The sequence below is a fragment of the Nuphar pumila genome, chromosome 6 (genome assembly GCF_984573655.1).
Source record: "Nuphar pumila chromosome 6, dmNupPumi1.hap1.1, whole genome shotgun sequence".
Taxonomy (NCBI): Eukaryota; Viridiplantae; Streptophyta; class Magnoliopsida; order Nymphaeales; family Nymphaeaceae; genus Nuphar; species Nuphar pumila.
In genome coordinates, this window is record NC_143254.1 from 97,124,866 (window position 1) to 97,196,954 (window position 72,089).

Genomic DNA, 72,089 nt, shown 5'->3' on the forward strand with positions numbered 1-72,089 from the left:
ATATCATCGTCTTGTGGGGAGGTTAATTTACCTAACCATCTCACAACCTGACATTATGTTTTCAGTTCATGTTTTAAGTTGATTTATGCACTCACCAAGAAAACCTCACATGGAAGCAACCTTAAGAATAGTTAGATATCTTAAAAGAAGCCCCGGACAAGGCCTGTTTTTCAAAGCTTCTTTCTTAAGCCATTTTTCGGTCTACTGTGATTCAGACTAGGTAGCATGTCCTGATACTAGATGGTTAGTAACCGGGTATTGTGTTCTTCTTGGAGAAAATTTAATTTCATGGAAAACAAAAAAAATAGAATATCGTATCTCGCTTTTCAGCTGAAGCCGAGTATAGGGCGATGGCAAATGCAATATGCGAATTAATTTGGCTGCGGTATCTTCTTGATGATCTTAAGATCTCATTATCTTCACCTGCGACTCTTTTCTGTGATAATCAGGCAACGTTACACATAGCTTCTAATCCGGTATACCATGAACGAACAAAGCATATAGATATAGATTGTCATCTTATTCAAGAACAGATAATGAAGGGAGTAGTTCGAACAAAATATGTGAATACACATTTTCAGTTGGCTGATTTGTTTACTAAAGCCATGGGAAAAGATCGGTTTTAGTTACTTGTCTCCAAACTGGTCCTTTTAGACCTGTATGCTCCAATTTGAGGGGGAGTGTAAAGAAAGAAAGTCTGTTACGATATCTCAAGAGTGATTCTTTTGATTTTAACAGATCTATCTATTATTGTCATTGTTAATATTGGAGTTTCCTTTCTATGTAATTTTCCTTTTCTATGTATTCTTTCTTCTTCCAATACCACGATGTGTGGGATTTGCTTGCTTTGTAAAATGTATATATTCTGTTCAATATTCAATATTAATGTGAGACTTGTGCGTCCATTCTTGTGCTCCATTTCACATAGGCACACCCCCACCAGTTATTATTCAAAGTACCATTGGATTTTGAACTTATAAGGAGACGTGAATTGACAGCTCCTTCTACCCATGTGAAGCCCCCCCCCCCCCCCACACACACACACACCACCGTTGGCAGGGACGACACACACACACAACACCGTTGGCAGGGACGACATTATCAGAATGCACGTTTTAGCATGATTTCTTCCCTCCAACACTTGCTTCATGTAACCAACAGGGGCTCCGCTTGTCTGGTACGAGCAGCTAGTGCACGTCACCATGTATTGAGACTTTGCAGGTTTATAACCCAATGGTATAGTTGTATAACTCGTGCGACCCCAGCTTGCCTTCCCAAAAAAATACACTTGCTTCGTGTAGACCCGATAACCTGTGTTTGGTGTGTGGAAGCATGTGCTCTTCCATCCAAGGTCCACCGAGTAGGAGACTTTTTGGTGTGGGGATAGTCCTTTCTTTGTGCATCTCCCTTCTTTTATATCACCCATGTATAGTTTAACCTTAATTATGTTTCTCTATCTTCAATAAGATAGTAATCCCCAGCTTTCTTATAAATAAAGGCAAAGAATGTGCACCATTGGCATTGACTCTGAAGGTACGTTTGAAAGTAGGAAAGATGTAAAAAAAGTAGTACAAAATGAAAATTTTCCTACATTTTTTTTTATAGAAAACATTCCTTCACCAACAGAGGTAAAAAAATGTTTTCTACTAAAAGAAAATGATATCATTCCCCATCACCCATCTCACCACCATCCACGATGATTTTTCATCCCGGAAAACAATTTTGGAGAATCTCCACCACCCCACGATGATTTTCCACCACTATCATCACTACCATTCATCTCATGACCACCTACCATCACCCACTTTTCTAAAAACCATGTCTTAGAAGCTTCACCACCACTCCTCTCTCTCTCATTTTTTTTTTTAAAATTCTATTTTATTTTTCTCATGCTACTCAAAGTAAAAAAATCATTTTAAAAAAATTATCATATCAAAACTTCTCATAGGTATTTTTTTTTCTATGAGAGTCTTACAAACGTGCCATCAATATTCTTTAGTTGAAATACCTTAGCCAACTCATCTAGCCAAGTATGAATAACCCTTGGTCGATAAAAAGATGACAAAGGGTAAAACCTGTTTTTAAGAAAACCAAGTTTTGCCTTGGAACCTGGTTTGCCAAAACCGGGTTTTTAACTTGTTTAGGTGGGGCCAAAAACCTAAAATTTAGGTTTTTGCTTATCAAAAACTTAAAAAAAAATATAAACATCCACTCAGCTAGAAATCCAAGTTAGGGTGGGCATGAATGTATATATATATATAATAATGGTCCGTGCTAAATGAAATATGTTAAATGATTTTTTTCAGGTTCTTTTTGTTTTATCGCCAAAATATGTAGATAAAAAATAGTAGAAGGGTGGGGAGAGAACGTGGCCAATAACAAAAAAAAAGTGAAAAATCAGAAAAACAAAAACAAAATTATCAGTCATTTTCGTGCCAACTACCTGCTGGAAAATGGATGGTCTCAATGGTGCTGCCCTTGCTTGGCAGAAACAGCCCGGCCATTTTTTCGTCTGGTAACTGGCAGGCAAATGATCCGGAACAAAAAACAAGACAAAAATTGAAAATTATGAAAAAAATATTTGCTAGCCATTTTCTGGCCATCTCCCTGTCAAAAAATGGCTGAGATGGTGCTGCCCTTGCCTGTCAGCACAAGCCCAGCCATTTTCTAGCCCTCCGCTGGTTGGAAAATTGCTAGAGAGCTAAACAAATAAAAAAATGCCAGTCATTTTCCAACCATCCACCAACCGGAAAATGGCCAGGCTAGCACTGTCATCTGGTGCTAGCCAGGTCATTTATGACCAATAGATGGTCGAAAAATGGCCAGTGTTAAATAAAACAAAAAATAACGCTGGCATTTTAGAAAATAGGTAGATAAAAAAATAGTAGCGGGGTGGGGTAAGCAGCGCAGCAAAAAAAAAAAAAGTCAAAAGTCAAAAAACAAAATTATCATCCATTTTTGGGCCAACTACCTGCCGGAAAATGGTCACGATGGTGCTGTCCTTGCTCGGCAGCAAACAGCCTGGCCATTTTTTTGGCAGGTAACAGAAAAATTTTTGCCAGCCATTTTCATTCATCTACCAGTCGAAAAATGACTAGATGGTGCTGCTCTTACCGATCGGCACCAGCGTGGCCATTTTTGGACCGGTAGCTGGTTGGAAAAATGGTTGGAGAGCAAAACAAATAAAAAAAAAATTGTCAGCCATTTTCCAGCCATCCACCAACTAGAAAATGGCCAGGCTAGCACCGTTAGGCGTGAACACTAGCACCGTTAGGCATGGACACTGTCGTCTGGTGCTAGCCTGACCGTTTTTCAATCAATAGATGGTCGAAAAATGGCCAACGTTAAATAAAATAAAAAAACTAGAAAATAATATTAGTATATTTTTTTTTACTAGCTGGGGCTAGGCAGACTCCTACCAGATATCTCTTAAGCCCCATGTGGCAGAGTGATTCAAACCTAGGCCTTCATCTCGACACATGACCCCGGTGGTAATAACATTGTTGTTTAAACAATGGGGGGGAGGCTCTGCTTGTTTGGTGGAGCAGTTAGTGCACATCACCCACCTTGTGTTGAGGACGTTGCAAGTTCGAATCCCAATGATATAATTGTATTACTGAATAACAATTATATCCCTCGAGCGATCTCTTCAAAACTATGAGATGAAACTCTAGCTCTACCATCTGCATCAGATTGAAAGTCTCTCAACTTGATCAACGGCTATCTGCATCAGATTGAAAGTCTCTCAACTTGATCAACGGCTACAAGGATCCAGTTCGACCATGGATTTGAATCTGCACGAAAATTTGAATCACCCTGTTTATTTTGATCTAGAATTCAGGATTCATTTGGATAAAAAACTGATCTAATAAGGAGTGCTGCTATTAGGGGGTCGGACATTCAAACGATTAGGGCGTACTCAAATCTGTCCAAAACAAGTAAAATATAGTCCCAAAGGGGTTTGGCGTAGTGGGATGTGACTTAGGCCACTAGGCAGGTGGTCTAGGTTCAAATCCCATGGGCGTCACCCCTTGTGCAAGCTGATGCATGGCAATTCTATGAGGAGCAAAGGGCCCACGGAGTTTCACGCTGCCAGGATAGCGACCGTAAGAAAACCAGGCAAAACCAGCGCGGCTAAGTCTCTGATCTTGGGGGTGGTTTCTCCATGTAAATATAAAAAAGAAAAGTAAAAATATGGCATTTCTATATCTGCTCTCTTTTTTTATTGGACGGTGGAGAAAGTTAAAATATTAAACACTTCTATGCCCAAGATCTTGAGACAATTGTCCCTTTCAACGTTCAACAGACTTAATTTATAGGTCAAACCAATCAACTTGTATCACACTCTTTAAATGGGTCGGATTTAAGTTTGGTTATAAGTCCAATATTTAGATTCCCTGGCTTCCTTGTTATGGATCGAAATGATCCAGTAAAACCCAAGGGCCTTCTTCATTTTATTAGAACTTCTTTTTAACACGAGTCAAAAGTAAACAATTATATTGGATTAGCTCCATATTGAGCACAAGTTCGGGCCCTATCAATTGGGTATGGAGGATCCAAAGCATAACATTGAATTTGCCTTTTGAAGAGTAGTGGTTCTGGATCTGGACCTGGCTTAGATAGTATATTATAATTTATATTTAGTTATAGTTCAGAACTCCTATGTTAGATCCACAGAAAAACTGGTCAAATCTATCGATTTGTATATAAGGCAAAACCAGGTTTGGGTTAGTCTTAACTCGGACACGAACCAGACCATATTTGCTTACCCGATTTCGACCCGAATCAGTTGGCCATACTTTCTTTCTGAATCCAAATTGGATTCTGATATGTAGGAATGTAATTATTTCAGGTTCAGCTTAGATATAAGACCAAATCTGCATCTTTAACCGGGTCCAGATCGGTATAGGCTCTAATCTCTATGCATCCGAATCCGAAGCCGATTATCTCATATCAGATCATATCGGACCCCAACCCGAATTGTTCACACTTATCGACGAAAAGAGTTAAAAAAAGAAGAAGGGAATATCGGACCCCAATCCGAATTGTTCACACTTATCGACGAAAAGAGTTAAAAAAAGGAGGAGGGAGAAATCGGTAATTTCGTAATTTTAATCGTTCTTATACTGTCCCTCTTTTTGACATCCCTTCCAACTCATCACCTCCTCCAAAAGAAGAAAAAACAAGAAAAAAAAACCATCGATTGAAGACGGTCTCTTTTAACACGAATCCTCCGATCGAGCCGATTCCCGCGCGCGCGAGTAGAACGATCGGAGAATCGTTGCGAATTCCGTCGGCTTCCTTCCTCGTGCAGGGTCGGACTCGGCGCCATGGCGATCCTCTTCGCTCTGGTCGCGCGCGGCTCCGTCGTCCTCGCGGAGTTCAGCGCCGCGCCGACGAACGCCGGCACGATTGCGCGACAGATCCTCGAGAAGATCCCCGGGAACGTCGATAGCCACGTCTCGTACTCGCAGGATCGGTACATCTTCCACGTCAAGCGGACGGACGGGCTCACCGTTCTCTGTATGGCCGATGAAACTGCCGGAAGTGAGTTTTCTTCCCGTTTATTTTTTCCTTTGATCGGAGCTCATGGAAACCCTAGATTGCTATTTTAGGGTTTTCTTGATTTTGATCGGAGAACGTTTATTTGACTTTTTTTTCCTCTTCTTTTCGGCGGGATTCTGGATTGATCGGGTTTGAAATTAAGATTTTTGAGGTGAAATTGAGTTGAATTTACGATTTTTTGGGGGAGAATGTCGTCGTGCTTCTTCCTTTTTTTTGAAATGATCGTGTCAACGTCAGATCGTTAGACTTGTTAAAGTAGTTCGGTACCTAAATAGCAACTTGATCGATTTGGACTCGACCGGGTACGAATTTGGGCTCAAAGTGACTGAGTCGCTGAAAATGATTGCGCTTGTCCAGAAAACGTAGACTTAGGTTCGATATCCTGATTCTACTTGAGTTACTCGCTAATGAAGCTGGTGTTTTGTGACCAACATTCAATGCTATTTAGAAGTTCCTTCGGTTCTGAAGCTTCCCTGTGCCGTTTCTTGTACTGCCCGTGTCGCCCGAGTGGCAGCAGATCTGGGGAGAAGGTGCTAACCCTTATGTCCAAGGTTTAACTCTGTGCGGGCGCCTTTTGTGAAATTATCAGACTTGCCAAACCACACAATGAATCAGATCACACACTTAAAAGCTACACACAATTTTTTAATGGTTCGATAAATGTGATCTACCTATATGATAATGGAACCTCCCTCTCTCTCTCTCTCTTTTTCTTTCTTGAATTTACCAGAGGGAGAAGACCAATTTATTTATAATGGAAAACTCAAGGGCGACTCCCCCATACAGTTTCCTACTATAGGTAGGAGTCCCACTTCACGTAGTCAGTAGTTTTTATCTTCTTTCTATAACCTTCTTGAGTATTCTTCCTTGCTCCTTTAGGACTCTTGTTAATGTGATTAACAGAGTCCTGTTGTGTTAAAGAGTCCAAACATGAGGGACGTGTGGGCTGACCATCTTCTTTCTGGATTGGATCATCTGGACCTGTGGCACCAACTGGATCTACATCTTTAGCATCCCCCTTCAAGCTCAACATCCGGTACATGACATTGAGCTTCGACTGAAAGCACTGAAACTGAGAGACCAGCAGAGGTTTTGTCAAAACATCAACAATTTGGTCCTTGGAATAGAGATTCTTCACTCATGATTGATTCTTTGCCACTTTTTTCATGCGCAAAGTGCACATCAATTTCAATATGCTTGCTTCAACTATGAAAGGTTAGATTTGTTGCTAAATATATGACACTAGCACTGTCACACCAAACAACAGGTGGAGAGCTGGTAGAGACACACAGTTCTTGAAGAAGAAATTGAACCTAGGTGATCTCATCATGAGCATTGGCAACAACTCTATATTCGGCTTCTGTGCTGAATCGAGACACTATATGCTATTTGCAGGAACTCCAAGACACCAAATTAGGCCCTATATAAACAACATATCCAGAGGTAGATCTATGATCATCTGGACACCCTGCTCAGTCAGGATCAGAGTACACAAATCCCAAAAGCTTTGGACGGCCTGAGGTGAAGTCCATACTGAACAGTGAACTTCAAATATCACAGGATATGTTTAACTTCAGACCAATGTTCTAAAGTGGGACAATACATATACTGGCTGAAGGAGATATCTAGCCGAGTCAGAGTAACATATTGTAGAGCGCCAGCGATGCTCCTATATAAGGTAGGATTATCGAACTCTGCGCCACTGCTGGTAGTGAGTTTGACAGAGAAAGACATGGGTGTGGACACTAGTTTAGCTTTTAGCATATTGGACCTCATAAGAATATCTAGAATATATTTTATTTGAGAAAGAAACAAGCCCCGTTGAGTGTATGTTGCCTCTACACCAAGAAAATAGTGAAGTCTGCCAAGATCATTAAGAGCAAACTGTTTCCCAATAGAGGTGATTAACTCACTAATAACAAATGAATAGTTCCATATGACTAGAATATCATCAACATAAACCAAAACAAAAAAATTTATTTTATCTTTATGAAAAACAAATAACGAAGGGTCAGTTTTGGAGCCAACAAAGCCTCTTCTGATAAGAGCATTACTTAGTTCTTGAAACCAAGCTCGGGGAGCCTTATTTAGACCATAGAGCACTTTCTTAAGTTTGCAAACATGCATAGGAAATTGAGGACTTTCAAAATTAGGTGGTTGAACCATATACATTTCCTCTTCTAAGGTTTCATTAAGAAATACATTATTAACATCAAGTTGCCTAACCTCCCCATCTTGCACTTAACGTAATAGTCAACACAGTGCAAATAGTGGTTGGTTTGACCATTGGACTAAAGGTTTAAAAAAATTCAACACCTTCCTGATGAAAACCCTTAGCTACTAGGCAAACTTTATATCGTTCAAGAGTTTCATCGGCTCTTCTTTTAAGTTTATAGACTGTTAAATTGTATATATATTTATACTTATATATACGGTATTATATAAGTACATGTATATATATACATACTTGTATATATATAATATTACATACATATTTATTTATCTATATAAATAATATATGTAATATAGGGAGAGTCAAACTGGGTTTGGCTGCTCCTAACAGCTAGAATTTCTAGCCCTTGGGAGCATTGCTCCCTATCTTGTTATGATCTCTCTCTCTCTCTCTCTCTCTCTCTCTCTCTCTTTCAATCCCTCACTCCTCTCCCTTGTATATAAATGGGGGTGTTCTCCCATTTGTTTTGTAAGCCTTTTGGCACTCTCTCTTTGTTAAATAAATTATATATTTTTTACTATTGTGTATCCCCTTTGTGGGGTTTGTGAGTGTGATCCTTTAGAACACTTTGTGGTTCTCTTTATGGGTGTTGTAAGTGTGTTCCTTAAGAGAACACTTTTGTTATCTACTTAAGTTGAAGATTGGATAACTTTTGGTTTGTGATTGAAGTCTTCTTGAATCTTTACATAGTATCAGAGTTTCGAAGTGTTAAAGCTCATTTGAAGTATCTTCCTCAAAAGTGTTGGTGATCTTGCAAGTGTTTAAGTGATCGTAAGATTCTTTGGTGGAATGCTCATACTCATTACCTCTCCTATATTTTATTTTTATTTTTATCTTTCTCTTTTCCTCTTCTCTTAACCCTTGTAAAAATAGATGGCAATGATAATGTCACCATTAAACCCATAAAACTCAATGATTTCAATTATGTAACATGGGCTTCTATCATGAAGCATCTTATTTGGGAAAAGGGATTGTGGGGACTAGTAGATGGATCTTATCCGGAACCCAAGCTAGTTTTCACTAAGGTAGAAGGTGAGCAAGAGGTTCCTCTAACCGAAAATGAAAAAATTAAGGCTATAATCACTTATAAAAATAAGTTGAAGGAGTGGAGGATAAGACATGCCAAGATCATGTCTTGGCTTATTGATAGTGTGGATGTGAAAAAATGTTCTGGTCTTGCCAAATTTGAGCATGCTAACAAGGCTTGAGATTATCTTAAGAGAATGTATTATCTTAAAGATATTGCACATATATGTAATGTGCAAGAGAGATAAAACTATTAGAGAATACTATATTGATTTATCCAAACTTTGAAAATAATTGTCTCTTCTAGAGCCAAAGTGACATTGTCCCGAAGACATAAAATTCCTCTAAAGACAAATAGATGCGGAGCACTATCAATTTATTAACGGTCTAAGGACAAAATTTGAATCTACAAAATTTATTATTCTCTATAGAGGAAAAGTGTCCTCTATTGAAGACAATGTAAATGAGTTGAGTATAAAAGAAAATAGATTGAAAATGCATGTAAGCAAAAGTGAAGATGACTCGGTCTTAGTTGTTTTTAGACCAAAAAACTATGTCTGTGCATATAAGCCACCTCATTATTGAAGACAAGGAAATGACAATGAAAGAAAGAAAATCATATTTATTTTTGTCATTTTAAGACCCGACACTTTTTAAAAAAAATGGATCCAGGTTGGATCCAGACCCGGTAACCCCCCCTCTCGTGTTTTCTATTTAAACACAAGGGGACCTTTTACGAAAAAGGGAAAACACCCCTCGTGTTTTTCTCTCTCCCCGACTAACCCCCTTCGCTCGCAGCTCCCACCTCTTTCCCCCTCTCTCCCTGCGACCTTCCGTCGCTCTCCCTTCTGTAGACCCCCCCTCGCTCGACCTAAACCCACCAGAACGGCCACCCGTCGTCGGCGACCTCCCGTCGACCCACCTTAGGTGAATTCCCCCGACGCTTCTCTTTGTTCTCTCTGTAAAGGCATCACTAGGAGGTCGTCGACCTCCTGCCTCGCCCTCCCTCACCTTCCCGCTCCCTGTCTCTTCTCTTCTCTTTGTCTCCCTCTGTCTCCTCGGTTCGTAGGGGAGGGGCGTCGTCCCCCTCTTCACTCCCTTCTCTCTCTGTTTGGCACCAACTGGAGGGCATCGGCCTTCCAGCCTCTTTTTTTGGCATCGACCAGAGGGCCCCAACCCTTCTGCCTCCCTGTCCGGCGAGCAAGGGCGCAACCACTGCCTTCTTTTCTCTGTTCAGTTGGCGGGCAGGGGCGTAGCCCCTCCCTCTTTTTTCTGACTGGCAGGCAGGGGCGACACTCCTGCCTCCTTTTTTTCGGCCAACAGGAAGGGCCGCCGCCCCCTAGTCCCTGTTAAAATGTAAAAAATATATATAATAATAATATTCATATTATTATTATTATATATATTTATGTAATTTTATTTTTATTTTTTTGCTATTTTCTTTTTAGCTTTTTAAGAGTCTAGTTCTAATAGAACTAGACTTACATTATTAGTTAAGTTCCACTTGGAACTTAACTAATAATGTAACTGTTGGACTAGTCCAACGGTTACATTTATAATTGTACCGTTGGATTACAAGGAGAGCTCTCCTCTCCCACTTGTATATAAAGGGGTGCATCCCCTCTTGTATTTTATTCCAATGCTTCTTAAGCATTTGGTGTTTCATATCAATAAAGAATATTTTTTATTTATTCTTTTGCTTTCCATTATACCCTTTTTAAGGGTTATGCTTTACTGTCTTTTTAGACACCTTCTCGTGTAGATCTAAGTTCGTGTTTGGAAGATCCTCATTTCATTTCATGGTATCAGAGCGAGGTTCATCCTACATCGTGAAGATTTCTTGCCTCGTTTTCTATGCCAAGCTTCCAAAGGTGTTTTATCACCTTGGTTGGGGTTTTTAAAGCCTCTTTTGAAGGAAGGAGAGAAAAGAAAGGCTTGTTGCATCAAAATATCGTGTTTGCTTTCTCTTACCCTCTCTTTCTTTATTTTTTCTCTCCTTGTTTTATCACCTTTGTAAAAGATGGATGATCAAGATAAAATCACCGTCATACTCATAAAGCTAAGCGACACAAATTATATAATGCGGGCTTCAATAATGAAGCACCACATATGGGGAAAAGGGTTGTGGGGCATAGTAGATGGTTCCGATTCGGAACCTAAACTTGTTATCACCAAAGTAGAATGTGATAAAGAAGTTCCCTTGACCGAAGGGGAAAAAAGCAAAGCCTTAGCCAACTATGAAAAGAGTTGGAAAGAATGGAGAATAGGGCATGCTAAAATTATGTCATGGCTAATCAATAGCGTTGACATAAAGAAATGTTCTAGTCTTGCCAAGTTTGAACATGTCGATAAGGCATGGGAATATCTTAAAAATATGTATTCCCTAAAAGATATTGCACATGTGTGCAATCTTCAAGAAAGGGTTAGATCAATAACCCAAGGTGACAAAACTATACGAGAATATTATAATGAATTATCCGAACTTTGGGGTGAATTGGCTATTCTAGAGCCAAAATGGCATTATCCAGAAGATATTGAGCTTCGACAAAAACAACTTGATATGAAACATTTTTATCAATTTGTAAATGGTTTAAGACCGAAATTTGAGTCAACGAAATCGACTCTTCTTCACCGAGAAAAAGTTCCCTCTATTGTCGACACTATAGAGGAATTAACTATGGAGGAAAACGGAATCAAGAAATATACTTCAAAAGCTGAAGATGATTTTGTTCTTGCTGTATCCAGACCAGAGAATCATGTACGATCATATAAACCATTTCATTTTAACCGCCAAGGTGGTGATTATGACAAGAAAAAGGTTATCTGCCATCATTGTCGTCAACCGGGACACTACATGCCTCCGTGTCCTAAACTTAAGGAGCTTAGCGAAAAGAGAGTTGTGATTACTGGATCGAAGCCCAAAGATCAAGATACACCAGCCTCTATGGCCCAACTAATGGAGATTTTCCAACCTCTCATCAAAGGAGCTTCATCTTCATCAAAAGCTTTTACTGGGGCAGCTTCTTCAACTTTTTCCGATCCAGGTAACTTCCCTTGGCTTCTTGACTCTGGTGCTTCATTTCATATGACCCCAAATGATAAAAGTTTATCCGAATGTGTTAAAAATAAAAAAGTGTGTCAAAAGTTTTAATAGCTGATGAAACTTCTCTTGAAATAGAAGGAATAGGAAATTTTAAAAAAATCCATAAAACTGAGAAATTTTTTGTTCTAGAAGTAAGATTTATTCCCAAACTAAATTTGAATCTATTATCTGTTTCTCAAATATCTGATCATCTATGACACACGGACTCGGCTCCAAGGTCGACTCACCCGCATCGACACGCACCGACACGGGTGCGGCTCGGACTCGGTCAACCCGATCCTGGGTGCGATCAACGCATCCAGGGTCATTTTGGTCCATTTTTTGGATTTTTTTTAAATTTCTGGGCTACATAATTTAAAAAAAATATATCTTGGGGGGGGGGGGGGGGCGCTGCATAGTGGACTGTGCTGTGCACACAGCACCGTCACAGACTGTGTCTGTGCTTTGTCTTTGCACTTTTTTTTTGAATATATATATATATATATATATATAGTCGAGTCCCTGTGTCCAAAAATTTTAAAATCGTGTCGCACCCGCACCCATGTGACATAACTGATCATGGTTGTAATATTTCATTTTCTTCTCATGGTTGCTGAGTACAGGATCGGCAGTCAGGAAAGCTGATTGGGGAAGGCCATAGAGAAGGAGAAATCTATTACATTGATTTTTTGGAAATGCCAAAGAAAACTTTTTGTTATAACATTCAAAAAAATGAGTTGGAGTTGTGGCACAAAAGACTCGGTCATCCTCGTATAGCCAAAATCCAACATTTTCCAAATCTAGGAAAATTTTGTAATTTTGAAACGTTTACTTGTAAAGATTCTATTCTTGGCAAAATGAAAAGATTATCATTTCAGAATAGAACTTTTGTCTCTTTAAGACCACTTGAATTAGTTCACTCGGATGTTTGGGGTCCTGCACCAATAATTTTTAAAGGAGGATTTGCTTATTATATTATCTTTGTCGATGATTATTCCAGACATACATGGATTTACTTTCTAAGACATACATGGGGTTATCCACTATCTCAAACTAAATTTGCTTCTGACATTGTTAAATTTGCTTCTGACATTGTTTTCAGGTTTGACATTATCGATGATAAGAAAGTAGATACTCCAGAAGTTGTCAATGTAAAAATGAAAATTGATGATGGAGAACTTCTTGAAGACCCTACTCCTTACAGACAGCTTGTCGGAGCTCTTTCCTGTCTATCCATTACCAGACCAGACATAGCACATGTTGTGCACACAGCAAGCCAGTTTCAACATGCTCCCACATCTGTTCACATGGGAGCAGTTTTGCGTATCATCATATACCTCAAGACCTCTCTTTCGAGAGGGCTCTTTTTGTCTTCTACTTCCTCACTTGATTTAATTGCATACACTGATGCTGATTGGGGAGGTGATCCCAACAACCGACACTCAACCACTAGTTTTTGTGTCTTTTTAGGTTAATCTTGATATCGTGGAGATGCAAAAAGCAGCAGAAGGTCTCTCTCTTGTCCACAGAAGCCGAATATCGTGCCATAGCAACCACGACCATAGAAGTAGTTTGGCTCAGACGCCTGCTTGCTGATATGGGAGCAGAAGCAACACAAGCTTCACGCATGTGCTGCGACAATAAAAGTGCGATCTACATTACAACAACCACGCCTTCATCCAAAAACAATTGGGGTCGGCGATATGAACCAAAAAATAAAATCATTCTGGGTCTTCCACATGAATCCTTCTCCTCCAATCATTTCTATTCAATGTCATGTCCTCGGTGAGGTTCAAAGCATTCATATCCTTTCCTATCATCTCCATCCAAGTCTTCTTAAGCCTACCCCGACCTCTTTTAACTAATATATTTTCTCATTTCTCCATCCTTCTAACTGGAGCATCATTAGGCCTTCACCGAATATGTCCAACCCACCGTAAACGATTCTCTCTCATCTTATTTTCAATGGATGCAACGCCTACCTTCTTAGGTATCTCTTCGTTTCGAATCTTATCTTTTATTGTATTTCCACACATCCATCTAAGCATACGCATCTCAGCTACACTCATTTTTTGAATATGATGTCTCTTGGCAGCCCAACATTCCGTATCATATAGTAAAGTGGGCCTAATTGTCGTCATATAAAACTTTCCCTTCAACCGCAATGGCATTGTATGATCGCACAACACTCCAGTTGCACTTTTCCATTTCATCCACCCAACCTTGATCCTATGATTTACATCTCCATCAATTTCTCCATACTTTTGAATGATAGATCCCAAATATTTGAAACAATCGTCCACCGGTATTTCTTGCTCACCAAGCTTCACTACACTCTCATCACTACTTCGTTGCTTACTAAACTGACATTCCATATATTCTGTCTTACTCTTACTCAACTTAAAACCTCTTGCTTCCAATGTCTGTCTCCATAATTCTAACTTAGCATTAACCCCAGCTCTAGACTCATCAATCAAAACAATATCATCAGCAAACAACATACACCACGACACATTTTCTTGAATTGATCTCGTAATCTCATCCATCACTATAGCAAATAGGAAAGGGCTTAATGCAGATCCTTGATGTAACCCAACCGTTATAGGAAAATTGGTTGTCACCCCTCCACAAGTGCGGACATTGGTTACTACTCCTTCGTACGTATCTTTAATTATACTAATGTACTTGAGAGAAACACCTTTTTCATCATTGTCCACCAGAAAACATCCCTAGATGCGGACATTGGAAAGTGCGGTCTACATTGCAAGCAACAAAACATTTCATGAACGCACCAAGCACATTGAAATGGACTGTCAGTATGTCAAAGAGGAATATCTACATGGTACAATTGTTCTGCCATATGCTAATTTATGTCATTTAATTTGCTGCCGCTCTTTTATATGCATATGCTTCTGTTTACGCATTTATTTAGCTCGATATGTGGTTTCACATATAGAGCTTTGCTTTATGTTATTTACTTTGCTTATGCATTTATTTAGTCGGGGTACGGTTTCGTACCTCGTGCATTGCTTACGCATTTATTTAGCTCGATGTGCGATTTCACACATTGAGCTTTGCTTTATACTTTGCTGTCACGCTGAAATGTGCACATGTCTGCATTATATATATACATATACATAGACATAGATGCAACTGCGTAAGACACGCAAGCGCGTATTCTATCCTACCCTGTATCATGCTTGCGCTTTTACAAAAGACACAGATTTATGCATGAATCCAGCGTAAAAGCGTTAAAGAAAAGGGTAATCTAGCGTATTTTACCCTACTCCTTACAACGTAAAAACGTTAAAGAAAAGGGTTTTCTTGCGAGAATCCAACATTCCAAAAATGCATAGTTTTGAAAAGCAAGTTTCGAATACTTGGGGGTTGCCTAATTGCAACTAAGTTTTTCCCAAAGTGGCATGATAGGCAGAAATGTTTTAACTTCGGTTTAAAATCCAACATGATCCGGATATCTCCGGTTGGGAGCATGGGAATGTGATTCAATGGGGTTTCTTCTAAGAAACCCATACCCCTTTTATCGTAAGCAGTATCGAGAGACATGCATTGTATGTTGGTACTACGATAACTGGATGAGAGATTCGTGGTGATCTCGTATCGTGCAAATGGTACAATGATATAATAGCTGGAAAGGCTAAATCATGTCAAACTAAACTAAAATGGTTACATCGTTTCTTTCACGAAACATTGGTGTTGAGGTTTCTTTCTAAGAACCGATACCCCTTTCATCGTAGCGATACTATCAGACATGCACATGTTAGTACTACGATGTTTGGATAAGAGGTTTATGGTAACCTCGTAGCATGCAAATACAAAATGATAAAAAATAAAATCACATAAATTATGATAAACAGAACATTGAAATTTCTAAATGATGTTGGGTTTCTTGCTGAGAAATCGATATCCCTTTTATCGTAGCGGTACTATCAGACATGCATGGTATGTTAGTACTACGTTGACTGGATGAGAGGTTTATGGTAACCTCGAAGCATGCAAAATGCACATTGTTGTAATCGCATAATGGTGATGATCGCCTTCACAGGCAAGATGCTTGAGCTGATTTGAAAGACCAGAGCATGTACAATAGGTCGTCAGTTAAAATAAAACCTGACGTACCCATTCGCTTCTTTGTTTTCATCAATGGAGAGGATGTGATGATACAAAAACTCCGATGGACTGGTTGTTAACAACCACCACTCGGGCAAATGACTCGGTGTCCCCAGTCATCGGAGTTAGGGGACGGGATTACAAAAAATTATCCTAGGTGTTAGATTCCATGGACTTCTGCAGAAGTATGGATGCATCCCCTTGAACAAGTGGCGTCTGGAGAATTCTCTCTCGGTCATTGGCCGTCCTTTTAGGAGCGAACTCAGCTAGCTTATCGGGTTATCAAAAATACATAGTATAACAAACCCCTGGACAGTCTCTGTTGTTTATATGTTTCTCTTGTGCGTATCCTCAGGACAGCTAATATCGAAACAAAGTTATCATGTTCATTTTACTTATTTTGACTTGCACACCACGAAAAAATAAATATATATTAGTTTGGGTTCTGGATTTTGTTAGCATGCTCGTTTTGCCCATTTTGCTCATTTTTGCTCACTCTTCGGATGTAAAACCCATAATTTTTAAGGATTATTAATAAATAAAGAACTCATTTTTTTATCTCTAAATTAGAAATGTGTTTCTAGCTTTTGAATTTCATTTATTTATTTATTAATTACATATTCATTTGTTCATTCAAGTCAATCAGGGTATAATTTGCATTTATAGAACTATTTTGGGCTATAAATCACTATTTATATATATATATATATATATATATATATATATATATATATATATATATATATATTTAAATATATTTTTGATGGAGTTTGTAAATTATTGGAGTGTGTTTGTGTGTTATTTGGCTCTTGGTAATGTTTTATAGGGTAATTTGCTATTTTTGGCTAATCTTGTTATAATTGACATTTTTTGAGTTTTTGGCATTTACGATCGCACACGAAGGGTTTTTTGTATGGCTTGGGTAGCGGTCTTTGCGGACTTCGAAACTTCTTAGTCTTTTGAGTTCGATTAATTGTTCTTCACATTATTAATGTAAGATACCTTAACTGAACTTATAGAGAGCATTTTTAGGCACTAATTGTGTAAGCATAATGTTGCACTGAATATTTTAATGAATTGCAAATACAAGTTATGCTCACACACTTCACTTAGTTGTGGATATCTAGGACTCTTGTGATTGTAGTTCGGAGATCATGCTTGTTATGATTGTAGTTAGCGGAATATAGAGTGTGTTTGTTGCAGGTACACCTGTGTGTGAGTTTAAATGCCTGTGCACTTTTGAATGTATAATATGTACGCAATGTGTGTCATTTTACTTTGGTTTGCGCATACTATGTTGCTTTGTGTGTTTGTATGAATTTGATACATGGTGCACATATAACTACTATGGATATGTATAAGTCGTGTTCGATGCATACTGTGAATGTTATATATATTGTCTTGTTATATGATGGACTCATTTATTCTTGTATAGAAGAAAGCATGCGAATGTTATAAATTGTTTTTAACTTGTATGTCTTGTTTGCTTAAGAAATATATGTGTATGATGTACGGTGTATAATTATATCTAAGGTGATATATCGATTCATGTGGTGAAAAATGCATATGACTTTTATCGTGTGTGCAAATCTTGAACTACATAGGAGTTATGTATGTTGAGGTTTAGTTGCTTCGTATTATGAAATGTGCATGTTCACGTATGCATGCATAGAACTTATGTTTTGTTTACGCATGCTTCGAGGTTCAATTTACGAAGTGCAATGTTCTTTGTGACGATGATATGATGTGTAGGATAATATGCTTATGTATGATATGATTTAAATGACACGTGAAATGAAATTATGCATGCATGCGATAAATGTTTAAGTTCAATAGTAAACTTTGGTTCATGAAGCTTTATTGGTTAAATGTGTGGTTTTATAATTTTAATGCCATATGAAGTGATGTATGATGTGATGCTTTGATTGTATACCCCGTGTTGATGGCTATCGACCCTGAGAGTGGTCAATTGTATTGATGCATGTATCACAATAGTTTTCATTGGATATGGTACTCATTGAGGAAATGTTCCCAAAGGATTCTCTGTGAGGGTGTGCATGATCAGATCAGGTAATCCGGCTAGAGCAGTAAGTCTCTGTGAGGAAGTGCATTGTCCAAGAGCGGGTAGCCCTCGAAGACGGTATATTCCTGTGAGAAAGTGCATTGTCCAAGACCAGACAGACCATCCGTCTAGGGCGGTAACTCCTTGTGAGGTTGTACATTTCTCAGACCAGGTGATCCAGCATGGATTTTGTAAATCTTTATTATGAATAAATGAAATGATATGATAAATTGTGATGATCTTCTGAGTTGATTGAGATAACCAGTTATGAATCTATAGATTTGGCTTTTCTATTATAGCATGATTATATATTGAACTCAAATATGATAATCAAATCCTTATTGATTTTAGATCTTGATATGAGGTTATGATTGTGATGCTTATATTAACGTACAGGTATCATGCCTACAAATGACTAGTTTTGACTTATTAGGTGAATGATACATCACGCCTACATAGTTTCATTGCAAATGATTGCTTTATGATTGTCTAAGTAAATATATCACACCTATCTATCATGATTGATGTGTATCATGAATATCTAACTAAATTACTTATAAGGTATGTGTGTGTGTTTCATGTTGAAATGGTCAAATATGACTTGACTTATTGTTTATAAGAATTATGAATGCATATGAAAATGATGCAATGATATGAATGTCTTATATATATATGCGATGACTTGTATGACTTGAATGCATATAGATTATGCTTTATTACGCGAGTTAAGGTTGAATAGAATATCAAGTGATGAAATGCTTTTAAATGATTTATGTTCGAATGCTTGAAATGAATGACTCATAGGACATTGTTCTCTTGTCTATCACTTGACGATGGATGAATAATATATTTTTACCTTTAAATGCTTGATATGTTTTCTTTAAGTTTGAGTTTGGGTTGCTTTACCAGACTTTAGCGAGTCTGACCCCGTTTTATGGGGGACAGGTAATGCAGGTAAAGTATGATGAGTAGTTGGAGCGACGGGCTAGTCGAGCTGCATCTTCGAGGGTCCACTCTTACCTTGCGATCTTGGTATTCATGATCTTTTCGTTTTAAGTACTTGATCATATAGAGACTGAAGTATTGTTTTCATACTCTGATTTGAAATGAAATTAAAACTCTTTATATTTCAATCTTATATTATACGTGGTTTGAAATGTGTATATCACGTACATTTTGATTTGATTGTTATCTTTAGTGTAACCGCGCTCAAAGTCTTAACCGTTTTTAAAAATCGTTTTCGCATTATAAAATCTGATTTATTTATACTTATCAAAAAAAATTTGGTCTCAAAATTTCAATATTTAAACTATAATTAAGGTTAAAAAATTTTGGCCGTTACATCGGAGACGTCTGATAATATTGGAACGATACAGAAACAAAATTAACATACTTATTTTTACTTATGTTAAATTGCATATCATGTATGAAATAAAGCATGTGTTAGTTTTGTTCTAAATTGTTATACTTGTGTACCTACCAGTTTTTCATAAAACTGACTCATCTTATAGGTACAAGTGATGATTAGGTCGGTACGACAAACGATGACATGATGACGTAATGATATCAAGATAAGACTCTTTCTCTGACGTTTCACTCCCAAAGACATTTTTGGTATAATGGTTTCTTTGAAAATTTTACTTTTCTTATAAAGTGTAAAACCTCGTTTTGAATCTATTTGATTTCAATAAATGTACGGAGTTATAAATCCATTGTATAAAGGAAAGGTTTCGCAATTAATGCGCCCAAGGTTCGTTGACTTGTTATTTCAAAAATACAATTTTTCGTTGAATTACTATTTAAAACCCTGATAAATGGATTACAAGGCCTTCAAAATTTTCCTAAAAAGTTACAAGTATGGGATTTTGGAGCGTTACAGTCATGAACCGAGACACTAAGCCCTAATGTCCTAAACTAAAAGGGACATTTGAAAAGAAGGTTGCTTCATTTGACACTCCTCAAGAGTCAAAGGACAAGGACACAGACAAGGACATTCCCACATTTCAAGAATCATCTATCAGAAGCATGTATGTGGCTCAATTAGTTGAAACTCTTCAATCTCTTCTTAGGGGGTCATCTTCCTCAGCGGGTGCTGCAATATCATCTTATTGAGACCCAGGTAAGATTTTTTGGCTTCTTGATTCTGGTGCATTTTTCTACGTGACCTCAAACAATAATATTTTATTCGAATGCTATAGCTCCAAAAATTATAGATACATTTCTAAATTAAATTTGAATCTCTTATATGTATCTCAAATATCCGATTATGGTTGTAATATCTCCTTCTCGTCAAATGAATGTTGGTGCAGGATCGCCGGTCAGATAAGCTAATTGGGCAAGGCCATAGAGAACGAGGTCTCTACTATAGAGATTTTTTTGGAGATACCGAAAGATGCCTTTTATTGTACGGTAAAAAAATGAATTTAAAATTGTGGCATAGAAGATTAGGACATCCAAAAAGTGATATTTTTATATTTCGTACTGATTCAGGGGAGAGAATTTTTGTCAAAAGAATTTAAAAATTATCTCTACTCACGTGGCATCACACATCAAAGATCTTGTTCGCACACACCACAACAAAAATGACCTAGCTGAGAGAAAACATAGGAACATTATTGAAACTTCAAGGACTTATTGGTTGCTATGTGCCTAAGGTTTTTTGGGCAGAAGTTACCCTAATTATTGTTTATCTTATAAACAAAATGCCATCTTCTTCTTTATATAATATCTCACCGACTGAAAAACTATTTAAACTCTCATTTTTTGTTGTAAATGCTTTATTTTTACCAATAAGAATGACAAGTTTTCTCCTAAAGCTATTCTTTGTACCTTCTTTGGTTATGACGATAACCAAAAAGGACATAGGTGTTATGATTTTAAAAATGGGAAATTATACATTTCTCGAAATGTTACCTTCTTGGAAAAAAAATTTTTGATAAGGATCAACCGAAGGAAGTAACCGAGTACTCTTTTTTGTTTGACCTTGAATCAAAACAAGATATTGACAATTGTGATTGTGAGCATGATTTGGAGAATGTTATTGAATCTAACGACTTTGAATCACTTGATGAATTGCCCTACAATGATCAAACTTGTATACATTATTCTAGGCAAGGAAATAAAAACCCTTCATGTGCACTTGAAAAGTTTTTTAACCTTAGTAAAGATGAATTGCAAATTAGGAAATCATCTAGTGTATCAAAGCCCCCATCAAAATTTGTATCCTATAATTCTTTTTCTTCAAAATATCAAGCATGCATTAGTCCTAATTCACTCATATATAGAACCTTCATCTTACGCTCAAGCTAAAGAACACCCTGAATGAGTTAAAGCTACGAGGGTAGAACTTGAAGCTTTGGAGAAAGCTCAAACTTAGTCTATTCAAAATCTTCCATCAAGAAAGAAACCCATAGGTTGTAGATGGGTGTATAAAATAAAAACTAAGAGATAAAACTGAAAGTTAGGCTAGTTACAAGAATACGACATTGATTATGTAAAAACCTTTGCATTAGATGTTCACATGATCAGAATTCAAACTCTTATTGCAGTAGCCTCGATTAAAAACTGGTATAGAGACACTTCTTGTATGAGTATTTCTCAAGGAAAGACTCTTCGCCTTAAAATAGGGATTATATGGGTTGAAACAGGCATCTAAAGCCTGATATGATAGATTCAACAAAGTTACGTTTGATATTGGTTTTAGATCTTGCTTGATAGATACTGTTTTGTTAAGGATTCTAATGCAGGTATTGTCATTTTGCTATTCTATATAGATGATATGATAACCTCTGGAGGCGACAGACAGGGAGTTCAATATATCAAAAATATTCTTAAAACTAATTTTAAAATGACTGATTTGGGTTTTCTATGTTATTTTCTAGGAATAAAAGTTGTTTATTCCTCTAGGGGTTATTTATTATCTTAGTCTAAATTTATTTCTGATATTATTTTTAGGTCTTGAATATCAAATGATAAGAAAGTTGACACTCCTGAAGTAAGAAATGTTAAGATGATAATTGATGATAGAGAGCCTATGGATGATCAAACTTCTTATAGACAACTTATTAGAGCTCTTTCTTACCTAACTATTACTAGACCTGATATAGCACATGATGTACACACAACCATTCAATTCCAGCACGCCCCCTCATCTATTCACATGAGAGCTGTTTTGTGTATTATTAAATATCTTAAAAAATCTTTTTCTAGATGTCTGTTTATGTCTTCCTCTTATGCATTAAATTTACTTGTATATACAGATGGTCTCTCTTTTCTCAACTGAAGCTGAGTACCAGGCCATGACTGCTATCACAATGGAGGTAGTGTGGTTGAGAAGACTACTGACTAATATGGGAATCAAGATTCTAGGAGCTTTGAAGATGTGCTGCAATAATAAGAATGCTATCTACATTGCCAACACATCGAGATGGACTGCCATTATGTTCGAGAGGAATATCTTCAAAGAACTATCGATCTGCATTATGTCACATCAGAGTGCTAGTTGATGAACTTTTTTACCAAACCTCTCTCTGCTCTTAGGTTTCACTTCCTTTTAGGCAAACTTTCGGTTATCCTACCGTAACTTTGGAGAGTTTTAAATTGTATATATATTTATACTTATATATATATAATATTATGTATATATTTATTTATTCATATAAATAATATATGCAATATAGGGAGAATCAAATTAAGTTTGACTGCTCCCTCTCTTGTTATGATCTCTCTCTCTCTCTCTTTTAATCCCTGACTCCTCTCCCTTGTGTATAAATAGGGTTGTTCTTTCCTTTGTTTTGAAAGCCTTTTGGCACACTTTCTTTGTTAAATAAATTATATTTTTTTTACTATAACGTATCCCCTTTGTGGGGTTTGTGAGTGTGATCCTTTAGAACACCTTGTGGTTCTCTTTGTGGGTGTTGTAAGTGTGTTCCTTAAGAGAACACTTTTGTTATCTACTTAAGTTAAAGATTGAAGAAAGTTTGGTTCATGATTGAAGTCTTCTTGAATCTTTACATAGACCCATTTGCAACCAACAAGATTGTGAGACCCATATGAAGTATAAGTTCTCAGGTTTTATTTCTCATAAGAGCAACATATTCTTCTTGCATTGCATGCTGCCACTTGGGATCCTTAGTTGCCCGTTTAAAGTTAGCAGGCTCTTGGTCATAGGTAAGTTCAATCAATTGGGCTATAGGGAACAAGTATTTGGACGTGTGATAAGCTTTAGGTTTAAGGGTCTCATCTTGAGTGTGTGTAACCATATGATGAGTACACTATGGAATAGGAGTATAAATGACTTCAAGGTTTGGGTTAGGAATTTTTGGTGAGGCAAAAACATGTTCAACACTAGGAGTACTAGGGTTGGTTTCTTTTGTATTGACAGGAGATTCAGGATAGACTGAGAAGAGGTTATAGGAGTTATGGATTGAGGGTCCATTGAAACACATAGAGGATGACCGGGTTGATGCGACGATTTTGGCTTTTCAATGGATTTGTCCAGCGGAAACTTGTTTTCATCAAAGACATCTCTAGATATAATAAATTTATGGAACTGTGGCTCATGACATATTTATCCATGATGATTATTATTGTATCCCAAGTGCACGTGTGGCTTAGACCTAAAATCCAGTTTATTATCTTTGTAAGGTCTGAGATTAGGAAAACACTCACAACCAAAGGTCTTAAGGAATTCGTAATCAAGTCTCTTTTTAAATAAGACCTCAAGAGGACATTTGTATTTAAGATTGGGTGTAGGCAGTCTATTGACAAGGTAAACATCATTTAAGAAGGCATAGGTCCAAAATTTTTGAGGTACACTGTCATGAGCCATAAGTAAAAGGCTTGTATCCACAACATGTCTATGCTTTCTTTCAGGGATCCCATTTCGTTTCTGTGTGTGAGGACAAGAAACACGATAGCCAATACCACAATCTTTGAAATAAAAATCAAGAGCTCTATACTTACCACCATCATCAGTGTGCAAAAATTTAATCTTTTTGCCAACCAAATTTTCAGCTAGAACTTTAAACTTTTTGAATATATTGACAACATTTGACTTGTGATTCATTAAATATTAACAAGAAGGCATCGACAAAAATAACATAATACCTATAGTGGTTTTCACCTTGAACATGGGCTGGACCCTAAACATCTGAAAAGATAATCTGCAAAGGCTCAAGATTTTCATAAGATACACGGGAAAAGGGTTAACTTACGTTGTTTACCCATCTGGTAAGCAGAGCAAATATGAACATCAGTATTAAAATATGGCAAACCAAATCTTTGAACAACTTTTTGAACAATTTTCAAACTAGGATGTCCAAGTCTACTATGCCAAACATCTAAATTAGCTTTTTCTCCTATATAATCACTTTTATTTTCAATATTACTAAACGAATCTGTAAAATAAAGACCATTATTTGCTTTTCCCCGAACTAGTTCTTCTCTAGTTCTAACGTCCTTAGCATTGCAATAAGAAGGATGAAACTCAAACACTGCTCCATTGTCTTATGTGAATCTTTGCACAAAAAGTAATTTCTTTGTTATTTTGGGAGCATGCAAGATATCACTACAAGAAATTTAGAATTGCCAGATTTAAAAATTGAACTACCAATATGAGAAATTTATAAACCTTTACTATTACCAATCTTTACCGAATCTTAGCCCTCATATTCTGAAGGAGTAGATAAGGCATTCAAATCTAGAGATATATGATGTGCAGCTTCTGAATTAGGATACCATACATCTTCTGCTAACACGCCACCTTGTGTATTGCAGTAAGCATGAGGAGGCACAAATTGGCTTTCTCCTGAAATCATCCTGCAGGTCTTGGCAGAGTGACTTGGTTTATCGCAAAACTGACAGACGATATATTGCTGCCTTGGGTTAGTGACCACCTAGGAACTGACGACCTCCATATTGGTTTGAGTTTGGGGTTTACCATGGAAACGACCTCTTCCACAGCCACCACGAGAATTGCTGGGATTTTCTCCTCGTTGAATATAGTTAGCTTCATGAGGTTCACTTTTGTCACCATCAAACTTTGGGAGATAGGCTTCTTGAGATAAAAGAAGACTATGAAGCTCGATTAATCGTATCGATGTTGACTCAGAACGAGTGCTAATAGACACTCGAAAAGAGTCATATTTACGAGGTAGACCCCGAAGCATGTAAAAAACAAGTTCTTGAACAGGCTTTTCCGCAACAGCTAGTTGATGTGAGATTAACTTTATTTTTTGAATATATTTATCAATTGATTTACTTCCTTTCTTGAAGGTTTGGAGTAGTTCTTTTAGTTGCATAACTTTGGCCCGTGAGTGTGTAGCATAGGCTTCCTTGAGAGCCTTCCAAACCTCATAAGAGGTTTCTAAGTCCACAATCTGAGTGCAGGCAACCTTAGAAAGAGAGGAAATTGTCGAGCTCAACATGAGATGATCATGTCTCCTCTAGGTAACTTGCTTTCCATCTTGAGTAATAAACTCAGCAGGTTTGTTTTTTGATCCATCAATATAACCATGCAAATCGTATGAGATCAATAAGGGCTTAAAAGAAGCCTACAATGCACATAGTTATCAACAGTAAGCTTAGTGCTCAAGAAGTTTAGTGCTCAAGAAATACTAAAACGTATTTGGAGCAGGGAGCGATGGAAAAGGAGAAGGCTCATCATCATCCTTAATATGTTTTAAATTTACGCATATTGGGAGTCAAATGAGATAGTAGCATAGCAGTATCTTAACCAATGGGTCATTAACCTGCATTAGGTTGGGACAATATGTCTTGTTCAGGTGATGCTTAAGAGTGATATGATAAATGGGGTGTAAGTTTGGTAAGCTGCTTATTACACACTTTGAACCTTTTTCTTCGTGCAGCCACAGTGCCTACTATGACTTCGGGTGTTGATCATGAGAGCTGGCTTGTTAATTATTTGGTATCTTCCCCTAGTCAGGCTAGGTTTTCGAGACTTTTGTTTTGCTAATCACATACTCAACTTGCATGATTTTTTTTTTGTTAACCTTTGACCCATTTTGTATGGCATAAATTACGAAGAAACTTTTGCTTCTGTTGTCAGGATGACTACAATTAGGACTTTAATAGTCTTAACTTCTGTTAGAAAACGGTCTATATTTCAAATGGATGTCAAAAATGTTTTTTTCAATGGAAACCTAGTTCAAGAAGTATGCGTGGAGGCACCACCTGGTATAAGTATTCTTGAGGGTAAAGCTCCTTATTTAGAAAAAACTCCTTATGGTCTTAAACAAGCACCAAAAGCCTGGTATGATAGGTTTAGTCATGTTATTTCAATATTGGATTCAGAACTTACCTGACTAACGTTGCTTTATTTGTTAAGATTTATTATACATATATTTTTCTTCTTCTTCTTTATGTGGATGACATGATCATCACCAGAAGAGACAAGTAGGGAGTAAAACATTAAAAAACTTCTTAAAAATTATTTTGAAATGACTGATCTAGGTTTATTGAGATATTTTTTAGGAATTAACGTTTCTTATTTCCCTAGAGGATATTTATTATCTTAATCTAAATTTGCTTTTGATATTGTTTTAAGGTTTGGAATCACATATGATAAGAGAGTAGATACTCCTGATGTTGTCAATAAAAAAATGTGAATTATTGATGGAGAACCTCTTGAAGATCTCACTCCTTACAGACAGCTTATTGACGCACTCTCCTACCTCTCAATCACTAGACATGATATAACACATGTTGTACACACTAGTCAATTTCAGCATACTCACACTTTTGTTCACATGGGAGCAGTCTTGCACATTATTAGATACATTAAATATTCTCTTTCACGTGGCTTCTTATTTGCTTCATCTTCATTAGATTTAATTGCTTATATTGATGCTGATTGGGGAGGTGATCCCAATAATATGCATTCAACCATTGGTTTTTGTGTTTTCTTAGGTGAATTCTTGATTTCGTGACGGTGCAAGAAGCAACAGGTTTCTCTTTCGTTAACTGAAGCTGAATACCGAGGCATGGCCACCACAATGATAGAGGTAGATTGGATTAGAAATGTAACGCCCCAAAAATTCAGGACTTGTAACTTTTAGAATAGTTTAGAAAGCTTTGCCATCATACAATAATCAGAGTTTAAATAGTACTTCAGCGGAAAATGATATTTTTAAAACCACAAGTCAATGGACCTTGAGCGCATTACAACGTAAACTTTCCTTTGTCGAATTCCGCACAACTATTGAAATCAAATGGTTTCGAAATGCATTTTCAATAATTGAGAATTTGTTCATGAGATTTTACAACTCATTATGATTGTTGAACCCAAAAAGAAGTTTACTAAAACAGTTTTAATAACTCAAGGTTTAATTAAAAGAGGAATTTTTGAAATACACTTTATACCAATTTTACCAACATGTCCTCAAGAGCGAAATGTCAGGGAAAGAGCTCTATCTTGATCTCATTACGCCATCGTGTCATCGCAGACTGTATTACCTATCCATTACATGTCCATAAAATGGGTCAGTTTCACTAAAAACTAGTAGGTGCACAAACTGGACAATATTGAACATAATTAAGCAGAATAATTTAATATGTCAAGTAGACATGCAATTATATAGCAATTTAATTTCAACAGATTCACGGAGCACCTATCATGAGCACAATGCTAAAATTATTACAAGCATTTTACTGGCACAAGTAGGCTAACTATTACAAGCAATGAACTGCATAAGAAATTTAACTAGCAAAATACAATGCTTCATCAACCACACACACAATTCCATAAGTATTGAACCTGTTGTACACTATAACTTTCATATGCACATAACTCAATAAATTGTGATCGGATTTAAATTATGTTTCGATATTAGCTGGTCAAGTGGGTACGCACAAGACACGACTCTAGAAAAGGTATTGCACGAAGTACGAAACCACACCTCAAACTCATAAGCAACTATGCAAAATAATGATCGAAGAATGAAATTGTACCTCGACCCATGAGCATGCAAACAAGAAAATACGCAATGCAGAAGCAATATAACTCTAAGCATGTCTAGCATGGCCATCTTAATTATTTCAACTTAAATAGGTTCATTTATTGCCCTTTGTGCGACTTTACCCTACCTCAGAATGTTATGAAGTTGCATTGCTGTGAGCGTTTGAGAGTATAGGCGATGCGGGGGCTCGGGTCACGGGGTACGAGTGGAATTTGTCGTGGAATCTGCAGGAAACCCAATGTTAGTATGAAAGTGACCAAAGAAGGAGCAGGAGGCCAGGCTCGACCCTCAGGCCAAGCCTGTCCTTGATCTTCAAGGAGGCTACGAGGAGTGGTGGGCTCGGCTGTCAGGCCGAGCCTGACACTAGGTTGTAGGGTACCCAAATCAGGGAGGGAGGCAGAAGAGGGAGACAGAGAGGGGCAGGGCATCACCCCTGCCGACCAAGCCAAAGGCGACAGGGGCCTTGCCCCTGTCTGTCGATGAAAGACACAAAGGGCAGGGGCGAAGCCCCTACCGAGAAGGTAAAGGTGGCAGGGGCTTGGCCCCTGCCGATCTGTCGAAAAGAGGCAACAGGGCCATCGCCCTGTCGGCCTGTTAGAGAAAACGAAGGTAGCAGGGGCTCGGCCCCTGTTGAGCTATCGAAAGAAGGGCCCAGGCGACAGGGGTTCGGCCCCTGCCAGCCTGTCGGAGGGCGAGTGAAAAAGAAATCGGCAGGGGCAAAGCCCTTGCCAGACCAAGGGAAAGCATGGCGTTGGGGTCACAGCCGCCCTCAAGGAGCCGATGGCATCGGGGGTTGCGAGGTTGGGACGCCGGTGAAAGGGGCTCCAGCGAGCTGTGCAGGACCGAGGGTGAGAACCCAAAGAGAAGGAGCAAAATGAGGGAACGAGAGAGAGAGAGATCGGGTTACCTGAGGGGGATGGCACGGTCGTCGGCAACGGCTTGCCGGAAGGGAGCTCGCAAGGAGAGGAGCGAGGCGACACGGGGAAAGCCACCAGCATCGGCTACGACAGGTTGATGAGAGAAGAGGGAGCGAGGGGAGGTGTCGGCCGGGGTTGCCGGAAATCGCAATGAGAGAGAGACGAGGGTTGGTTGCAGCTATCTCTGACAGGAACCCGCCACCTGGGAGAGGATCGACGGCGATGGTGGCAGCGGCGGCGATCGGATCAAAGGGGAGGAGGCGTCCGCGGTGCTGTCGTGCGCAGGGCACGAGGAGACTTAAGAGGGAGGGGAGGAGGAGGAGCAGAGAAGGGAGCCACATCCCCCCTCCCCTCCTGCGATACTCTTAAAGGGCTCGGGGGGGGGGGTGACAAATGGGGAAACCCTAAAGGGGTTTCCTTATCCTGCCGAGGGGGTGGAGCGGCGCGGGTGAGGTGCGGCGCACAGGGGAGGGTTTTTTTTAAAACCCTCACCCTGCGTCGGGTTTTAAAACCCCAACGAGGGCGGGCCTGGGTCGGGTCCCGACCCGACCCGGGTCCGATATTTTTTTTTAACGTGGGTTTTACAAGAAACTGTTGGCTGACATGAGAGTTGAAGTGACAAAAGCATCATGCGCGTGCTGTGACAGCAAGAGTGCGATCTACATAGCCAACAACCGAACATTTCATGAACGCACCAAACATATCAAAATCGATTGTTACTACGTTAGAGAGGAGTATTTACGTGAGACTATTGATATGCCTTACATCAGAATACCAATTAGCAGATTTCTTCACCAAACCTCTCGTCACTCCTAGATTTCATTTCCTCTTAGACAAACTTTTGAACACTGTACCGTAAGTTTGAGGGAGAGTGTTAAAAAGTGTATATATATATTTATATATTTATATATTTTTTCTTTTCTTTTCTTTTATTTTTTCTCTTTTAGTTTGTCTAGTTCATTTTGAACTAGACTCAAACTAGTCAACAACAAAGTGTATAAATAGGGGTTGAACTAGCTCCAGTGACTCTATTTGAGCCTCTTCAAGGCCCATTTTTTCCTTCCTCTCATGTGTATAAATAGGGGTGATTTCCCTCTTATTGTATTAATGGTTTTTAAGCATTTTATGTGAATTAGATAAAGATTATTATTTTACTCTTGCGCCTTCTCATTTGAGCCATTTTATGGGTTGTGGTTAATGTGTTTTTAATACACTTGTGATCATTTGTGCTTTTGTTGGCCTCCATTTCATTACACTATTGTTACTTTTCTTCTGTTTGAATAAGCATTGGGTATGTGAAAAGGAACACCTAAGCAACTTTTGTTTAATACTCAAGTGCATTGATTTCAGATTCTCCATGCTTTGTGATTGCCAAATATTCCATTGTTAGTCAGTTCTTGACAAACTGGACAATTTGGAACCTTTGAATAATCTTATCAAGTCATACATGCTCATGCCAACATCTGGGCTGATGTATCTAACAATGGTAGACCAAGAAATGTAGATTTGAGGCCAGGCCATCTAGCAGCTCTTTATCCATTTGCAAACCATTTTTATGGATATGTACAACTTGCCTTTTTCAGTGATTTTTATCTACTGGATGATTTTTTATTCAAAGTTTATATTTGCTCTGTTGTGGGACATTTACTTGTTATGGTTTCAACCATTGGTTTGACACTTCTATGCAGGGAGAATCCCATTTGCTTTTCTGGAAGACATTCATGGTAGGTTTGTTAAGACCTATGGTCGTGCAGTACATTCAGCTCTTGCTTATGCCATGAATGATGAGTTTTCTAGAGTACTAAGCCAACAAATGGAGTATTATTCAAATGATCCAAATGCAGACAGGATAAATCGCGTGAGAGGTGAAATGAGTCAGGTAATCTTTATTAGTAGAGAAACTTTAGTGCATCTCAATGGGATTGTTCTTGCCATCCTTGTGGGTTTGGTTATTGGAGAGATCCTATGGTTCCTATCACATTGTAATTATCAATTATCATAATTTATTGCACATGAATTTCATTAGAATTTTAATGCTGATTTCTGAATTATATTTAAATATGTCCTTATTCTACCTCGTGGTTGTTCTTTTGATTTCATAGGCTACAAAATGTCAATGCTACAATCATCAATCATCAATCATCAATCATTATATGTTGTATTTGTTATTTGTCAGAATGCTTCAGAAGTTGCTTACTTTGTTGTTTTCTATATTTCCTTAGGAAACAAGTGGCACATAGTCTGTATTATATATGAAAAGAAGTGATTAGACCAGACCTTTGTACTGGATCGGATCCAGATCCAAACATAGTGTTGTAATTCTATCTGTTATTAAAGGGTATTTTTGTACCCTAAAAGTATGTATTAGTTAAATACTCATACCCTAATACAATGAGAACACTTTAACGTGTTGTTTTTCTGCAGCCTCTTTTCATTATCGTGCTTTCACTTTTCTTGCACAGGTGAACCTGGAGATCATAGCATTCTAACAATATAAACTTCCTAAGAGACTCTGATCTAATAATGAAGCCAATATTGGTCAAATGAAACATGAGAAATGTATTATTTGGCTTATGAATAAAGAATTTACCTTAACAACAATAAATTTAGTTCACATAATCCAACAATCATTTTTATCTACTATATGTGTATACACACACACATAGCAGTTACTGTTGTATTGATGTGGGATGGGCTGTGTTGATTCCAAGTATCTCTTTGGGACTTGAACTGGCCTGCTAGAGAAGGTGTTTCTGAGTTGTACAACCATACACATTTTACTCCAATTTTGACCAATACATCAAGTTGGGCAGGCTAGCCTGAAGTTTGTCCTTTCTGCTTTTCTTGTTTTTATCAATTTTCCTGGTTGGCTCACCAGGTCCCAGTTCACTTCGAATAAGATTCCCCATGACTGATTTTCATTTTCTATTGCCACTCCAAATCATAAAGGAACAAGAAAAAGAACATTGAATTGGTTCAATCACAATTAGGCATTCAGGGGTGTATCCTTCCATTGTGGAGCATTCAGCATGTTTCTGTATTTTGGCTAAATTCTCTTCAAGTTTCCATGGAACGAATGTTTTTCCCTGCAGTCAACCTGTACACTGGTTTCAATCTCAGATTCAGTTTGATAAGTTGTGATGTGATAACTGATTGCTTGATTCCATGTTAATCAGTAGTTTCAAATTGGTGTTTGTTTCAGGTCTTTTGACATGTATCAATGTTGTATGTTTCGGTAGGTGCGCAATGTCATGATTGAGAATATTGACAAAGTTTTAGAAAGAGGTGATAGATTGGAACTGCTTGTGGATAAAACAGAAAACATGCAAGGTAACACATTTCGCTTCCGAAGGCAAGCTCGTCGCTTCAGGAATACAGTTTGGTGGAGAAATGTCAAACTTATGTATGCACTCTCACCCCTGATTTCGTTAGTTTTTGCTTACTATGAACTCACTTGTGCTTATATATGGGTCTTATTTTCCCCTCTTCTTTGCTAACTGAAAATATTTCTTTTCAATATATCACAAGTATTATGGTTCTATAAAAATGAATGATTACCTGGAGGTTAGTTGGAGGACCTTGTAAGACATGCATTGTAATAGAGTTAGAGGATCTAATGTTTTCTTAGATTTTTTTTTAAGTGAAATGTGCTGATTTGCTATCTCATGTGGTTCAGTTTCATGTAAAAGTCTCTCACTCACGGGATGTTTGGTTTCAGTCCTTGTTACAGTCAAAGTGTTTTGGTGAAGTCATTGTCACGGTCCAAGTCTTGTTTTCATTAGTTTACTGCAATATTAAACATTCAACTTTTTCCTATCCACTTTCATGAGTAATCTGGCTGCTGGAGGGTAGGGATGGCAGTGGACCGGGGGAAAGCGGGGCCCCGCCTCGCCCCGTTTGGACCGGGGATGAAGGGCATGAAACGGGGATGGAGGTGGGGACGAAGGTTAAAATCCATCCTCGTTCGGGGATGAAGGCGGGGATGGACGTACCCTTTTCCCTGCCCTGCCCTGCCCCGCCCCGCCTCATCCCCGTTTGAACTTTGAACCGGGGATGGAGGACATGAAATGGGGATGAAGGCGGGGGTGGAGGTTAAAATCCATCCCCGCCGGGGATGGAGGTTCTAATCTTGAGGCGGGGCGGGGGTGGAGACCTTGTCCCCCGCCCCGCCCCGCCACACTGCCATCCCTAGCTGGAGGCTTGCATTCATTATCGAAATATATGAGTCAATAAATCTTCGCTTATTCTAAGTCATTATGGATGGTCTGCTGTACAGCTGGTGCTACATGAAAGCCTATTTCTCGTAGAAGTGGTTTAGTTCTTTACAAACATTAGCTTGGATCTGTTTAATTCTCAATCTCCACAAAGGAACAAGTTTTGCTACTGTAAATGACTAAAACTTAAGCTGCTGTGATGCACTAGAGTTGCAGGCAAGTTTGTAATTGTACAAAATTTCCTTCTGCATCACTGTTTGACTTGATGTCCTTTTCTCCTATCACAAGATGCTAGTATCTTTGTATACGTCTCTTTGCAGGCTAAAATTTTGCAAACATTAGACCATCTTATGATTGCTAGAGTAGGCAAGCATCTATACATGTACTGCTGGGGGAATGTTTCTCTTTTCATCTTCTCATTTTCATGTTCTCAGACATTTGTGGTTTTAATTTTTATATAGCTGTTTTATTGGGATATGGTTGGGTATGTGTTTTCATACATACAATAACTTTTTTATGAATAAGACATAGCAACAACCTTGTATACATGTAGATGTGTATGCATGCATTGACAATGGTTCCATTGTTGGGTGAGGCCACAATTATTAGTAACTATCCAATTTGTCATGTCAGACATGGCTAAGTAAATTTGGCTTGTCTTGCAACATAACTATGTATGAAATATGAATAAATCACCTTATCGTTGGTTATGGGAGAGATGCCGAGTTCGTGTCCAACATCATAATATGCCTAGATCCTGGATTTGGATCAATCATGCATCATTCAAATTTGTAATTCTTCTCTTTGATTATGAAGTTTCTACTGCCTCTATATTGTTGTCAACATTTTCTTTTTCACTTTTTTGAAATCATTTGCCATGTAAATGACAGAAGTTGACATCTTCCATCAAACTCTAGGAGAAGAGAAAATTTTGAGAACCTATTTACCTGGCCCCAATGGGATATCCCCATGAACGCTCCTTTTCTCTTTCGTACCCATTTACAGAATTGAATTTAGGCTTCATTGTTGGATTAACTCCTTTTGAAGTATACATTTTTAAGTTTAGTGGTGCTTTGGCATGCTATAAGATTCAGAAAGCTTACATGGAAGGTGCTGCTCTTCCTTATCTGGGATTGTTCTTGGTCCAACATTTATGATGCTTGCTATTTGAGCTGTTGTATTTTCAAGAACCCTATGGGAACCATTATCTTAGTTTGGTTGTGAGGGCCATTACTTGGTGCAACAATAAAGTGCTCATACTGTCAAATTTGTAATGTGGGTTTTAATTCTCAGGGCGGCCACTTGTTGCAATAAGTAGGTTTGACCTCCAGCCTGCCCTTTCCAGCACGCTGGAACATGCGACTGCACTTGGCATAGCTCTTTTTATTGTAACTTGATTGTTTTTCACTACTTGGTGGGCTTCCCCGGGAGATGAAAATGACAAGATATTTAAGAACACATTTGAACACTATTCCTCTAGCCATGCACACAGATAGATTCATGTTGCAAATACACAAAATCAAAAGAAGTTTATCAACTCAGGATTGGCTTTTCTCATTTTAAAATGGAATTTTGAGCCCCACCACTGAACACCTATTCTTTTTCCTTTTTGATAATTTTTTTGGCTTTTGTATCTTTTAGATGGTATCTTATCACTCCAACCTTTTCTTTCAACACAGGTTCCTGTTTTTGCCTTGAAAAACAGTTTCTTGGTTTGATATCTAGTTTTTTGATTTGCTTGGTTTGGTAATCCGAGATTCTGCATTAGTTGAAGCTTTCTTGTGTTTAGCAAATTTTGGTTTACATTCTTAGATCATATATTTGCATTGATCTTTGAATGCAAAACAAACTACTTCTATAGTGATTTTTGGAGCAGGATGCAAAAAATATACAGTTTGCATTATTTGAGTACTAGATTGACTGAAGATGTTGGCAATAGGATCAGAAAGTTGAGTATGAGCTGCAAGATCTTGCATTATTTGAGTACTAGATTTTGAAAAATGTCTATGTAGGCTTAGAGCTGCTAACTATGTGTTATCAAATGAAATAGGCCATGTACTCAAATTAAAGTAATTGCACTTAATATGGGCAAGGTTGTAAGGATGAAATATGCTTGTTTGCATCCATGGTGATTTGTGTTTGAATGGAGTATACTGGGTGGTGAAGGTTGGGGCTAGTTCACTCTATTCATTTGCAAACTGTGTTGATGTGATTAGAGAAAACCATCTTCTTAAGTAACATTTTCTGAAATTGTCATTTGTAGCCTATATTTTTCTCATGTTTGTGGGAGTCTTACGTGGAAGAATGATGTAGGAGCGGAGCATAAAACCCGGTCCATAAAGGGTCCATATGGATCTATTTTTGTTATTTTGTTTTCTTGTATTTATTTAATTTGGATCTTAGTTTAGGATCTTGTTTTGGATTTTATTTCATATAGTATCTATCTCAGATCCATATTGGTTTGAGTCATGTTTGAATCATAGTTTTGGATTGGATCATTTTTAGATCCATATTAGGGTCTGGGTTTCTGGGGTTTTCCTTGCTTTATTATAAATATTCATTATAGAGCGGAGAAAGGGAGAGATGAATAAATTATGAGATATTTTTAGTGTTTTTCCTTTAATTTTCTGTTTCGTAGTTTTGTAGTTGCTCTAGGGTGCCTATTCTTGTGGGGTTTAGGAGCGATTCTCCTGACCACTGCATCAATTTGGTATTAGAGATTCGGTTGTTCTCCTCTATCATCAGTATTACGAAGTTCGAGGAAAGATCAAAAGGACGGTTCACCTTGATTCATTCAATCAAACGATTTTAGGGAACAACCCATCATATTCAAGATTCAACACGAGATTTCAGCTCGGGGAGCGGAATCGATTGATCGTGGCTGACAACTACTTGAAACAACTACAGGTTTGGCCGTCAGGCGATGTTGCATGGTCGCCTGGATCTTCTACGTATATATTTATCGCTGCCGCCAAACATTCGCTCATTAGACCACCATGGTTTATCATAGACCCTTCATCCGATGAGGACGTGAACGGAGATCCAATACATGTATTCTCAGATACACCATTGGTGCACCCACCGATCAGCTTTGACGTGCGGCAGCCCTAGACTCTGTCCGCCTATCTCCCTTGCTCACAATCTCCTTCCTTGTCTCCACCTTTCTCGTTCCCCTTCAACCACCCATCACTATCGTCCCCTTGTCCTTCACCATTATCACCTCGCCTTTCCTCCACCAGCATAACCTGACCACCGACACTCTTGGCCGACAACCAGAGTTTCCCTTTCCTCCACTTTCCTTTCTTTCCCTCCGTCCGCCCTTTCTTCTTGTTCCCCTTCTTACTCGACCGTCTATCACGTCAAGCATTGGTCACGGACCAACCACCTGCCGACCTTACCGCCATTATTGTCGTCCACGGTGTGTTGGGGAACACCCTAGCCACCAAAAAATGCAGCGGGAACAATCGGTGGTGGAGGCCAAGCCACCACCGGTTTCCTGTTTCAAATCGTGGGTGGCGCGGCGCCAGAGTGTCGGCCCGACGGGGGAGCCCCATCTGTGCCCTAATGCGGGTGGGGTACTCCCACCCAAGTCATCGGGTGAGAGGTTCCCACTCACAAAACTGGGTGGTCGAACCGGTTCGATCCCCCACAACCACTGTAAGGCATTTCCTGCATCCCAGACCTGGTTCAAACAAGTTTGAGTCTGGTTCTGACCCATTTTGAACCCCATGAGGCTGAGGCTGGTTTGTTTTTTCGTCCGGGTTAGGCTCAAACCCAACATTTTGGTCCTATTCATGTGAAACCGACCCAGACTTGGCCTAATCGGGCCCAAACAGAGCTTCAACTTGGTTTTGGATCGGGTCAAAACCAGACCCAACCAATTTTTGGACTTGGATCTGGTCAAGATCATACTTATTATCCCCTAAACTCGATTTAGGCTCCATCCTACCCTAATTCAGGTTTGACGACTTATCATCTATGTCACATGGGTGTGGGTGCAACACGGGTGCGGTGCAATTTCAAAAATTTTGGACACGGGGACTCGGCTATATATATATATATATATATATATATATATATATATATATATATATATATATATATATATATATAACAATAATAAGTCGGCTATAGCCCATTAGGGGACACAGCTATAGCCCTGTGCAATGCAGTTGCACAGTCAGTGCAACTGTTGCACAGACTGTGCAATGCAGTCTGTGATTGTGCAATGCACAGTCTGGCTATATTTTTTTTATATATACAGATATATATATAATTTAGTTTTTTGTCCTAAAAATGGATCAAAATAGACTCGGTCAAAGTTGACCGAGTCTATAAAGTGGACGAACTCGGCCCATGTGCGTTGACCGAGTTTGACACCTGTTGACTGAGTCTGCCCCGTGTCCGAAGCCGCACCCGTGTCTGCACCCATGTCAGGGCGTGTCGATGCAGGTGCGTCGCCTCCCCAGCCGAGTCCGTGTGACATAGCTTATCATGTACCCAATCCGATCACGATCCTGCCAGATTTTAACCGAACCCAATATCTAGAGCACCCAAACTTTGACCCAAGTCCCACCTTAACCCAAACCAACCCCAATCCAAGCCGGTTTTACATAAATCCTACACTGCCTTTACCCAAACAGGACCCACCTAAGCCTACCCAGCCTAACTTCAACTCTCTTGTTGAACCTTCTCAAGCTCAGAATAACCCACAGGCCCCAAGATCCCTATCCACTGATATCCCACACCTACGAATTCAAAGTGGAGTTCTCAGAGTTTCATGGTCTTTTGGATGAGAAGATATTCTTTTATTGGTTTTATGGTGTGTGTTTCTACCTCGAGTGACATGATATTCATCGCGGTGTCCCATTGGCAGCAACACGACTTTGAGGATTAGCCCAGGTGTGGTGGGGTGAGATGCAGAAAGATCGAGAGAACCACGGTTTGGGACAAGTTCAAATATGGGAAGAGATGCAGAGTTTGATACAAATCAGATTCATTCCTAAAACTATTCTCTAAACCCAAGTAGGTGAAACCGATTTAGAATCCAATTCATATAAATATCTGTTAGAGCCTACCCTGAATGAGCCATCATTTAAATCCATTCAATACCTATCTGAAGTCCCGGATCCAATTAAACAAATTGGATCTAAAATCTTTTAATAAATCCAAGTCCATTTTGTTGGATCCCCCAAAACCCATTATAAAATCCATTAACTCATCTGTAGGTGAAGCGGATTTGGACATGAACCTAAACCACTTACATCCAAATAACAAAGAGCTTGCTTGTATCGTATGTTAAGACATATGTAATAATATGTAATAATACATCTATATATATATATAAATATAGATGTATTTACCATAATACCCGATAGGGGTATTATGGTCTTTTCACAAGTACCCAATAGGGGTACTTGTTTTATTTCTTTTATTTTGCTGTTTTTTATTTTTTATTTTTTAAATGTATTTTGGGATACCGAAAAGGGGCCCCACAATGGAGTCGTTGGGGCCCCCAACGGTCATAATTGTGACCGTTGGGGGCTCCCAACGACTCTATTGGGAGCCCCCTTTGGTCTCCCTTCTCTTATAAATAGGGGGAACCCCCCTTGTATTTTGCATGGCTCTTAGAGAGCTCCTCTTCAATAAAAGAAATATTCTTTTATGTGTGTAGCCTTATTATAAGGCCCTTCGTATATCCCTTGGTGGATTTTCTCTCTTGTGCTTGTTTCTTTTGTCCGTGTTGGACATTGTGAATGCTTTGGCATTCTTGAATTCTTCTGCATACTTCATTACATGGTATCAGAGCCATACGATCTTCTAAGGTAAAATCGTGTCTCTCTCTACTTCCTTTCTTTCTCACATCTTCATTTTGTAGCAATGGAAGTCAAGATCGATCTATCATTCAAACTCAATGGGAAAAATTACATGATGTGGGCATCCGCAATGGAGAATAATCTCAAAGGCAAGAAGCTTTGGGGTTATGTAATGGGAACCGTTCCGGAACCCCAACTTAAGCTCACAAAGATGGAAGGAGATCAAGAGAAAGCACTTGAAGGCGATGCTCGTCTCAAGGCCATTGAAGATTATAATCACCAAATGGAAGATTGGGAGAGCAACCATGCAAAAATCCTAGCATGGTTTATGAATAATGTCGAACTCAAGGTATGTGCAAATATTGCAAAATTTCGTCGGGCAAATGAAGCTTGGTTTTTTATGAAGGGTATGTTTACCCAAAAGGATCTTGCAAGAGCTTATTTTTTGCAAGAAAAAGTAAGAACCACAAAACAAGGTGACATGAGCATACAAGATTATTATAGTGCTCTAAATCCTTTGTGGGATGAATTGGCTCTTTTAGAGCCTAAATGAGTGGCTATGGAGGATGTGGTACTAAGACAAAAACAAATGGAACAACATAGATTGTTTCAATTTTTATTTGGGCTTCGTCCCGAATTTGAACAAGTTAGATCCTTAATCCTCCATAGATCTACGTTTCCTCCCTTAGAAGAGGCTATTGCCGAGATTACTCAAGAAGAGACTAGGCATAGCATGGGTAAAAGCATAGAGGAAGTTCTTGCCGTATCTAAACCCGGCAATCATGTTAAAACATACAAACCACCTCATTTTGGTAAGCAAGGGAATGGAGGGAGAAAAATGATTATATGTCATCATTGTTATGAGCCGGGACATATTAAACCCGTTTGCCCAAAGCTAAATGGGGCATTCAAGCCAAAGGTGGCTTCCGTTGAAGAATCATCCACCAAAGAAGATGACGGCAAGAACGGGGATCTCAAAGATACTCTTAGACAAATCTTCTTGGCTCTCCAACAAATTCTAAAGGCTACTTCTTCTACCTCCGGTGCTGCCATTGCCTCATCATCACCTCCCGGTACGTACTCTTGGATTTTAGATTCCGGAGTCTCTTTTCACATGACTCCTCATGAAAATGCATTAACCAATGTGCACACCAATTCAAAAATATCTTGTGTCTCTACGGCCGATGGAACTTTTCTCAAAATAAATGGTATTGGAACTCTTGATTCTAAAAATGTTCAAAATTTTCTTGTTCCAAAAGTTAGTGTAAAAACCGTAAGTTTTGCCATTTAAATTTTTCGGGAAACATGCAATTTGGACCTGAGATCCATATTTCGGATCTCGGACCCATAAATGGGTATTGATGCATAGCTTAGGGCATTAAAAAAAAAATATTAATATTTGTAATGAAGCGAGATATATATATATATGGCGAACTCGCGGATCCACAGTTGGATCCATTTGGATCCAACTTGTGGACCCATTTTCGATGGGAAACTGGCGTAGACCCAACTCGGGGTCGGTTACCGGGTCTCGGGTCCGGACCCGGGTCGCCCCTGTGTAACGAGTAAAAAGGAAAAGGGGGGGGGGGGGGGTAACTCGATAAGGGTTGCCCGATTTTTTCTGAAAAAGGGAAAGTAAGAAGGGGAGGGTTAGGGTGCTGAGAGAAAACCCTAACCCCTATCGTGTGAGGGAGAAAAAGGGGGAAAGGTGGGCCGCAGCCTCCGGCGAAAGGGGAACGACCTCCGCCAAATTCGGAAGGCTTCCTCCTTTAAAATGGCAGGTTGGTATCCCCTTCCCCTTTACCTCTCTGTTTTTGCCCCAAATCTCTCTCACTCTCCTCGTTTTCGTGCACGTTGTTGGAGCCACATCGCCGGCAACTCCCCAACTGCGGCAGACGTACGCACCACCCTGGGCAAGCGACAGTCCTTCCTCATCCTCGTTGTTTCCCTTCAACCGGAGCTCGACAGTGGGGGTGGGATCGACCTCAGCCGATCTCTCTCTAGTTAAGCTGCCTCCGATCATCCGGATTTGCGAAACGAGGTACGGGTACCTCTTTTTTATTCTAATGGGGCATCGGTGGAGATTGGATCTCCATGCAACAATCGATGGAATCTCATGGAGAACAGCGGACCCACAGTTTCCACTGCTACTCCCTTGCACCTTCTGTGCTCTTGTTGTTTTGAAAAAAAAAAAAAGACAGAACTAATAAGCTTTTACCTTCATGAATTGGGCCCAGGTATGCAGTCGGCTGGGCTGTGTACCAGACCCAGCCAACTAGGTCAGTTGGGTGGGTCTGGCTGGGTGCTAGACCCAGTTTTAGCTGAGTCTTTTGTTCGAAATCTTTTATTTGAACTTGAATGGTTAGAATGAGTTGATATTGTTTAATGAAGTTTGCATCAGATTTATTATGTTGATAGGCATCTTTTATTTGAACTTGAATGGTTAGAATGAGTTGATATGGTTTAATGAAGTTGGCATCAGATTTATCAAGTTGATAGGCATCTTTTATTTGAACTTGAATGGTTAGAATGAGTTGATATTGTTTAATGAAGTTTGCATCAGATTTATTATGTTGATAGGCATCTTTTATTTGAACTTGAATGGTTAGAATGAATTGATATTGTTTAATGAAGTTTGCATCAGATTTATTATGTTGATAGGCATCTTTTATTTGAACTTGAATGGTTAGAATGAGTTGATATGGTTTAATGAAGTTGGCATCAGATTTATCAAGTTGATAGGCATCTTTTATTTGAACTTGAATGGTTAGAATGAGTTGATATTGTTTAATGAAGTTTTGCATCAGATTTATTATGTTGATAGGCATCTTTTATTTGAACTTGAATGGTTAGAATGAGTTGATAATTCATCCATTGTTTAATTCTGATATGTCTTAGTAATTAAATAATGTATTGAAATTGTGATTGTTGCTTAGAAACTGTTAAAGCTTAATCAGTTGGACATTTAGGAAAACCTGAGACTAAAGGGGATTGTGCCTAGTTGTTATAAAAAAAAAAAGGGTATATGAGTTAATAAAAATTAGTTCTTTGAAATCTGTAGTGCTGCTGTTTTTGACAGCATACACGGGTCCAAACTGGACCTGTGTACGTGCTGTTGGACCCAGCCGACTGGGGCGGGGGTGTGTTTCTTTCGAGAAAAAAAAAGATATATATAAAGTAATTAAATGATGGTTTTCGAAATGGGATATGCTGTCGTTTTTTACAGCATACACAGGTCCATACTGGACCTGTGAATATGCTGCCAGACCCAGCCGATGGGATCGGCTGGGCTTAGTCTTTTCACATACATATATATAGGTCTATATATATATGTATATATATACATATATATGTATATATGTAAACAGGGATATTAGCATATGGCTTCCCTTTTTGATACGTTTCCGGACAGCATACACAACCCCTGTTTTAGGCCTGTGTATATGCTGTCACACCCAGCCGATAGGGTCGGCTGGGCTGTGCTGTTAATTTCAAAACTTCTCTTATGCTGAGAACCATGCCATGTTAGTAACATAGGTTGTTAGCATATGAAAACAGGGCCTGGTTATGTGATTGGTAAAGTTAAAAATTCTAATCTTTTGATGCATGATAAATCTTGAGCATGAATTATGTACCTACAGTTTTATTTCTCTTTATGTTAGGAGTTGAGGTGGTTTACATGACTATTGGAACATGTTTACACATTGATGTACTTGACGTGTGTTGTTACATATACATAAATACATAAATGCTTCATTGTCCATCTCATACGAATCATGGTTAGAAGCATGTGTGGTAATGATTGTATAAAGATGCATGCATGTGCATTCCATGCATATGCACAGGAAAAAGGGTATAACATGGGCAGTTTAATTTGCATATGGGAATGTCATATTTCATGTTCATTATCAATGGATTAATTTGGTGCATATATGACCATACCTTGCAAGCATGTTAATACCACTGCATACCTTACATATGATCGTGACTCCTGCATTAGTGCTCCGGTAATCAAAATGAATCATCAAGGGTTTGGTGAACCCGAGTTGTGGAAATGTTTCCCTTACTCATTTCAATGCATTGCGAAGATCATGCTTTATTAATATTTCAGCTTTATTGCACTGTTCTATATGTTTCCACAGGCCGGAGTCCTGTGATGGCTCTCGCGAGGTAGACACGAGCTTTTATCTTTCTTTTTGCATATGATATTGCAAAACTTAAGAAAATTAAATTTTTAATAAGAAGTAATAATAAAGCACAGTGTAATATACCTTCTGGGATCACCCATCTGGAGAATGGGGATCTTAGGAATCCGGTCTTGGAGAGATTGTGATGATACAAAACTCCGTGTGCTTAATTTTGGTCCCCTGAACCCGATATTGAGGTTCTTTCTCCTAGCCACGGTTTTAGGGAGAGTCTGTCACTTTACCCGGGAGTGGTGTGTCTGACACAGCTGTTGTTTTTGGTACCAAGCAAGTGGCACTTGTGGGCGTGGGGTGTCCCTTGTGTCCCCGACATTAGATGTGGAGGTCTAATGTTCCGAAGGTGATTCGGTCGAGGGCTAAGTTGGAACCCAGTAATAAAATACAAATTGTGTGCTAAGCTACCCTGGAAACTTAACTTAACCTCGGGGTTTGTACCCGTTTGGTGTATCCGCGGGCAACGGTAATTAAAAAGAGAAACTTAAAGTTGTATGCATTTAATAGGGCATGCATAAGGAAATAAAAAGACTTAATGGAAGATAATAAAATGATTTGTACAAAAGACATGCATTTTTCCTGTTATGCATTAGAGCATGCATACTTTAATGGTTTCCTTAATCATTATATGATGGTAAGTGTTGAATGTGTATTTCTTGTTGCATGCTGAAGTTATAGTACATGCTGCTGCTTTACTGTCTCTGGATGTTTAGTATTTATGATTGTTGCCTGAATAAATTTCCCAAATGCTATAAGCTGTCTTGTATGCATTTCCCTCAATTGTTGCATGATATCTCATCTTGACTCGTTATCTCATTTGTTTCATTAAGAAGTAGTTGTGGTCAGGATTTCGATTCTGACACCCTACTTCATTGGTTTTTCGTAGGAACAGGTGATCAGTGAAGTCGACAGCTACTGCGAGGGCGCGGGGGTCACAATGAGTTTTGACAGTCTTCTTTGTGGACAAAGTGACTCTTTTATTTGGTTTTTCAGTCTAGTGTTCTTGTTATTTGCTTATTGTCATCAGTGTTTACGTTACGTTCTGTTGAATCAAACATTTTGTTTTGAGGCTAGTTCTTAATTCATGAATAAAGGTATTGGTTAGGTTATGGATGTTAATTGCAAGTTCTTTTGTGGTTTATGGCTATCTAGTTGGAATTGGAACTGTGAGGACCCCGGGTCTCTGGGAAGTTTTCCGCACTGGTTTAAAAAAAAAATCCGTGTTTTCAAAGGGGATGAGTTGGGGGTCGTTACAGTTAAAATAGTTCCTAAATTAAATCTTAACCTCTTTTCCGTTTCTCAAATAGCCGACCATGGATGTGAAATATCTTTCTCATCCCAAGGGTGCTTTGTGCAGGATCTCCGGTGTAACGACCCCAACTCATCTCCTTTGAAAATGCGGATTTTTTTTTTTTAAAAAAAAAAAAACAGTGCGGAAAACTTTTCAGAGACCCGGGGTCCTCACAGTTCCAATTCTAACTCGATAGCCACAAACCATAAAAGAACTTGCAATTGACATCCATAATCTAACCAATACTTTTATTCATGAATTAAGAACTAGTCTCAAAACAAAATGTTTGACTCAACAGAACGTAACGTAAACATTGATGAAATTAAGCAAATGTCAAGAATACTAGACTGAAAAAAACCAAAATAAAGAGTCACTCTGTCCACAAAGGAAACTGTCAAAACTCATTGTGACTCCTGCGCCCTCACAGTAGCTGTCGACTTCACTGATCACCTGTTCCTGCGAAAAACCAATGAAGTAGGGTGTCAGAATCGAAATCCTGAGCACAGCTACTTCTTAATGAAACAAGTGAGATAAAGAGTTAAGATGAGATATCATGCAACAATTGAGGGAAATACATACAAGACAGTTTATAGCATTTGGGAATCTATTCATGCAACAATCATAAATGCTAAACATGCAAAGACAGTAAAGCAGTAACATGTACTAAAACTTCAGCATGCAACAAGAAATAAGCATTCAGCACTTACCATCAGGTATTGGTTAAGGGAATCATTAATGTATGCATGATCTAATGCATAACAGGAAAATGCATGACTTTTGTGCAATGCATGAATCATTTTATTATCTTTCATTTAAGTCTTTTGTTTCCTTATGCATGCTCTATTAAATGCATACAACTTTAAGTTTCCCTTTTTAATTACCGTTGCCCGCAGATACACCAAACGGGTACAAACCCCGAGATCAAGTTAGGTTCCCAGGGTAGCTTAACACACAATTTGTATTTTATTACTGGGTTCCAACTTAGCCCTCGACCGAATCACCTTCGGAACATTAGACCTCCACATCTAATGTCGGGGACACAAGGGACACTCCACGCCCACAAGTGCCACTTCCTTGGTACCAAAAACAACAGCTGTGTCAAAACACACCACCCCAGGTAAAACGGCGAATTCTCCCTAAAACCGTGGCCAGGAGAAGGAACCTCAATATCGGGTTCAGGGGACTAAAATTAAGCACAAGGAGTTTTGTATCCTCACAGTCTCCCCAAGACCGGATTTCTAAGATCCCCATTCTCTAGATGGGTGATCCCAGAACGTATATTACACTGTGCTTTATTATTTCTTTTATTAAAAATTAATTTCTTAAGTTTTGCAACATCATATGCAAAAAAAGAAAGATAAAAGCTCGCCTCCATCTCGCGAGAGCCATCACAGGACTCCGGCCTGTGGAAACATATAGAACAGTGCAATACAACTGAGATATTAATAAAACATGATCTTTGCGATGCATTGAAATGAATAAGGGAAAACAATTCCACAGCTCGGGTTTACCAAACCCTCGATGATTCATTATGATCACCGAAGCACTAATGCAAGGATCATAATCATATGTGTGCAGTGGTATTAACATGCCTCCAAGGTATAGTCATATATGTACCAATTTAATCCATTGACAATGAACATGAAATATGACATTCCCATATGCAAATTGAACAACCCACGTTATACCCTTTTCCTATGCATATGCATGGTATGCGCATGCATGCATCTTTATGCAATTATCACCACATATGATTCTAACCATGAATTGTATTGAGATGAACAAAAGAGCATTCATGTATTTATGTATATACAACAACACACGTTAAGTCCCTCAATATGTAAGCACTCAAAACAAACTTTATCATGGAATAATGTGTAAGCATTTTCCAACACACATATGAACCACATCAACTCCTAACATATATGGAAATCAAGATTTCGGGTACATGACTTATTCCCAAAGTTGATCATGCATCAAGAGATTAAAATTCTAAACTTTACTAATCACACAACCAGACCCTGTTTTCATAAGCTAACACACTTATGTTACTAGCATGCTACAGTATCCATATGAGAAAAAAAAATTGTATTTAACAGCCCAGCCCGGCTGACCCTGTCGGCTGGGTCTGACAGAATATTCACAGGGGTCGGCCGGGTCTGACAGAATATTCACAGGCCCAGTTTGGGCTTGTGTATGCTGTCAGGACGTCCCACCTATACAGAAAATTTTCTGTATATAGTATAAACAAAATTTTCTCAAGGCCAAGGCCCAGGCCAGCACCAACTGACTGGGTCGACTGGGCCTGCCCCAGCCCTGCCAAAACCAACCACACACCCAGCCAAGCACTTGGTTGGGCCTGTCGGTTCGGCCAGCAGCTGGCAGTCAGCCGAGTGCCACTCGGCTGGCTGCCAGCCAACCAATCCAACAGCCGATACTTAAAACAAACAGATTTCAAAATTTTATATTTTTTTCAAAGCCACCTAGCCCAGCCGACCCTGCCGGCTGGGTCTGACAGCATATCCACAGGCCCAGTTTGGGCCTGTGTAAGCTGTCAGGAAACCACCGCATCTTTTTTTTTTCTTTTTGATAACAACTAGGCACAACCCCTATTAGTCTCAGGTTTAATTAACTGCCCAAACTGATTAAGCTTTAACAGTTTCTAAACAAAAATCAAAATTTCAACACATTATTTAGTTACTAAGACATATCAGAGTTAAACAATGGATGAAATCTTAATTCATTCTAACAATTCAAGTTCAAATAACTGATTCATATCAACATAATAATTCTGATGCAAACTTCATTAAACCCCCCCAAAACTCCACATCAGTATATATATATATATATATATATAGCCTTAACCAGAAATTCAAAACCAATTTAATTACATGCTTTGGAATACACTCGGTTAAGGAAATCTGAAAATTTAGGGAACACTACATGTATCAAAGAGAAGATTTCGAACAAAAGACCCAGCTAAAACTGGGTCTAGCACACAGCCAGACCCACCCAGCCGACCCAGTTGGCTGGGTCTGGTACACAGCCCAGCCGACTGCATGCCTGGGCCCAAATCATGAAGGTAAAAGCTTATTAGTTCTGTTTTTTTTTTTCAAAACAATAAGAGCACAGAAGGTGTAAGTGAGTAACAGTGGAAACTGTGGGTCCACTGTTCTCCATGAGATTCCATCGAGTGTTGCATGGAGATCCAATCTCCACCGATGCCCCATTTGAATAAAAAAGAGGTACCCGTACCTCGTTTCGCAAATCCTGGTGATCGGAGACAGCTTTTACGAGAGAGAGATCGGCTGAGGTCGAACCCACCCCCACTGTCGAACTCCTGTTGAAGGGAAACAACGAGGAGGAGGGAGGAGTGCCGCTTGACAAGGGTGGTGCGTATGCCTGCCACGGTTGGGAAGTTGCCGACGATGGGGCTCCGGCAACATGCACGAAAACGAGAGTGAGAGAGATTTGGGGCAAAACTGAGAGAGGAAGGGGAAGGGGATACCAACCTGCCATTTTAAAGGTGGAAGCCCTCCGAATTTGGCGGAGATCATTCCCCTTTCGCCGGAGGCTGTGGCCCACCTTTCCCTCCTTTTCCCCTCACACGATAGGGGTTAGGGTTTTCTATCAGCACCCTAACCCTCCCCCTTCTTACTTTCCCCTTTCCAGCAATATCGGGCAACCCTTATCGGGTTGCCCCCCCCCCTTTTTTTCTTTTTTTTTTTTACTCGTTACACAGGGGCGACCCGGGTTCGAACCCGGGACCCGGTAACCGACCCCGAGTTGGGTCCACACCTGTTTCCCATCAAAAATGGATCCGCAAGTTGGATCCAAATGGATCCAACTGTGGATCCTCGAGTTCTCTTTTTATATATATATATATATATATATATATATATATATATATTTCTCGTTTTATTACTAATGTTAATATTTTTTTTGTATAACGCAATTAGCTATGCATAAATACCCATTTATGGGTCCGAGATCCGAAATATGGATCTTAGGTCCAAATTGCATGGTTCCAGACAAAACAATTAAATGGCAAAACTTACGGTTTTTACATCCGGTCCGGGAAGCGGATTGGGCAAGGCCATAGGAAGGGAGACCTTTATTTTATGGATAACTTAATACTTCCAAATACCTCATTTTGTACTTATGTCCAAGACAAAAATATTGAAACTTGGCATAAAAGGCTTGGACATCCAAGTTAATCTAAAATGTATCTTTTTCCTTTTGGAAACAAGTTTTGTAAAGAAAAAGATATCAATTGCAAAGATTGCATTTTTGGAAAAATAAAGTCTGCTCTTTTTCCTATTAGAACTTTTGTGACAACAAGACCTTTTGAATTGGTGCATTCCGATGTATGGGGACCATCTCCGGTTCTATCCAAAGGTGGTTATTCGTATTATGCTACTTTTATTGATGATTATAATAGATATGTATGGATTTATTTTCTTAACTTTAAATCAGAAGTTTTTAACTTCTTCAAAGAATTTCATGCAAAAGTTCAAAATCAATTTCAAAGTCAAATATCTATTCTTAGATCCGATTCGGGTGGAGAGTACTTATCAAATGATTTTCAATCATATCTAAAATAACATGGCATTTGTCATCAAAAATCTTGCCCAAGAACTCCTCAACAAAATGGTCTAGCGGAAAGAAAACATAGACATATTTTAGAAACCACTAGATCCTTACTCATTTCTAAAAATATTCCTAAAAATTTTTGGGCCGAAGCCGTGTTAACCTCCACCTATTTAATCAATAGGATGCCATCTTCAAAATTGAACAATATCTCTCCTTATGAAAAACTTTTCAATATGACACCCGACTACAATCGTCTTCGTATTTTTGGGTGTAAATGCTTTGTTCTTTTACATAAAAGAGACAAATTGTCACCTAAAGCAATAGAATGCGTATTTTTAGGATACGGTGAAAATCAAAAGGGCTATAGATGCTTTGACTATAAGAACAATAAATTATTTGTCTCCAAAGATGTGACCTTTTTAAAAGATGAAAATGGATTTGAAATTTTGGAAAAACCAAATGAAATTGATTATATGTTTATCAATGATCTTTTAGAAGACTCAAATGATGACCTTTTGAGTCATCCGGAATTTTTAGAAAATACTCATGATAATGGTGTATCACCAACTAATGGTGACAATCTCCAAGTATACACTCGGCGTGAGGAAGCACAACCTATTAGTGCTTTAGAAAAAATCTTGCGGCTTAATGAACCCCTAGAAGAAACCTCCCTTAGGCGTTCTTCTAGAGAATCAATTCCACCTAATAGGTTTGTCTCATATGAAACTCTCTCACCTAAATATATAGTTTGTCTAATTGCCTTGCATTCCTACTATGAACCTTCCCACTATAATAAAGCAAAAAATATTCCTCATTGGGTTGAAGCAATGAAAGTTGAACTAGATGCTTTAAATAAGGTTAAAACTTGGGAAATAGTTCACCTTCCTCCAAATAAAAAAGCTATAGGATGTCGATGGGTCTACAAAGTCAAAACAAAAAGTGATGGTTCCCTAGAACGTTATAAAGCTAGATTAGTTGCTAAGGGATATTCACAAGAATATGGCATCGATTATGAGGAGACTTTTGCCCCCGTGGCTCGCATGACAAGCGTTAGAACTCTAATAGCGGTAGCATCATCTAAGAAATGACCTATATTTCAATTGGATCTTAAAAATGCCTTTCTTAATGGTCAGTTGAATGAAGAAGTATATATGGACCCTCCGCCGGGAATTAATGTTAACCAAGGTCAAACTCTTCTGTTATTAAAAGCTTTATATGGGCTTAAACAAGCCCCTAAGGCTTGGTATGATAGATTTAGTGCTATCATGTTAAAATTGGGATTTCGTTCCTGTTATACTGACACTGCTTTTTTTGTTAAACGTGCAGGTAATAGTATCATCATCCTTCTGCTTGTTGTTGATGATACATCACTGGCAATGATGAAAGTGGTATTCTTAATGTTAAAAATATGTTAAAACATAATTTTGATATGTCTGATCTGGGTTTTTGAGGTACTTTCTTGGTATAGAAGTAGCATACTCTCCTCGAGGGTATATATTGTCACAGATGAAGCTTGCTGCAGACATATGTTCCAAATCTGGGATTTCAGATGACAAAAAGGTGGAGACTCCCGAGGTTATCAATGCTAAACTTCGACTGGAGGATAGAGTTCTGCTGGATGATCCTACGCCCTACAGGCAACTCATTGGCTCCCTCACCTATCTGACTATCACCAGGTCGGATATTGCTCATGCTGTGCACTCTGCAAGCCAATTTCAGCATGCTCCTACATCTGTACATATGAGTGTTGTGCTCCGGTTCATTCGATACATCAAAAATACTTTGACTAAAGGGCTATTCCTATCCTCACTCTCTTCCTTAGACTTACTGGCCTATACTGATGATGACTGGGGAGGAAACCCAAATGATCGAATCTCAACTACTGGCTTTTGTGTTTTCCTAGGAGATTCGTTAATTGCTTGGAGGTGCAAGAAACAGCAGAAAGTCTCATTGTCTTCTACTGAAGCAGAATACAGGGCTATGGCAACTACTACAATAGAGCTTGTGTGGCTTCGAAGTCTTCTTCAAGATATGAGAGTCGAAATTACCGGTGCTTCGAAGCTTTGTTGCGATAACAAAAGTGCCATCTACATTGCCAGCAACCACACCTTTCATGAGAGGACTAAGCATATTGAAATGGACTGTCACTATGTACGTGATGAATATCTTCGTGGGACAGTTACACTGCCATATGTCACTTCAAAATATCAACTTGCAGATTTCTTTACCAAATCCCTTCCTGCTCCTCGCTTCTTGTTCCTTCTTGGCAAACTTTCGGTCATTTCCCCGTAAAGTTTGAGGGGGGGTTAAGACATATGTAATAATATGTAATAATACATCTATATATATATAAATATAGATGTATTTACCATAATACCCAATAGGGGTATTATGGTCTTTTCACAAGTACCCAATAGGGGTACTTGTTTTATTTCTTTTATTTTGCTGTTTTTTATTTTTTGTTTTTTATTTTTTAAATGTATTTTGGGATACCGAAAAGGGGCCCCACAATGGAGTCGTTGGGGGCTCCCAACGACTCTATTGGGAGCCCCCTTTGGTCTCCCTTCTCTTATAAATAGGGGGAACCCCCCTTGTATTTTGCATGGCTCTTAAAGAGCTCTTCTTCAATAAAAGAAATATTCTTTTATGTGTGTAGCCTTATTATAAGGCCCTTCGTATATCCCTTGGTGGATTTTCTCTCTTGTGCTTGTTTCTTTTGTCCGTGTTGGACATTGTGAATGCTTTGGCATTCTTGAATTCTTCCGCATACTTCATTACATCGTAAGCCCCCAAAACCCCACACCAAGAAAACTTTAGTTTAGGCTTAAACCCAGACCCACTTGATCAAACCAAAATGAACTTTCCCATAACCTACCTATACCAAAAACTATTCTGGATCCAAACTGTAGTAACCAGACCCAAAATCATCTTATATCCATCATGCCTAACACAAGCCTGCTCCCAACCTTCAACTTGTTTAAATTGGATCAGTATGAGTTTTCACATGGATGAGGCTCCTTCAGAGTGGATCCAGATTTTTACACAATCGACAACTCCAGATCCATTTCACCCGTTTCACTTCGAAGGCATCTCATGTGACTATGGTTGGTTTGGAAAGACTGGTTATTGGTTATAGTGTGTATGTTCTGATAGATCTTTTTTGGTCCGTTCAGTTGGTAGAGCATCATCGAGACTTGGTTCCATATTGTGGGTCCATAACCCACAAAGTGGAATGGAGTCGGACAAAGTGAAAGCGAGATCTAGATTCGAGGGCAAGTCTTCTCCAACTCGGGGAGAATGATGCAGGAGCTGAGCAGAAGGCCTGTGTCTATAAAGGGTCTAGTTGGATCCATTTTGGTATTTTGTTTTTTTTGTATTTATTTAATTTGGATCTTAGTTTAACATGAGATATTTTGTGGTTTTCCTTTAATTTTCTCTCAATTTCCTGTTTTCATAGTTTCCTAGTTTCATAGTTGCGCTAGGGTGCCTATTCTTGCGGGGTTCAGGAGTGATCCTCTTCATCAAGGAATCTCGAAGCATTATTGAGCCTTGCACTTTCTGGGATCTGGTTTGGACACTTTGGTCGGTACCAACATTTTGTACTAAGGATATTTACATGTTGCATATTAAACAATATGAGACTTGACTGTTCTTGAGTTGTTTTGTTAAGGAACTAGATGTGTTTGATTTTTCTACCATGTGATGTAATAAAATACCCAATTCTTATGTACAAGCCTCTTATGGGCAAGAACAATACACATGAACAAGGGCCACTTATGGGTCTAAATACAAAACCCAATCACAAATGTCTATTATGGGCAAGAACACATAAAAATTATAAGAATTTATTGGATACAAGAGGGGTTACACCCCCTATTTAGAAATAAAAGGAAGCAAAGAAGTCATTGGGAAGTGCTCCCAACAGCTCTATTCCAAGGGCATTATAAGGACTATAATGCCCTTGAGAAAAAGAATAAAATACATTAAAAAAGAAAAACCCTAAAGTGTCCTTTAGGAAGACCACTAATTACATAATGTGTAATGACTAAAATAACCCTAATTGATTTATTTTATCACATCAAGAAATATATATACATATTAATGTATATTATATACATACTCAAACAATAAGTATATATATACTTTAACATTTAACAGTGATTGGTCATTTTTTACAAGATGTTTAGTTTTAGACTTTTACTCCTGGAAAAGAAAGATGTTTATTTCTGATAGTTTATCTGAAATATTGTCATTGATCTATTTTTCTGTTTTACCCCAAGATGGCAGTCACCCATACAGGTATATTGGACTTTTCTGCGTTGGCTCCTACATAGTGATTGCCAATAATATATTACTTTTATGTGCTTTACGTTTCAGGGTTGCATTGGTAGTTCTTCTCGTGGTTGTGGTTTACATTGTGCTCATCTTCGCCTGCCATGGGTTTACTTTGCCATCCTGTCGGAAGTGAAGAACATAGCTTATTTATGTTTGGGTGCATGCCTTGTATTTGAATTTCCTGTAAAATGCTTGGAGTGCTTTTGTTTCATTTTTCAGTGTTTGATTTAAGTGGGGCAAAACTCAAATCGGCTCCAGCTTGTTTTTGGCCAACTTGATCGAGGAAAGAGTTAAACTGATCCCAGAATGAATAAAGAGAAATATATTCTGACCAAATGACAGGGATTGATAAGAAATCAGAAAAAACGTTTTGGTTAGCATGCCCACAGTCGATTCTTAGACCATCTTTGATATTGTTTTTGTATAGTAAGTACTGTTAAACTCATGGTTGATCATACTTATTTGAATCACGTGTTATCCTGCCAAAATAAAATCTTGTTGATGATATTCATTTTAAGAAACTCATTTTTATCTCTCCAAGACCTTGTTAAGACAATGGGTATAAATGCTTTCTTTTAATGCCTATGATCTCAGATCCTTAGTGATTATAGATCCTATGTATGATCTGACATGTTAGGATCTTAGTTACAATCTGAAATTAGTCCAAGTTTAGTGTTTGATTGCTAAAATCTGAAACTGAGGGCTTCCATCCCGTTTCCAAGTTTTCTGGCAAACTAAATCTCATTTCCAAGACCATTCTCATTTCTGCACTTTTTGGCACTCGAAAGCCCAAATCCAGAACCATCATCCCTGTTTCCGGAGTTATCCCATACAGGAAACCTAATGCCGTAGAAAAGTGCCCAAATTTCAGTTTTCATGTATCGATTGCTCAAAACTAGCCCTCGTTTCTGACATTTCCAGATATTAAAAACAAATTCTGCACTGTACCTTGTATTTCCTTGCTTGACCGCGTCTGATTCATCACAGTAGCCTGTCACAATGATACCACAATCACTATCGTGTCGTGTCCCCTTATATGCTAATGTGAATTTACACAACAATTGCGTGTATGGTTGGACACCGGGTCTGGTACCCAACCTGAGACGGATCGGGCTCAGGGGGAGGTGTAGGGACTGAAATATATGAATATAATACATAAATTATGACCATTTCTTGTACCTAAGTTCCGGGGCATTCAAATGCACCGGAGGGCCTTTGAAAATGTTTTACCACTTAGCTGCACCATAGTGACAAGTATCGGTGTTTCTGTTTTTTAGACAACAAAAAAAGTGAAAAATAATGTGATATTCTGCCGGACAATAAGAATGGTAAATGTCATTGGAAATTAAAATTTTCAGTTCTTCATTCTTTCTTTTGTAAACATTTGTTTTTATGTTTTTAAATAATTCTGTTTTTGGTATTTTTTATGATAGAAATGTGCGATTTTTTTTTAAACCAATTTTCATGAAAAATTGTTCGCCATTATTTTATCCTTTTGACACTATGAGCAGCAGCATTCTAATTTTGGGGGAGATAGATTTTGGGATGGGATGTCACTTTCGTTGAAAAATAGCACTTGCTGACTATATCACAAAGACAAATCAACAAGAGCTCGAAATTATTTTGGAAAATAGGACACACGAAGACATGGAATTTTTTAATTTCTAATCAATAAAAATACTATTTTTGATATTCTAATGTTAAAAATGTATTTTTATTGAAATAAAACTTTAAAACATTAAAAAAATAAAATTATATTAAAATATTGTCAGTGCATGTCAATGTCCGTGTCCCACATGTTCGAGCATGTCCGCTCATGTCACCATAGACACACCACCAGAAATGGCGTGTCCCTATGACAGTTTGCTGAGTAATATCATTAAATCTTTTTTTTAATAAATCTAGGGCATACAACATAACATATGGTTGCCTTTTTTTTTGCCTACAAAACCAATGTGGCAAATATTTGGGTCCATTGGTTTCAGGTGGCCCACGAGGGTGCCTACAAAAAAAACATTCCCACTTTATTGTCATTTGGATGACAGGGCCCCAAACCTGGTTTGGCAAAAAAACAGGTTTTCACCTGTTTGGATTACCAAAAAAGGTCAGCCACCGGACGGGAAATGGTCAGTGGAGCTAAAAAAAATGAAAACAAAAATCACCAGTCATTTACTGGCCGGCCACCGGTCAGGAAATGGCGGGAATGGTGTCGCCTGGCATGGGTGACACCATCTCAGCCGATGGCTGGATTATCATGGTTTTTTTTTGAAAGGCAAGCTGGGTTTAGGCAGACCCCTACCAGTTATACAACTATACCATTGGGTTTTGAACCTGCAACGCCCCAACACAAGGTGACGTGCACTAGCTGTTCCTACCAGACAAGCAGTTAAACTGGGTTTCCAACCCAGGGGGAGGATTTTTTTTCACTTAGCCAGCTTTCAATCTAAGTTTTGGCTAGCTCTGCCTCCCCATGAGAATGCTTTCATGGAGGATGAGATGTGAAAAGATTTGCACATAAAAAAAAGTGGTAAGGGTGGGAAAAAGTATTACAATGACACTTTTCTATCATGATGGTTTGAAGTTTTTTCACTCGTGTTGAGAAAAGAAGGAAAAGGGATGCTAGCTCAAGCAATTTTCCACTAAAAAACTACACGAAACAAGCAGGTGTATGAGGATTTTCTTAGGAGCAGAAAATCTTGTGATGAAAAAAAATGTTTTTGGGTGAAAATCTCGACAAAACATCAGTACATATATTAAAATATGCGAAAACACATTAAAATGCAAACAAAGTGTCAGCTTCACATTAAAATTCATGATATTTCTGAAATTGGCATATTTTGAAAATGCTCAAGACTGCATTCCCTTTGCAAAATATCCATTATGTGTTTGTACATAGAGCGATGTCGCATGCATTTGAGTTTTAATTCATGTGCATCCACACACACACACACAAACAAGCGCTCAAATGAACCTTGCTAAGTAGGGGTATCAACGGGTCCGGTTTACCCAGACCAAATCTTATAGGTTCCGGGTACAGTGATAAATAAGAAGACCCAATTAAGACTCAGGTTCGGTCCCGAAGGTCCAATTAATACATGAATCTGGGTATAGTTTGTGAAATTTTACATCAGACCCAGGCTCGACCCGAGTTCGGATTATGACCTGCAATTTTTCAATGTAAAAAAGATACAAAATTTTATTTTACCGGGTATGGTCTGGGTCTGGTTCATGTAGTTCTTATCAGGTCTGGGTATGGTTTCTCTTGTAGTGGACCCGATTAGACTCAGGTCCGGATCCATTACCATACCCGAATATCGGGTCTAAGTCTGGTTCCACCTGGGTCCCAACAAAATCCTACCCGTTGACACCCCTAGTGTTAAGTAATACTCTTCCCTGCTGTCATATGCACGAAACTACTACTCATGGGTGCATGAAGCGAGAGTGAACATTGGGCTGGGTGCGTGATGGCCGCCAAGTACTATGACAACTAATGCAACCATGTCTCACCTTGCTCGGTCAAATTGACCGGGTTTGGGTTTGAGTAAAAGTATCATTGTTCAACCGTATACATAAGGTTAGGTGTCGGGTCTTGGCGCGATAGGACCCAAGCCCAGCCAACTCGAACAGAGTTGACAATAGCAGCAATATTTTTTATAATATCTTGAAAATATACAATACGTCTACTGCCATTTGAAATGTTTTAATATAATCAAAATGTTGAGCATACTTTGCTTAAATGAAAATATCTCATTTTTATTGATTTGTATTAAAAATTGATTGTGTTGTTTTTTATATATTTACCGCAAAGTATGTATGATACATCAAAAATATCGCCATTTTATTACGATATTTCCAAAGGCCAATGCAATATTGAAAATGCGATATTTTAAAAAATCCATGCATTTTAAAAATATTGTGTGTGTATGTGTGTGTGTGTGTTTAGACAAGCGAAGAAAACCGCCTTACTCATCGGCGTAAAAAACCCAGGACTCCTTTACCTAATAGAGAGTGTGCACCCAGTTTGTGATGTATAAGACTCGTCCCTACCCGATGTGCGGAGCCCTTCTAGGCGATAATATTGTGTTTTATCACAATATTAACATGATAAAAATGAATTTTGTTGTGTAATTATGTTATTTATATTTATATGTTTTATTTTTTATGTACACTGATGTTTTCCAACAAAACAAACATTTTAAATTTTCACACCACTTTTTATCACAATATTAACATGATAAAAACAAATTTTGTTGTGTAATTGTGTTATTTATATTTATATTTATATTTATATTTATGTGTTTTATTTTTTATGTACACTGATGTTTTCCAACAAAACAAACATTTTAAAATTTCACACCATTTTCCCCTGCCAAGATTTTTTGAAGAATAATATTTGTGAGCATGGTTTTGGTGTCTCTAGCCTAAGGTCAGAGTTAACACAATGTTGGGTCAGCACGACATGGAGTGCTTAACAGATAAATGAGAGGTAGCAACTGCTAGGAACGGGTTGGATACCTGCCTAACCTGGATCCATATTCAGGCTTTGAGCATGAAAAACAAAGACCTGCATAAGAAATGGGCGGTATTGGGATTCTAGGTTAATACCTGACCTGATCCATATCCGGATATTGGAAGTACGTACGAACATCAGATCAGGTACCTGACTGGACCTAGTTTGGGTTTGGATTTGGATATTTTAAACATGTGGGGTCAGATAGCCAACCCAAATCCATAGTTTAAGTACAATACCTGACCCACGTATATATCTGTGTATCCAATCCAAAATATTTTGTAGACTCGTCCTAATAACGTTTTGATGCTGATCAGCAACGAACACAAGGGCGAATCAGATACTGAGCGGTTAGGCTGCACTATCATAACTAAGGATGCAAAAGGTTGGGATCCGGAACAGCCAAAAATTGCAAAATCTCAATCCTGAATTCAATCCATTTGCATCCTTGATCATAACTGAAGTGTCTTGGCCTCTTGGGTTTAAATTCCACTGGGACACTCCGTTCAAGATCACCATCCAGGCGACCAAGGGGTTCAAGAAGGGTGGATGAAACGAATGGTTTGATAGAACATGATGATGATGAAAAATTGATACATGTATTTTTCTCTTTTCAAAATTTTTAGAATATGATTGTTTTATACTGCCTCTATTTTTTCCATTTTTTTTCAAAATTTTATTGATGTTGTGCATTACCTATTGTAGCTGATATTGATTCCCTCTTCTTTTTCACAATTTTGATATGTAAGAGATCTGGACGAATACGAAGATGATGAACAATACGAAGAAGCAGAATATGATGAAGAAAATTTGATATCAAAAAAGTCGTTGCATAGAAAATAATGAAGATGGTGAACATACTTTCCTAATTGGATCCATATTCGAGACAAAAAATCATAATAAACTTGTTAAAACATGTAAAATGATGGACGGATCCGGACATATGATCCAAAATGAAGTAATACAACCCATTATCCATGACTGTCCAAATTATCCGCATATTGTCATCAAACAACGGACATTTAAAACACAATATTCGAGTAAGGTACAAATGTTGGACTTGGCACAGTTGTTACTGAACAAACAAAACCATGTTCTTTTATGTCTTTTTTGTTCATTTCGTCCAAAAATTGACAAACCATCAAACATGCCCTATGAATACATATCCTTTGCCACAAGAACAAAGCTGTATCATGGGCAAACGGGACATCAGCTAGGGTTTTTAAGCTTGTTGAGCAAGACATCTTTTCCCGAAAAAACAAGAAAAAAAATGAACACTTACAAAGACGTGAGCATGAAACTTCAACATCACTTGTATGCGATTATGCGTTGGATTTGAGTATGAATTTCAGTGGACTTCGGTATGAAAAATTAGATTTTTGGCATCTTTGAAGTCACATTATTCAAACACTATGTAAGCTTTTTTTTTTTTTGATTGGCAAGTTAGTTTTCATTATACACAATAGGATACAATAGTTGTGCTCTCTTTCTTTATATATATATATATATGTGTGTGTGTGTGTGTGTGTGTCGATTGGTCATTAGGATGCATGAGATTCCAAAAGACATGCTTCAATTTTAGGGTACTTTGGTTGCATCTCATGTGATTTGGAGTGACATAGATTTAGAAAGTTAATCTCATTCAAATAGTACCCTAAAGCTACTAAACATGAAACTTTTTCTTTTGTCACAAAACCCTAAAAACAAGTATCATAAAAAATGAGTTAACACAAATCCCAAAAGTGAGATTTAGAAAATGAATTCATTTTTCATAGGTGAGCCACCTAAGGCAAGATGGTCATGTGCCCCCACTCGGGTTTTCGTGGCTTCAGTGAGGGTTCCTCATCACAAAATTGAAAACTCCAATGGGACACTTGGTTCAAGATCGCCATCGAGGCGACCAAGGGGTTCAAGAAGGGTGGATGAAACAAATGGTTTGATAGAAGATGATGATGATGAAAATTTGATATATATATATATATATATATATATATATATATATATATATATATATATATATATATATTTCTCTTTTCAAAAATTTTAGAATATGCTTGTTTTATACTGCCTTTATTTTTTCCATTTTTTGTCAAAATTTTATTGATGTTGTGCATTACGGATTGTAGCTGATATTGATTCCCTTTTCTTTTTCACATATTTGACAATAAATAATGCAGCAGAGTGATAGAGCTCTAGATGAATACAAAGATGATGAACAGTATGAAGAGGAGGAAGAAGCTGAATATGTTGAAGAAAAAGAAGAAAAATTGATATCGAAAAGTTGTTGCATAGAAAATAATGAAGATGGTGAACATACTTTCATAATTGGATTCAGATTCGAGACAAAAAATCATAATAAACTTATTAAAACATGTAAAATGATGGACAGATCGGGACATATGATCCAAAACGAAATAATACGACCCATTATCCATGGCTGTCCAAATGATTCGCACATCATCATCAAATAACGGACATTTGGAACACAATATTTGAGTACGATCCAAAATAAATGTTGAACTTGGCACAATTGTTGCGAAATGAACAAAACCATGTTCTGTTCTGTCTTTTTTGTTCATTTTGTCCAATCCTGGACAAACCATCAAGCATGCCCTATGAATGCATATCTTTTGCCACAAGAACAAAGTTGGGTATATTATCATGGGCAAACAGGACAGCTAGGGTTTTTACGCTGGTTGAGTAAGACAACTTTTCCCATTTATCTTAGAAAAAAAAGAAAAAATAAATAAACACTTACAAAGAGGTGTGCATGAAGCTTCAACATCACTTGTATGTGATTATGCGTTGGATTTGAATATGAATTTCAGTGGACTTGAATATGAAAAATTAGATTTTTGGCATCTTTGAAGTCGCATTATTCAAATACCATGTAAGTTTTTTTTTCTTTTTTATTGGCAAGTTAGTTTTCATTATACACAATGGGATCCAATAGTTTTGCTCTCCCTCTTTATATATATGTGTTGATTGGTCACTAGGATGCATGAGAATCCAAAAGACATGCTTCACTTTTAGAGTACTTTGGTTGCATCTCATGTGATTTGGAATGACAGATTTAGAAAGTGAATCTCATTCAAATAGTACCATAAAACAACTAAAACATAAAACTTTTTTGTCACAAAACCCTAAAAAATAAGTATCATAAAAAATGAGTTAACACAAATCCCAAAAGTGAGATTTAGAAAACTAATTCATGTTTCATAGGTGAGGCAAGGTGGTCATGGGCCCCACTAGGAGTTTTCGTGGCTTCAGTGAGGGTTCCTCATCATAAAAGAAGTGAATTTCATGTGTGTAAGATTCACTTTCTTATAAGATTTATGAGTGTTTAAAAGTAAATCTCAAACATAATTTTTACATTTCACAAACACAACCAAACGGGCCTTAATATGATAAATCAACTGAACATGTGATGTGAGACCTCCCTTTCAAACATGCACTAAACTAGACATGTTTTCTTGTCACAGAAGAAGGTACCGTGTGGTGCAGCTGTAACATGTTATTCTGTAAAAAACAAATTGAACCACCCTTCACGAAAACTGAACCTGTGGAAAAGGAGGTCCAGCTTGTAAAGTGGGGGCTAATTTCCATGAGATAAGCAGCTCTCATGTGTGTTGCATTGTGACCTGCAAAAATGGCATGGGTGTTTATGCATTTCGGTGAAAAACCCTTATTTTATGTGACATGCAAACGAGCTCTTAGGGTATGTTTGATGGTGCGTTCGGTGCATCACGCCGGATGAGAATGTCAAAAAGACCACAATTTGCAACAAACGTTAGATGCGGCGGAGCTCGTCCGCTATAAAAGCGTGTTCAAATCATTCCACCTCCCCCCTGTTACCAAAATAATAGGTATGGGAGGAACATATTAAAAAGGGGGTCTCAACTGGTGCACTTGAACATTCCTCTCTCTCTCTCCTATGCAGCAGGTGAAGGCCATAATGGCGGTGGCAGTTCGTCACTAACACCAGGCGAGGCAACACCTGTAACGCCAAAAAAAATTAACTTATGATTTCAAAAACATTAATAAAAATTCTTTCAAAGTTTAAGATTTTGACTTTTAAAATCATCAACGAAAGCAACTTAGATAAGACAAGTTAACAAATTTTGGGCATGTTAGCCTTAAAATCATCATTACTCATAAAACAACTACTCAAGAGAAGTGAAGAACAAACTATAGATTATTAATGAAATTTATAATTTATTACAAAAAAAAGCATTCTTCAACAATCAAAAAAATCTAAAGAAAACCCAAAAATAGAGCCAAGACGCTAGCCTAAAGAAAGAAATTTTGAGTCATGTTGCATTATGCCATCAACCGCCTGTAAAGTCTCACTCGTCACCTGCCTATGAAATGAGTCAGTTTCATAACAAACTAGTAGGTGCACAAATAAACAATATAAAATAAAATAAAGTAGGACATTCATGAGATAGGCAGTTTATTTCATTAAAAGCAATAATTAAAATGTGTAATCTATTCTAGTAGGTGCAACATATACAAAGATCTACTGTTTTGAAAGAGATGTTCTTCATAAGATATAAACAATATTGTAAGTAGTATGGATCTCAATCATCTATAACTATTGTGAACGAAATATTCTTTAAGTTCTTATATTAACTAGCATGTGAGTACACACAGACGCAAAATATACAAACAGCCGAGACTGATCCAGAGGTTTATTATGTCAAGTGTTTTTCATTAACCCGGATGACTGACTGAGTCTGCTCCTAAGAGGCTATAAAAGTTAGCTTAACAGTTCTGCAGAAGTTGGATGCATCCATTGGAACAAGTGGCTTTTGAGGAATTCTCTCGGTCATCGATCGTCCCCTTAGGAGCGGACTCAACTAGCTATTCGGGGTATTGAAAATATATAACATAATAAACCCCCGAACTAGTCTCAATTGTTTCTACGATTCGTGCCTTGTGCGTACCCGCAAAGCCAGCTAATATCGAAATATAAATTAACCTGTTCTCATTGCTAGTTGAATTGTTTATGCTTGTTGTGGCATTACACTTGTTAGTTAAACTACTTATGTAGTTCTTTACTTGTATTAATTAGCTAACTGTGCTAGTTAACTGCACAAAATATTGCTTACATCTTGTGTTGTCTCTTTTCTTCAGTTTAGATGTTATTTGCATATGTTGCTCATATTTAATTTCTCGTAATTACAAATGTTACTATTGCTTTCAATGAAATAAACTGTTTATCTTGTGATGTTCTACTTTATTTATTGTACATTGTCTATTTGTGCACCTACCAGTTTGTTATCAAACTGATTCATTTCATGGGCAGGTGACAAGTAGGACTTTATAGACGATCGCTGATGATATGCAACATGGCTCGAGATCACCCACTTTCAGCTGACGTCCTTACTATTCTTTGTGAATAAGGTTGGTTTGTAAGCTAATGTGCCCAGAATTGTCAACTTGTTTTCTTTTCTAAAAAGAATTTGCTTTCGCTGAAGTCTTTAAAACCAAACCCTGAAATTTGAAAGGTTTTCTCTAAATGTTTTCAAAATTTACAAGTTAAAATTTTTTGGGCAAAAGAATAACCATGTACTAGCAAAACTAAGTATCTACAGTGCGACGTCAATAGAAAATAAGTACAAGGAGCAGTAACAAGAATTTTACTATATGACAAGCCTATGCACGTAGAATACGAAAAACCCATAAATTTTAGAAAAATAAAGACAAGTAAAGAACATGAGATCACAAAGTTATATGCATATAAATATCACTTGGCGTTATCTAATATCCAAAAACTTTATTTAATTCATCCAAAGTTCTCATGCAACTTTCCTCTACCTCGAGAGGTTATATCGTTGTGTGCGCTTACGAGTGTAGGTGATGTAGGGCTCGGGTTGCGGAGCACGAGTGAGATCCATCATGAGAACTGCAAAAGTGTGAATGTTAAGTATGCTATAATCATAATAAAGAACAGAAAATGGCAGTGGTAGGGTCTGCCCTGTCGACGAAGAGCATGAGCAACAGGGTGTGTGGGTGCGTGTACCATATTTTATACCTTTTAAAAGGAGTGCGAATTTGAGTACAGACACTATAGTATCGAGAAGAGGGCCTTCTTAGTGCAAGGCTCAACTACTCGAGCACAAAAGCCTACTTTTAAAGCTAGCATTCTCTCTATGAGTTGTTAGATGCATTTATCTGCACCTCGAGTCATTTACTCAGGAGAGATACTCGGATCCACGGCAATCCTAAGTCTTGTGTTCTTGTTTCATAGAAACTAAGCTTGCTAAATGAAATCACTTATGTTATATCCTACGAAACACTATGTGGAGTTATCTTTCGAGAAACCCATGACCTACTATCATAGCCAGACCCTTTAGACGAGTACAATATGTTCACTATGATGGGTAGTATGAGAGGTGGTTGAGCACCTTGAATTATGCAATGAGTACTTTGTTGCAATACATGAAAATAATGATGTTCACCTCCACAAGCTAAATGCTCAAAGAGCAATGCATGTCAAGTTTGAACTAATGAATTACAATATATTAAATGTTTACCCTCTCATCGTAGTTGTACCCTTAGATAGGTACATGTGTACTTTTAGACAAGTACATTAGGGGTGGCAAAACCTGACACGACCCGCCAACCCGCCTCTTAGGCGGGTTCGGGTTGGGCTTAAGCCAACCCATTTAATAAACGGGTCGACCCGCGTAACCCGTTTATTAAACAGGTCGGGTTCAGGTTGAGGGTATGCCAACCCGGCTGACCCGTTTAATAAACGGGTTAGGCGGGTGGGTCAACCCGCCAACCCGTCTGCCAACCCGCCAACCCGTCGACCCGCCAACCCGACCCGCGAACCTGAGAACCCGTTTACCTGACCCAACCCATTTATTAAATGGGTTGGCGGGTCGTGTCGGGTTACCCGTTTATTAAACGGGTCGGGTTCGTGTTTGCCACAGCCGACCCGTTTAATAAACGGGTCGGGTTTGGGTTGAGGTATGCTGACCTGCCAACCCGTCGGGTCAACCCACCAACCCGACACGATTGCCACCCCTAAAGTACATCAAATTGGTGTTATGATGTTTGGATGATGAGGTTGTGGCAACCTCAAAGCATGCATATAGCACAATAATGAGATCACATAAATGGTACAATTCGCCTTCACAAGCAAGATGCTCGAGTGGGTCTAGCAGACCAGAGCATGTAGAATGGGGCGACGATTAAGAAACCCCCGGTGTGCCCATTCGACCTTCACGGTTCATCAAGAGAGAGGATGGATGGTACAAAAACTCTAATGGATAGGTTGTTAACAACCACCTTATGGGCAAAAGACTCGACTTTTCCAGTAATCGAAGTTAGAGGAAATGAGATTACCATAAATTATCCTAGGTGGTAACTCCCAGGTACTTCTGCAGAAGTTGGATGCATCCATGAGCCACAAATGCCTTTTGGGATTTACTCTCTTGGTCATTGACCATCCTCTTAGGAGCAGACTCAGTCAGTCATCCGGGTTAATAAAAAATACTTGGCATAATAAACTTACGAATCAGTCTCAGTTGTTTCTAAGTTTCACGTCTGTGCGTACCCATAGGCCAGTTAATATGAAAAGTTAAAGAATATCTCGTTCACAATAGTTGTAGATGAATGAGATTCATACTACTTACAATATTGTTTATATCTTGTGAAGAATATCTCTTTCAGAATAGTAGATCTTTACATATATTGTGCATGCTAGAATAGATTATATATTTTAATTATTGCTTTTAATGAAATAAACTATTTATCTCATGAATGTCCTACTTTATTTTATTCTATATTATTTATTCGTGCACCTACTAGTTTGTTATGAAACTGATGCATTTCAAGGGCAGGTGATGAGTAGGACTTTACAGGCGGTCAATAGAGCGATGCAACATTGTAAACACCCCAAATTTTCCTCATCCATTCTCAAACAACCCTCCTCGTGCAGTGCCAACCCTGTTAGGTCAGTGTAGGAGTCAAACCCCGAGTCAGTTTCAGAAAATTACCATTTTACCCATTTTCATTAGGAAAATTACCATTTTACCCCTAGGTCATCCTGGACCCTAGTCAGTCGGAGTCAACAAAGCTCACTGGTCAGTTCAGAACATTTAGAATATCAGTCATTCCAAGCTCATCTGAGCTCACAGTGAGAAGACCTTTTTCATTTCTGACAATTCCTGCCAAAATAGGATCATTTCTTCAGAAATGAGCTCATTTCTCACTCAAATCCAAGCCAATTGTCTTTGAGTCAGTCATTCATAGTCAGTCATACTCCACAGGGTCTAACTTGAGTTCACCAGAAGTTTAAGTGCTCTAGTTTCAGTTCAAAACCATTTCTAAGCGTCCAAGAGCCCATTTTAGTCCAGTTCAGCTCTTTCAGCTGAAATTGAGTTGAGTTCAGTCAATTGAGCTAGTGTTCGAGCTTTGATTTTAGTTCATGTCAGTATTACTGACCTTTGTTATAGCTCAAACCTAGCTCAGATTCGTAATTCACTTCGCTTCAGTGACCATTCTGTACTATTTCTCTAAAAATGGCAGCTTTTCTTGAAAATTCAGTCGGAAAGGTCAGCTGAGTCAGTGCCTAGTCAGTTCATTTGAGTTCTAAAACTCTAAAACCCAGCTCAATCTAGCTCATCTCAGTTCAATCCAGCTCGAACCCCAATTTTCAGTGTCACTCTGACCCAGTAGAGTCCCGAAAACCATTTCTTGAGCTATTTTGCAAATTTTATCAATTTTAATGCTCTTTGAACTGGTACAAGTGTCAATCGGGGTCTAACATCCAAAATTCTTTATTCAGGGTCTGCATTTCGCATATCATTTCTCATCATTTCATATCATTTCTCAGCATTTCATAACATTTCATCACATTTTATTCCATTTTCGAAGTCCAGAACTCCAATTTTATAAATTTCAATCCAGATTGAGTTTTAAAAATTTTCAGAAATCAATTTCAAACCCTGGGTTTCCAAAATTGACATTTGTACCCCCGGGAGTCTAAATTTGGAAATATTTTCTCAAGAAAAATAATTTGGATTTATTTCAAACACAAATTTTTGAATTCTACACTGGATTTGCTTCGCAACGAGCTATTAAACTTCAAAATCCGAGCTTGTTTCAAAAACTGCCAAAAATAGCTCATTTCGTTTTGAAAATATTTTCTCGAGAAAAACAATCTGGATTTCTTTCAAAATTAAATTTTCAAACTCTACATTGGATTTGCTTCGCAACGGGGTATTGAACTTTAAAATCCGAGCTCGTTTCAAAAATTGCCAAAAATAGCTCGTTTCGTTTGGAAATATTTTCTTGAGAAAAACAATCTGGATTTCTTTCAAAATTAAATTTTCAAATTCTACATTGGATTTGCTTCGCAACGAGGTATTGAACTTCAAAATCTGAGCTCGTTTCAAAAACTGTCAAAAATAGCTCGTTTCGTCTGGAAATTTTCTAAAAAGACTATTTTACCCATCTAATCATCAAAAGGAATTTCAAAAGTGGAATTTGGACCCGCTCTGAGATGGCCCATCCATTTGCATTTTCTTGTTTTAATTTATAAGAAAAGAAAAAAAATATCTTTTTCTTTTGGTTTGTTTTATTTTATTTATTTAATTTTTTTTTTAAATTATTTTTATTCTTCCTAAGGTGGGACCCACAAGGGGGTCACCCAAACCTCCAACCCATTTCCTTTCTTTCTTCCTCCATTTTCTTTTTTATATATTTTTTTTATTTTTATTTTCTTTTCTTTTCTTCTTTATTTCTTTTCTTTCTTTTTTCTTCCTTTTTTTTTCTTTTTCTTTCTTTCTTTCTTTCCTCCTTTCTTTCCTCTCCCTCCATTCACGTATAGTCTTTCCATCCCCTCCTTCTTCTTTCCCTATCCTTTCTTCCCCTTTCTTTCCTTTTCCTTCTTCCCCTCTTCTTTCCTTTTTCTTCCCTTCCTTATTTCCCCTTTCTTTCTTATTCCCCTTTGGATTTTCCCCAAAAGCAATGGCTGCAGCCATTCACGTATATTCCTTCATGAAATATTATTAGTAACTTAGATTTTGAGTTAATCAAAACCTAAGTTATGATAAAAAGAAAAAAAGAAAAGAACGGCTAGGGGGATTCCTATTCAACGTCTCTCTCTCTCTCTCTCTCTCTCTCTCTCTCTCTCTCTCTCTCTCTCTCTCTCTCTCTCTCTCTCTCTCTCTCTCTCTCTCTCTTTTGGCTGCAGCTATCCTTGGCTGCAACTCTCAGCCATTGAAGCCACTTTGAAGCACCACCTGCACCAGCCTTCTAGCAGCCCATCTTGCTTCACCTTCAGCTGCACCAAGGCAGCCACCACCTTAAACCACTACCTTCAACCACCACAGCCACCTTTACCAAGGAGCTTTAGCAACAGCCTCTTCCTCCCAGCTTCCTTCAACCAAGGCAGACCTCCAGAGCTCCTCCATTCAGCCATCAGCACAACCAACTGGAAGACTCCACTCCTTTCAGCCAAAAAGATCTCTCTCATTCAACCTTCAACAAGGCACTTCCACCTTCAATTAGTTCCAACCATAGTCACCCCATCTACAAGGTGCAGCCATCCATGCCTCCACGCCCAGCCGGCTCTCTCATTGCAGCGGCATCTCTTTGAAGCCTCCAAGTAGCAGATCTCCATCCTCTGTTATACTCCACCAAGGGTTCAGTCCACCACTCGGCTACAACCACTTCCTCCAAGGCAATAGCAAGAACTGTCTCCCCTCCAACAGGTTCCCTAGTCATCTTGCTCCAACCGTCCCAGCCCTCTTCGTGGGTGTCACAACCACCACAACCCCGTCACTCCAACAGTCCAGCCTTCATCCATTGGCAGCCCCATTAACCATAGCTACCACCTTCAGCTGATCCAAGGAGGAACCCAAGGTGAGTCAATAGTTTCAATCGTCTCACCGATTTCTCTTGTTATTATTATTATTAGTATTTTTTTGTGTGTGTGTCATCTATTTAATAAAATGCCATGGATATTCTCTGTAGAAGGATGATTCTAAATGTGAAAGTCAGTTTAAAACTGGATCCATTGTGCTATTTTGTTTTCTTTAATGAATCTCTCATGATTAAGGCTAAGCAAGAGAGGTGGTCCATCCGATGCATGGATCGGACCCCCTCCATTAATAGCCTACATCAAATCGGCTTCATATCCCCTTGTTTTTTTTGTTTTTTTTTCTTTTATTTCAAGCATTAGTTTTGTATAAATTGAGTATTTTAGGCATTTTATTTGACTAATTTCACTGTTTTATAGGTAGTTTTGTTAGCTTTATTAAGGTTTGCTTAGAAATCCATAGGCTTTAGTTTGTATATGAAGTCCAGTCATCATTTCATGGATATATTTGTGTTCAAAAATCCGAAAACAAATTGTGATAACTTTAGTTGTATATCTCTGCTTTTTTGCCAAAAATTTGATGCAATTTGGGTTTCGGAACCTTCTCAAATAAATCAAATCCCAAACTGGGATTTCCTATTTCTAGAACCTCCAATTTCTGCTTTAGCAGACAAGAACCTCCGGCACCACCCTTGTGGGAGATCCGGATCATTCTACAAAAATTACAGTGGATTCATGATTGAGTTTACTAATGATCTAGAAATTTTTAGGTTTTTCCAGTTAGTTTTGCTTTCTCTAAAAAATCGGATTTTCCAGACTTCTGGGAAAATCTTTATTTTCTTTCGTCAGGGTATAGATAGACCCTAATGCACCAATTCCGCTCAATCTGTAGCCGGTATGCAAAAAATTTCAACACAAAAGTTCTTCCTAACATTATTTCCTGTCATTTCCCAAAATTTGGGAATTTTTGAATCTGTTTCATTATTTTTCCCGGATTTTTCCTTTCTATCTAACAGATTCCAGTGTCCAGAAATCTCAGAGATTTAAGTCTCTGATAACAGTATGGCCTTTTCCAAACCATAACCCGAATACCAATGGTGTAAAAATATCAAATCTTACTCTGTTTGTCAGAGACATTTTCCCACAATTTCAGCCTTTTTGTCATCTGTCTGCTATTTTTCCCATATTTTCTTTCGAAACCTGTCTGTTTCCCCTAAATCCTAGAGTCGCCGGATTCCGATCCGACTTGCCGGAGTGGCACAGCTCCGACCATAAGTCAAAACCAGAAAGTGTAAAAGGTAAAAATCCTTTCCTTACTGTCCTCTGTCACCCCATTAAATTTAGGAAATTTTTATGGAAGTTTGATATCCTAAATCCCCTTTAGAATCAACATTTTAGGCAAAAATCACAAAATTTAGGGTTTTTATTTGAATTTCCATATTTACAAATACAAAAAAAAATATATTTTAGAGCTCCATTATGTTTATATGGTTGTTTTAGGTTTCCATGCCAAATTTGGCTTAATTCCAAGTTCATTTGCTCCATGTGTTAGTTTATCTTTAAATTCAGAAGCGAAAATCAGGCGAAAATCAGGTTAAATTTGATTTTTATGATATTTTCGTCATTTTAGGGTTTTTATCATGCACATAACCATGTAGAATCATATTAGGGTTAATTTCAATCTCCTTTGCATTTCATATTTTTCAATTTTGCAAAATTTATTTCAGAAAACCCTGGTTTCAAGGCCAGTCTTGTTATCGGGGGTATTTTGGTCATTTTGACCTAAATTTCGAAATTTCAATTTCTAATTCTCCAAAATTTCATGCATATCATCATATTTATCATATTATGTTTGATTTATTTCATTTGATTTTCAAAATTCCAAAATTTACAAAAATTCTTTCAGAAAACCCTGATTTTAAGGTCATCAGGGGTATTTTGGTCATTTTGACCTCAATTTCGAATTTTCAAGTTTATTTTCGAAATTTATTCATTATTTATCATGTTTATATCAAAGGGGGTATGAATTTGGGTTTATATCTGAATAATATCCGATAATTTCCCATATTTTCGGATAAATTCAGAAAAACCTACATTTTTGTGTTAACATTGTTTTCTAGTTTTGCAGGAACATTCAAGAAGAAGACTTAGCTTTTATTTTTTATTTTTTTCAATTCAATGTAAAAATCAATGTAATATTTGGAATAAGAGTTACATTTCTGCTTAGAATAGGGCTGCATTGCATATAGTTTAATTTATGCATATTTCAATATGTGATGTATGATTCATGCACATTATTTCAAATTCACTATGCTTTACACGAATGGCACATGCACAAGCTCTTATGGAGTTTATAAACTCGGTGGGATTCATATTTATGGCCATAGTCATAATATGAAGAAAACCAAGATTTATGATCTTTATATCAGCCACATTCAGCCTACACTCTTAGGCTAACTTCAAAATGCACTGCATTTTTCAAAGTTTTAAAAGGATTTCTCAATTCCTCAATGAAATTCCCTTTTCAAATTCATATTCATTCATTTATATTATTCAAATTGCATTGTTTTCAAATTCATTTTCCAATTTCAATTTCAAAAAAAATCAATTTTCTCAAGAATTTTCAAGTCTTTCTCAGGATCTGATTTTCTCAAAATCCTAAGTTTTCAAATGACATTTCAAAGCATTTCCCAAGTTCAAATCAAGATTTTCCTATGTTTTCAAATTTTGAAATTTCAAAATCCCAAGTTTTCAGAAATCGATTTTCTCATATTTTCCAATTTTCCTGAGAATTCATTTTCCATTTCAAAAGTCATTTTCCAATAAATTTCTTAGATTTTCTTAGAATTCTCAAATCCATTTTCTCAGAAAAGCAATTCCAAATTTCAAAATCGATTTTTCAAAGTTCAAGTTTTCCTGAGAAATCACTTTCCAATCCACTTTCTGATTTCCAATGAATTTCAATGATTTTCCCAGGAATTCAATTTTCAAGTACTTTTTCAATCAATTTTCAAGCATATTTCAATTTTCCAAAGCAAACATCATGTTTCTCAAACTTGCATTATTTTCAAAAATTCATAGCACAAGCCTGATTCTTTGTGCATTCTAGGAAGAATAGAGCATAATTTAGATATTTGAGTCAAGTTAAAGCACATAATTGGTCCTTGGTTCAATTACCCCTGGTAAAGGCGTCAGGAACGGTTGAACCTCGTACCGACAGGCGGATCCCATTCCATGGAATTTTCCCGCAAATTTTCAAAACGGAGGCGAGTAAATTTTCATAACTTTGGTCGAGTTTGACTCG

General features: G+C 38.1%; 1 protein-coding gene across 2 annotated transcripts; it reads left to right on the plus strand.

Moving 5' to 3' along the window:
* Positions 1–5,168: 5,168 nt before the first annotated feature.
* Positions 5,169–53,742, plus strand: LOC149835317 (vesicle-associated membrane protein 711-like). 2 transcript variants are annotated; one of them, XM_090010498.1, is made up of 4 exons: positions 5,170–5,547; positions 30,679–30,869; positions 32,230–32,393; positions 53,481–53,742. In XM_090010498.1, the coding sequence occupies exons 1-4, from the start codon at positions 5,331–5,333 to the stop codon at positions 53,569–53,571; spliced, it is 663 nt and encodes a 220-aa protein (XP_089866624.1). In that variant the 5' UTR covers positions 5,170–5,330; the 3' UTR covers positions 53,572–53,742. The 2 variants fall into 2 exon arrangements, with proteins under 2 accessions (XP_089866625.1, XP_089866624.1); XM_090010499.1 differs by lacking the exon at positions 53,481–53,742 and having other exon boundaries at positions 5,169–5,547; positions 32,193–32,363.
* Positions 53,743–72,089: the final 18,347 nt, after the last annotated feature.

Coding starts and splice junctions, on each gene's coding strand:
- LOC149835317 (XM_090010498.1), top strand. CDS start 5,331: ATGGCGATCCTCTTCGCTCTGGTCGCGCGCGGCTCCGTCGTCCTCGCG. Junction 5,548..30,678: donor GGCCGATGAAACTGCCGGAA/GTGAGTTTTCTT, acceptor ACTTCTATGCAG/GGAGAATCCCATTTGCTTTT. Junction 30,870..32,229: donor TGAGAGGTGAAATGAGTCAG/GTAATCTTTATT, acceptor ATGTTTCGGTAG/GTGCGCAATGTCATGATTGA.